This window comes from Amblyomma mixtum, chromosome 4 (genome assembly GCF_055824585.1).
Source record: "Amblyomma mixtum isolate Tamu chromosome 4, ASM5582458v1, whole genome shotgun sequence".
Lineage (NCBI taxonomy): Eukaryota > Metazoa > Arthropoda > Arachnida > Ixodida > Ixodidae > Amblyomma > Amblyomma mixtum.
Window position 1 is genome coordinate 98,674,793 of NC_143015.1, and position 60,948 is coordinate 98,735,740.

At 46.1% G+C, this 60,948-nt stretch overlaps 2 protein-coding genes and 1 long non-coding RNA gene across 9 annotated transcripts; all 3 read right to left on the bottom strand.

Annotated features, from left to right (window-relative positions):
- Window positions 1-3,629: 3,629 nt before the first annotated feature.
- On the bottom strand, window positions 3,630-12,329 carry LOC149347568 (uncharacterized). Of its 4 annotated transcripts, XR_016292538.1 has the most exons (6): window positions 11,831-12,329; window positions 11,360-11,447; window positions 10,469-10,557; window positions 9,767-9,921; window positions 8,058-8,139; window positions 3,630-3,935 (listed from the first exon to the last, which is right to left on the bottom strand). It is a non-coding gene; the product is annotated as an uncharacterized LOC149347568 (long non-coding RNA). The 4 variants fall into 4 exon arrangements; XR_016292535.1 differs by having other exon boundaries at window positions 11,360-12,329; XR_016292536.1 differs by lacking the exon at window positions 9,767-9,921 and having other exon boundaries at window positions 11,360-12,329.
- Window positions 12,330-12,692: 363 nt separating this feature from the next.
- Window positions 12,693-43,978, bottom strand: LOC149347569 (uncharacterized). 4 transcript variants are annotated; one of them, XM_089587196.1, is made up of 8 exons: window positions 43,911-43,978; window positions 42,709-42,829; window positions 41,144-41,188; window positions 31,085-31,139; window positions 29,207-29,311; window positions 27,182-27,407; window positions 21,685-21,823; window positions 13,073-18,527 (listed from the first exon to the last, which is right to left on the bottom strand). In XM_089587196.1, exons 1-6 carry the CDS (start codon window positions 43,960-43,962, stop codon window positions 27,360-27,362), a joined length of 426 nt encoding a protein of 141 aa, XP_089443322.1. In that variant the 5' UTR covers window positions 43,963-43,978; the 3' UTR covers window positions 13,073-18,527; window positions 21,685-21,823; window positions 27,182-27,359. The 4 variants fall into 4 exon arrangements, 3 of the variants coding, with proteins under 3 accessions (XP_089443324.1, XP_089443322.1, XP_089443323.1); XM_089587198.1 differs by lacking the exons at window positions 29,207-29,311; window positions 42,709-42,829; window positions 43,911-43,978 and adding an exon at window positions 12,693-13,063 and having other exon boundaries at window positions 14,574-14,641; window positions 21,685-21,829; window positions 41,144-42,697; XM_089587197.1 differs by lacking the exons at window positions 29,207-29,311; window positions 42,709-42,829; window positions 43,911-43,978 and having other exon boundaries at window positions 13,073-14,641; window positions 21,685-21,829; window positions 41,144-42,697.
- Window positions 43,979-44,215: 237 nt separating this feature from the next.
- Window positions 44,216-59,072, bottom strand: LOC149347570 (uncharacterized). Its single transcript, XM_089541605.1, has 7 exons — window positions 58,961-59,072; window positions 54,224-54,367; window positions 53,140-53,263; window positions 50,468-50,575; window positions 48,697-48,799; window positions 46,909-47,007; window positions 44,216-44,224 (listed from the first exon to the last, which is right to left on the bottom strand). The coding sequence occupies exons 2-7, from the start codon at window positions 54,246-54,248 to the stop codon at window positions 44,216-44,218; spliced, it is 468 nt and encodes a 155-aa protein (XP_089397731.1). The 5' UTR covers window positions 54,249-54,367; window positions 58,961-59,072.
- Between the last annotated feature and the right edge of the window lie 1,876 nt (window positions 59,073-60,948).

Here is a 60,948-nt window from a genome sequence, read left to right on the forward strand (position 1 = left end):
ACCAATACACGCGGCTCACGCAGACGGCTCCTGGGCGCCGCCTGCTAAACCGCTTACACATCCAACACGACTGCACTCCAGAGGAGGTGGAGCGTATCCCAATACTATGGCGCCATATGCTCTGGGTCTCCCCGCTCCCCCGTAACATGGACACCGACATGCATGAAAACAGACGACAAGCGCGGGCTCGGGCTCTTGAGAGACAACACGGCTCCCGACCCGGTGTATATTATGTAGACGTAGCAGGGCCATCGCCCACGGGATTTTACTCGGCCGCTGTCGTTCACCAGGAAATGCACGTTGATGGACTCTCCTTTCGAGCTCCGAATTCAATGCGGGCCGAGGAAGTAGCGATAGCGCTGGCTGCCGCCCACGCCAATTCGAGAATAATCATCACGGACTCCCGAAAAGCATGTGAACATTACTTGGCAGGGGAGATCTCCCCCTTAGCTGCTTGTATTCTACGACGAACTGCCACTGATCCAACACCCAAACGAATTATTTGGGCTCCTGGCCACCAGGGCTTACGAGGTAATGAGGCTGCTGACGCGGCTGCCCGAGCGCTTACTCACCGGGCTCCTCATCCCAGCTCTTCTGGCTCGGAGACTAACCAGCCGCTGCTGCGATTCAGGGAAATATTATTTATAGCGACAACCACCGCCTTTTCCCGGCCCCTGCAAAAGGGCTGAGTAAGACGGAGGAGCGAACTTTAAGGCGCCTGCAGACAGGTACTCTACTCTGTCCTGCAATCTTAAAGCATTACGATCCTAACACGGATGGGCGATGCCCACACTGTGGGGAGACCTGTGATATCTTCCACATGGTGTGGGCATGTACTCAAAATCCCCACCTCCCCCCTTCCCCTACGCCTTCCAGAGAGGCATGGGAGACTGCCCTCCTCAACTGCTCCTCGCTTGAGTCCCAAAGGGCTCTGGTGAAACGGGCGAGAGACGGGGCCTCGTCGTGCGGTGTCCCGGACTAGGGACGCCGACCATGTAGCGGGGCCACTCTGTGGCTCCCAAACTCTTTTTTACAATATAAACGTTTTCACCACCACCTAGAGTACCTTGCGTAGGCGACACGTCACAGTTTAACATGTACCACATTGTCATGAAGGAGGAGGAATAAACTTTATTATGATTTTGTGTCGCCGTTAGCCCACTTTCGCCTCAGGTGGCCTCCATGTAGGGACGACCACGAGGACTCAGTCTGCGATGTTGGCTTGTTTGGTTTATTGGTTTAACGTCCCGTGGCGTTTAATGTCCCGAAGCAACTCAGACTGTGAGGGACGCCGTAGAAGGACTCCGGAAATTTTGACCACCTGGGGTTCTTTAACGTGCACTGACATCGCACAGCACACGGGCCTCTAGAATTTCGCCTTCATCGAAATTCGACCGCCGCAGCCGGGACCCAACCCGCGTCTTTTGGGTCCGCAGCCGAGCGCCGTAACCACTGAGCGATATTGGCTTGTATACTTGTTTGTCTTCACTGCGTACGATCTTTTCCCAGCTATCAGCTGAGGCATATGGCTGGAGCTTTCTAGGGGGTGGATTTCTCTCTCATCTCCAGAGAATATGGTCATCGTCTGCGGTAAGGTTTTTGTCACAGATATGGCAAATAGGATTAACTTCACCTTTTGTAATTAAGGCCTGAGCATGGTTTGCTTTGTTGTCCGATTGAGTCGGTAATGTATAGCCACGCCAGGGAGAGGGAGGGGCGCCCCTAAATCTGTTTTCGTTCATCCCAGAAGTCGGTTTGCCCATCTCGGAGAGGGAGAGTCGCATTCCGCAGTGCGAGGAGGGTTTCCTTCTCTTGCCTGGGTGGCTGCGGTGTCCCTTCCAGGAGTGGTGACGTTATTCACGTGCCGCGCTTCTGTTTCTGACGACGGCGGGGTTTTCGCTAAACAAGCCAAGTAATGCGAGCTGCTCTCGCACTGAAAACAAATGGACAATCTGTAATTGTTCTTGCCCGCAGTGTAGTTTAAGCAACCACTTGGCATTCATCAATGAAGCAGACATATTTTCCGAATGCGTACTTGTATAAATAAGTACCTGCAGCGCCCAGGGGCATTATAGCAGGGTGGACAACAGTAAACATATACCTAAAATGAGCATGTCACAAATATTGAAAATAAACAATAAGGCACATTTCGTCTAAAATAAAACAGTAACGCATCACTGTAATGGCGGTCCGAGAAAAGTTCTGAAAGTGTGGAAAGCTTCTACGAGAGATTGGCCGCCAGGAAAGAGTGAAAATGTTTAACCATTTTACATTGTTCTATGCTCTTGGGAAGCCTATTCCAAAGCGAAGAAGTAAGCGGTAAGTGAAGAAGTAAGCGTATAAGCGGTTTTAGTTCTACCAATTAAATATATTGTCCTATTGGTTTCCGCCTTTTGCTTCCTTCTTATAAGTCGTTAAATTCGTGGTCTCGTTGAGTTTTCTTTTGCCGACGCTCTAAAATTGTTGCAAAACGGCTGTTAAGCATAGCCTGGGGAGAGATGTGACACTGTGATGTGTCCACTTTCTGAATGGCAGGTGCCACCAGCGAACTAGCCTGCGCGCCATTAATCATGTGGCTGAGCTTGAATGGACTCGGGACAATGAAGGATTTATCTGTAGCGCGCGAACTCCCAGCTGAATCGAGATGTAGACAGGTGGGTTCGAAACGTTTTCGTAACAAACACGTACCGCAAATGTGAAATTATTTTTGCTGCGATAGTCACTCGGTAGCTGTGCTGTGAATAAGACATTACCGGTCTGTAAAGTTTCTGTGCCCATCGAATACAATAACATTTTTTTTGTACAGAATTAAGGCTGGGAGATGCCGAATCTTCTTGCACCAATGCTGACCATTCATGGCGTCACAAATCTGCCACCATTGTTTGTGTAGAAGCTCTAGAGTACAGATTTAAATACGCTTCTACAATTGCGTTCATCTCTTTTAAGAGTTATGTTGCGTTTATTCCTTTTTCAGTTGTTTGCAAGCTGAAGGAAGGAAAAACTTTATTTTCGCTAATGCTTATTTCTGCGGTTTGGGGGCATCTTCAGAGACGTCTTGGTTCTGCCCCCAGGAGCCTTCTCTGTCGAAGTCCTCCGCCTCTAACCAGTGGTCGGTTGCCCTCAGTCCAGGGCTCCGCTGGCCACTGCCGCTCGTTGAGCTCGCTGTACCAGACCTCGTTGGTCTTCACAGCAGTCGCTGGACAGCAGAGTCTCCCACTGCTCCGCAATCGGACCACTGGATTAACGCTACTGCGCCTAAAAATTTTTTTATGCACACTCGTATTCTGTAAACTTCTGATCGCGATAGTACATGAAGTTGTGTCCATCATTGAATGTGCACCATGCATTTTTATGTAAATCTTATGAGGGCCCTTTGCTTCAAGCCCTGCGTATGCTGACTGCCCTCCGCTAAGTTTCTTCGAAGCGCCAGCCTAAGAGGGAAGACGAAAGAAGGGGATACAGTTTTCGCTCTCAGTCCAGCAGTCTGCGGAAGGATAGGCTAAAGGGGCCATAAAATGGTTGCTGGACATGTAGCAGTTCCATATTCCAGCAAAAATGAGGATTGTACTGAAAATGTTGCAAGAGTTGTAATTTTTTATTAACCCCCATACATTGTTAATATTCTATTTGTTTGTAGCGCAACTGTTTCTGAATACAAAAGTACTACTCAATGTTGTCTATCACAGCTGGTACATTTTCCTAGCATCATTTTGTCTACTCGCTGACAATCCGTGTCACGCACAGATGATGTCTCTCTCCGTGGTTTGTCTTCAATGCTGATATTCCGTGTTCATACTTCTTAATCCATCTAAGCACGTTGTTCTTGTGCACGGTGTTATCCCCGTAAACATTGAGTAACCCTTCAATGGATGTCGGACAGCCTGCACCCTTCGTAACTCCATGAGGAACCGTTGCTTCTCCTTGAGATCCGTTAGCTGCATGCAACGAAAATGATCTCTTAGTTACCTGCAAAAAATCAATGGTTATTATACAAACAGTTATGCTATCAACATGTAGAAGTTGTACCAACTTTTGCATTTATTTAGGTACAACCATCGTAATACAGCACCTTGCAAGTATGGGTACCCTGTATACGCTGTATAACAAAAAACTGCGACGTTAAGCTTGTGGGCTGACATCAAAGATTCAGTGCGAAGGTTGTGCCGGTGGCCAGTCTGGTCACGAAGTGTGTACCGTTTCTGCTAGCTTACGATGTCCCTGATAAATGATTAGATATACTGCTATTAGCTCGTTCTGATAAAAACTAATAACCGGTTTACACAAAAAGGCGGCGTTTAACACAAGTGTAACGACATGGGGAACAGAACGACCCCATTGGTGTGATGCCAGATCTGTATGAGGCGTGAAAATGTGTGCACTCTATAAACAGGATTTCACAGTGCAGTGAAGTCATGATGGTGCGGTGAACGTCCATAAAAAAAAGACTGTCCGTTCCTTGCAGTTGGAAATTATGGCACGACAGGCAGTGGTTATTTAAGTCTTAACCACTCGTAGCATAAACTACGAAACAAAAGACAAATCATTACCTCCGCATTATGCTAGCAATCGCATTCAAACGCCACTATGAAAGCATTGTTGGCACCGCTAAAATTTATCTTGCCGATTCGCAACAATCAGTATTTGGTTCATTTCGTGCATAGTCAAAATTCTCTGAAAGAACAAATCTAAGGCTTGTGACCAACTTGATGGCCCAAAGACACTGAACAAGTTTACATCCAACTAATGCTTTTTATTTTACTTGCACCATTTCTAAGAATATCAAAAGGTGTGAGCTCACTCAGATTAACGCAAAACATTTGGAACAGAATGTGCCGGCTGCTGTGAACATGCTGACGTCAAACTATGCATTGAAACTCCCTATGGTAATAAGTAAACGGCATGAAAACCGTATAATAAGTTTTCGGTATAAGTGGTTCGGTAGAAAGGTTATAATAACCGGAAAACAACCGTTACTGGCATAACGTAGTGTACATATATTCATGTCAGTGAAGCCTCTTTTGTCTCCAAGGGACTACTTATTGCCAGCAGTTTTCACTGCACTGGAGTAGCGGCCGCCTTCTGGACAGTGCCATTACTTTTGCGTGACACATGACGCTATCATCCCGCACTGGACGGTACACAATTGTCACAGAGTTGCATTGTATAGTCAGGAATCCTATCTGCTCTTTTCCAGCGAGAATTCGGCTGCGAAGACATGTGACTATTGCAGTCCCCTATTTCTGGTTTATGGTTTACAGGGGTGTAACGTCCCAAAGCGACTCAGGCTATGAGGGACGCCATAGTGAAGGGCTCTGGAAATATCGATTACCTGGGGTTCTTTCACGTGCACTGACATCGCACAGTACATGGACCTCTAGAATTCCGCCTCCATAGTCTCCTGCTACCGACATGTTATGCACCACGTGCCGGTGGCAGTAAAGCAAAATAAAATCACAGGTCACATAGCAGATCATAGCACAGTTAGCTGTTCTAATCGGAACAGAGCATGATTTCATAGTGGATGCTCATTGTCATCTTGATGTGCCCAAGGGACAGAAGGAATTACTCAGAATTCGCTCTGAAAGCAAAGGTCATGTGTCCCTCATGTGAAAGAGTTATTGCAAAATGCTCTTCTTGTTCCAGCTTCTACTTCGCTGGAAGTAGTTATGCGGCCTATAGGAGGTACGCAATCAAGCCACAGTGGTCGCCATTTCGGCATAGATGAAACACAGCGAATGGCTACGGTGCATGTCTAATAGGCTTATCTCCGACTCCTCCGGCCTGCATCGCTGAACCAGCGCATTCGACGCCAAAATGGCGCCCGTGACCTTATGTGAATACCTCTTACACGCCGCTCCCAAGCGGTTGCTGTTTGCTGGTTTTAGCTACAGGCACTTGTTTTGCGTTACATCTTAACGTCGCCCTCAGTTTTGGGGTATTGGAAGTGCAATGAGCATACCAACAGACTCTTAAACCAAAGTGCATTAATTCTACATAAAATACACTGGGTGTCTGAGTTTTAGGGATAAGCGAGTAAGATTACTAGAAATATAAAACATTTTCACAGTTTCACTCCCTTTGTCGTAGCATTTACTATTTCTGCATTCCTAAGATTCTATTACATTTTTACCAGTAATTTACATGAGCTAGCTTTTAAGAATGAAGAAATTGGGCAAACTGGACCACTGCGCTGTAATAAAATACCATGATAGGAAGGACATGTCGCCATCTTAAACTCATGACATTACATGACAGTTCCCTCGCGCACATTTAAAAACAATGGGTGCAAGATCTAAAGTGCGGCAGGGAGAGCTTAGAAGATGAGCCGAAGCCAGGGAGACTATTGACAGGCACCACCAGCGAAGGTGCTCGACCCTCTTGGATGCGGCAACGCACGCTCGGCAATTGTCTACGCGCCATGTAGCAGAATGGCTGGGAATTATACAGAAGAGAGCATACTATGCTATATCCAGGAATATTAGCTTCTTAAAAATTTCTGCTTGATAGGTTCCACGTCCCGTCACTCGTGAGCACCAATCTGCTTACTCGATTATTTATCATGAGCGAATATCGGTTCATTTATGTACCATTGGCTAGAGAAAGAGCATCAAGTTTTGTGGGATGGCAAGGATATGTTGCTCACTGAGTGTCATGCGAAAGGTTAAAACATTGCCGGATTTTATTACTGCGAACTTCTGAAGCGTCTAAAATAATGCGAGAAAGGAAACCAGGAACGCTGACCAGGGGAGTCTTGTACCATCAGGACATTGTACCATCAGGACAAGTGCCTGGTAGTTCCAGCTTGTTCCTCACTCGTGTGATCTGCCAGATGTTTCCCCCTCCTAATCTTTTTCCAAACATGAAATATTTCTTGCTGGGCACAGTTTTGCCGCTAAAAATTAGGATAGCAGCTGGAGAGTTTCGGTGAAAAGGTTTTTCAGCACCGCTGTATTTCGGAAAAGCTGGAAGTGGTTTTATTGTCTGGAGACAATAAAACCTTTATCACTACACTTTATTACTTTATCTTTTATCACTACAAAAGGCATTCACTGATTACTTCAGGAAAGTGTCACGCCAGAAATACATGCATCCATGGCATGAGGCCGCTAATGAGTGTTGTACTCATTCGAAACGGACTGCGTCTGCAACATAATCAACAATAAAAATAACCAAGGAGACCCGGTACATTATACACCACAGGGAGGCTAGCTGGAACGAAGCTTAGCAGGAAACGATGCGTGTTCGATATGTTTAGCCTTATACAGCGTTAATACTTCGCTGAGACCAAATAGAATAGTTGTTACATTCACATCAATGCCTGAATATATCTTGTTTCCCTGTCGCACGTTACTGCCCACAAAGAGAGACGGACACTGGAAAGGTGGGCCTTGATGTCTAAAACGTTTCAACAGTACACTGCTTCAACGCAGTCTTCTGCCGCGCTTATTCTTGGAAAGAGAATTTTAGTTGTTGCGACTGTGCGGTTGTGGAGGAAGCACAACGAAGAACGACAAGCTCACTGAAAAGAAATTTAATGTTGAATCCTCTCACTCTAATGTTTTCATGAAAATGTTGCAGTCCAGAAATCATTCGATGGCGACCATCACAGATAACGTGCTCTTTATCACAGACGGTGTCTGCAGGTGCTTGTTTGGATTTCAGGCCTGTGAGTATGTGGCCAGTTTATGTGAAGTTACAAAACATTAACAAAGGTCATAAGCCTTTCGAATCACACATCACTCCTGCGCTTAGCGCGAATACTGGTGAAGTACATGTATTGCATGTGCAGCCAATCATTCTGCTCCAGCAGTTCGCCCTTCAGCTTATGCCCAGGGTGGATAGAGAACAGCAGATCTGAGTTTCCGAATAATAACGGGAAAGCCAGCCTAGAAAAACTTTGATAGCTTGCAGCTCCTTCACACACTGTTTCATTATCACACCTTGTTACAAAGAGAGCGCTACGAGAGCAGAAGGTGCTTCGTGGAGCCACGTGTTCTTCCTTCCATATAAATGGAATCACAACGGAACTGTACCGCGTGAACGGAAGCGGGTCTTACTTGAATATTTGGTGGAACAAGCATGCAGCAAATTCTGGAAGGGGTGACATGTCGGGGTTCATCATGTTCCCACAACGCATCGCTGGAAGTAAAAAAAAGGAAGGAAAACACCATATTTGAGTTGGTTACAAGTGTGCTAAGAGGGAACTCGTGTTGCTGATTTTGCGGAATACAGCATCAGTGCAGGGTCTCAAGTGGCTGGTTTGAAAACAGGTGATATGATTTTTTTGTGGCTTATGGGATTGCTTCTCGCTTCATATTTTGTACACTTTCTCGCCCCTGATATATCTGATGACAGCCTAAATCAATTGTATCAAACTAACCCTTAAAAAACATTACAACCTCACCAGAGTAGTCTTACCCCGAATCTGACTTATTACAAATGGCTGCTGACAGGAGGAGCCAGAGGCTTTGTATCCCATCAAAGCAACTGAAGCCATGCGATGTCTGGATATAGGACAAGCTGACTTGTCGAAAGGGAACAAATGTGTTGCGTTCAGCTCCATAGCATGTAAGCAGCTAAAGCTGTCATACGTCAAGAGGTAAATATGCCTGGCATTAAAGAAGAACATGTTTTAGTTTAAAAAAAAGATGGGCTTCTTTTAGGAATTATGTTTTTTTTTCCGGATCGACAACTTTTTTTTGCGAGAAAAAAGGAGAGGGCCTTCCTAACGAAGGTCTGTTTTTTTTTTGAAAATGGTGCCCCGAATAGGATAACGCAGTTGATCCCTGCGCAAGGAGGAAGACTTAAATCGCATTCGCAACCCATTCAGAAGATTTGAATGATGCCCGAAATAGCTTTGCTTTGAATGTGCCAAGAGCTGCACGTTCAGTGGTGACATCACACTGTTTAACTCATAGATGTAGAGTGCGCGAAGAGCTCTGTGCCAAAATAAGTGCCCACAAAACCCAAGAACTGTGTCTGTTACTGTAATAATGATGTTTTCTTTATGAGCACTCTAAATGCAATGCAGTATATTACAGCAATAAACGCCGTGACAATAGCATTTGTTATCCTTTATTTTTGGTCCTAAGTCAAAACACATCCAATGACTTGCTCAACAGCCCCGGTTTTTGTTTGAGGTTGAAGGTCAAGACTTCTGAAAGAACATGTGCTTTTCAGTCGACGGTTGCGAAGACTAAAAAGCACATACGCCACCAAATGATTAAGAATGACTCCCCAGTTGAAATTATTCAGTGCAATGGAGCGAATGCGTGAGCAGACAGTCGTAATGAACCGATAAACAGTACAAGAATGAAGTTTGCAACGTAGCACATCTTCCCAGGCAGTAATCAAAGCAGCACCAGGTAATCGTCCCAATATTGGAAACATATTGGCGAATACCGGTCTCACAAAGGACCACAGTAAAACCATCCCTTTGCAATATTGGGCCCCTTTCCTGTACTGCGTGGGAGTACCATTTGGTTGGTTGGTAACAACTTTATTCATAGTCCTGCAGAGCTTTCGCCGACGGGGCCTTAGGTCTCCCACGTGGGGACGTCGAGGCGCTGCCTCGCCGTCGCCTCGCGGGCCTGCTGGACGGCCCAGAGTTGGTCCCCGAGGCTGGGGCTGCGCAAGGCAGCGGCCAACCGCGGCGGGAGGGTTCCGGAATTAGCACCGTGAAGGTTTTTGTTGCAGTCCCAGAGCATGTGAGTTAAAGTGGCTACATTGGCGTTGCAGACCTTGCATATATTTGTCGGGTATGTACCGGGGTAAAGCCTGTGGTATAGTTCCGGGTTGGGGTACGTGAGCGTCTGCAGTTGTCTGAGGGTCCCATCACATATTATTTAAGGCAACAGCAGTGAACTCATCCACGAACTTCAGACCAGTGCGCTGAAGGACAGGCTCGTCAAAATAGGCATCCTACCAAAGAAAGAGAAGGTTCTAGGTTATTCTACAGACTAGCGCCTGAAATATCCTTACAGGACGCGAGAAACATTTTTCAGTTGAAGTCCTCAAAAATAAGCCTACAAAAGTTAGGAACAACAGGCGAAACGCTCGGTGCCATTTGCTATTATTTGCAGTGTATTACCTTTTTTGTAAATAATTAATGCTCGTTCTGTTTGCTACGCTGTACAAAAATGTTCTGCATGAAATTCACATCTCCAAGTTTGTTCGCATTTGCCAAGCATCAAAGTGCCCACAGTAACAACATAGTCTCATCGAGCGGCTTAGCCAGTTGGGTAGTTACCATCTCAACTCGACTCGATGTGATGTAGGGCGAGTCCAATGCACTTATATATTTGATTATTTCCAGCTAGTATGTCTTGCATTATGGGCGTTTTGCAATTCGTTAACAGTTCTCTCTTCCTTCACACCAGCAGGCGCTGTTGCATAATTATAAAATGTTTTTACATGTTTTTCTGGGCACTAGCAATCGCCGACTCAATAGAAATAGAAATGAACTCACCCATGAATTTCAGGGCAAGGCGCTGAAATTTCAGGTCCTGTCCAGAAATCTCCCTCTGCCCAGGTACCACACCCAAGGAAATGCCAGTCCTGTAAAAATGGCAAAAAATAGGAGCTGCAACGTAATAAGTCATTGCTACAACTTCCGGTCCTACCATTTCTATGTGTCGTCAGTTGTAGAGGAGTAGGGCGGATGGGTGCTACCAGAACAGCACAAAGTGGAAATACTCTTATCACTCATCTACTTCTCGAGCATACCTCCCCCAATTTTGACACTAGTCTCAGTCGACGTATACTGTTTGGAAAATCACGCTCCATAAGTGGTGCCTCCAAATTCAAAGGCACCCTGGATACATGAAACTACAGTACCATTACTTGACAGCGCACTCACCCTGCAGAAGTTTAACTGTTAATTATTTGTCTCTCTCGGGTATCCCTAATCGGCTCGTTTCGTGCAGGAGAGCAATTCACATGGTTAGCTATGCTTTTTAGTTCGCACCAGAAAATCTGAAAACTTCAATGAGACTGTCAAAACCGGCCGATCCCTAGCAAATTGCACGACTTAACACTGCATTCGAAATTTAGCGTTAAGCAAGGATAGCAGGATAATTACAAAGATTGCAGTTTTTTTATCTCCCGGAAGCATGTTTGAACGCCATTTGCAGTGTTTGCAATCATAAATCGGCAAGGTGGTCAGCGTCTAAACAGGCAACAAGGAATCAATGTCGTTACCTTCTCAGTACAGACGAACCTTAGACGCTTCCCATGTCGAACACAGGGCATGATTTGAAAACTAAAAAAAAAGCATTCGCCGCTTTGTTTTTATATCCTGAAGCAGGCTACTTAGAAAATGGGACCCATAACCCTGTCCCCTTAAGCAGCATTCCCTCACCAGGGTTCCTGTCCAGCAGAGAGTCACAACGGCTGGGAGTTGACACGTCACAATTGCAGAGACTTTGCTGGGAATCTGCTGCAGGCGCCTGGAAGGACAACGCCATCTTTGGTACGAAAGTATGTTCAGAGCTTTAACGAGACGAAGTGGAGCCAATGCGATCGGGTGCTGAGCGACCACCTTGCGGTCATGATGGAAACTAAAGGGGAAAGGTTCCAAGTGCAAAGATACACGACACCACCACAAGAAATATGCACGTCAATGATCATGGACAGATGACGTGTGTTTACCTCTACGTTTTGACAACTGAACTTACGCAGTGCTAAAAACAATAACTTGTGCACACAGCCTTGTTAAAAGGCCTCACGACAACGCTGATCCTATTGGTTCGTCTGAAGTAGGTTCTCTGTACGTTCTACATGCGGGCCATGACATTGGCATCATTCACTTTCATACACTCCGATAACATACCTCAGGAAATGTGACTATGACGAATTCCTCTACGGCGCCAAAGCTGAGGTCTGCATATTTGCAACCGGAAATGCAAAGTCGTCGTTTCGGTACACTGCCACCTGTATGCGAAGTAAAAATTCAGGGGGCGCTTTGTTCTCCTAAAGCGCGGAGAGGCGAAAGCCTTAAGCGAGGTGTTACTGCTAGTATCAATGATGTGTGGTTACGATGTTAGGCTTCGGCTCTGTGTGTGGAACGCAATAGCGTCTTGCAACGCTACCAGGGAGTCCACAGAACGCCATCGCCCGTGGCCATTCGGCTCTACGTCTTGCTTGTCGGTAAATTAGTTTTTTGAGGAAAGGAAGTTTATCTGTCTTGCATATCTCGGTGGACACGTGAACCTCGCCTTAGGGGAAGAGAGGAAGATGGGAGTGAACGAAGACACCCTATTCACTAGTTTGTTCATTCCAAACCATCGTGCTGGCACGGCGGAGTGGTTACCGTGCTCGTCTCGCACTCCGGAGACCTTGTTTCGATTCCCGAACTCAACCAAATTTCTTCTCGGTTTTATTTATTTATTTGGTTTGACTAGAAAGCTTAATCAGGATAATTCGTTAATTAAGCAATGAACTAAACTCAGTCCCACTTAGTTGGAGCACCACTATACGATCCCTTTAATTGGATTCATGGTTCCTAGCCAAAGTACAATTGGCCCCGTTTGAAATTCGAGCACTGTGACGTCACGACCACTTCGACCAATTGAAAAGCGCGACATTTCTGTCGACAACTCCTGCTTACAATGATGAGGTATTAAAGGCTTCCGCCTTAAAACTTTGAAGACCCTTCGCCAGTCTTCATATCTGACATGTGTGGAAGTGACAGATGTACTGCAGTATCACGGGATTGCATTAAAACAGCGACGTGACCCGCAGCTGTAGCGGGTACCAATAAAGCGGCATGGTGCGTAACTGCTCGTCCTGGGAGAATATATTTTTGAGTTGTTTAATCGCGCTTTTGTGCTAAACCTGTGCGCATAGAGCATGCACACGAAGTCGTGCTCTCTCGCCAGTAGGCCGCTTTGATAAAGCGGCCCAGCCACGGGCGCGTAGACGCCTACACTATGATATTCCCTTCCAGTTCATAAAACTGCCTGTCTGAGTGTAAGAAAGCAAAAACGGTTGACTTACTTATGAAGTTGATTCAGGCTCTGGAAGCCCCCGGTATCCAGGTACCACGTCCGAAGGAAGGCCAGCTCTGCGATGACACCAGGAGAAAGTGCTAGAGCGTAAACTGGTGATTACATGCTACTATTGATGATCTCCCAGGTTTAATTAAACGAGCGTTTCAGTCAAAGGCTGCACACATACTCCTGGGGTACCACAGCAGTAGTCACTTTGAGGAGACAGTGTCCGAAATTGCGTGGGCATTATACTTCAGTAGACACAAAGGCGCAAGTCTGCGTGCGCTAAAACTAGGGAACGTAGCACCGAGTTCTGCTTCAAGCTTCTGCTCCGGTTGAAGGCAGCGCTAACCATCAAAGTTTTTTTCAAATCTAAATTATTGCCTAGGTGCCAGGTGACCATAGAATCTTACCGTTACTATGCGATCCTCGTCAAACCATGGCTGTAAGAGCAATTTTCTGTTCAGTATCATTACACGCACTGAACGGACACCCCCTGCTCACAACAGCTAGTTTGGATGGCTGATGAAAAAAATGAATAGCCGGAAGAAATAGCCCGAAAAAAAGAGTGCGCTGAGAGTACAGCCAAGTCAGCGACATTCCCGTCAGAGATTCTTTCCGGGGGAACGCATAATGCCCTTTGTATCATTAAAATATATAGTAATGTTTGTCCTGTACTGCACTTGCTTAACAAAGGGTTGGTCAAAACATATCCGTACCAAAGGCGCTTGGTGACTTCAACTGGCGGCAACTAGGAGCATGCGATATTTTAAAAACTTATATAGTTGAACTTTCCCTCTGCAGTCGATCTTCTTATATAGCTACTGAAGGGTACATGGCTGTAGCCGCGTAATCGAACTAAATAAATAGCCGTTTCTAATAGTGTCTGTTTAGATTCAGACAATATGCGAATCGACAAGCGCCAAACATTTCTGAATAGAAGGTGCCTTAATTAAACTGGCTTAAAATTGGCAGACGATTACGGTAGTCATGCAAAATTTGAGCGCAGCTTTTCAAATGCCACCTGCTACCGGTGGCAGGTACCGTGTTATGCTGGCAGGTACCGTGTTATGCTGCTAGCCACCCATCCACCCCCGATGTCCATTCCTCCACTCTTGCCGTGACAGGTGGCGTTTCGATCTGCTACTGCCTGCTAAGACGCCACGTCACACACCGCAGCACGCCACCTGTGAGGTGGCGTGTTGCAGGGGAAGTGCTTCCGGAATGAGCAATAAAGTTTTCTTCCTTCTGATAATTTTCATCACTTTGGTCTTTTAAGCTAGGTGTACACTGAACGGTGCCGATGTGTTTAAAACGGAGGCTGCGCCCTCTCACTTAGGTGGCGCCTTGGCACGGTCAGTCAGGGTGGCCTACAGGATTGTGCAATTGTGTTACTGAGAATTTTCATGACCACGAAAGAAGTGCCATAGGATATCGCGATACTGCAACTCCTTACTCCTTATTACTACTGGAAATAAACGTGCCGCAGGTAGATAAGAGCAGTCGAGTCACAGAAACTGGAGCCAGACATTCCATTTACTGGGAATAGCCCGAGTAATCTACAACAGATAACAGCATACTCACCAGGTGCCGAAGTGTAGTCTCCTGAGCAGAACCCTGTCCCAGATACCACATCCAAAGAAACGGAACTGCTGCAAAAACCACACCATTGTCAAAACTGCATTGTTATATCCAATATATATCTTAACATTAATTTGGCTTTATTTTATCGGCAGCGCGTTTGCAGTGGTTGCACATTCATAGTTGTGGAACAAAGACAACAGAACTAGGTCTAACTTCCCATGTCGCCTCAGGGTCTCAGCTACCGGCTTTACTGAACGGGAGACGCTGGCGCTTAGAGCGAAGCGACGCATGTGGACGCAGGGATGTGGCAATGCCAGATTGATGCAAGACCTAACGGCCGCCGGCGGATATGCCTCACAGGATGGAACCAGTGATCAACCGCGCGCTTAGGAAGCGATTTCCAGATGTTTAACTGTGATAACCTTTCTGATCAGCAGAACTCACCGGTTCTGGTTGACTCCGAGCTAACAAATTAGGTCTCAACCCTCTGAAATTTGTAAACGCGATGGGAGGCAGTTATGTAGGGTTTCGCGTCGCTATTAAATGTAAAGGCATCACAGCAGAAGAGCCCGGACTGATTTCGACCGCGTGAGGTTCTTTAACTAGGATATAAATATCGTTGTACAACTGTTGGCTCCCGCCAGATTGGTTTGGTTTATGGGAGTTTAACGTCCCAAAGCGACTCAGGCTACGAGGGACGCCGTAGTGAAGGGCTCCGGAAATTTACAGAGGACGCGTTGTTGCTCGGCTGTTGAGCATTCGCGGTACCGACTGCGATGCACATATAAGGCTACAACATGCTGGACTGCGCCGACGTGCTGCACCACCATTCAAATTCTTCGGCAGCGAGTTCTGATCACTTCAGAGAAAGGAAGAACTCTGGGCGGGTCGTTCACAATGAAAAATTTTGTGAAATCTAGCACGCCTCCCCCCAAGCTGGTTAATCAGATAAAAATTATTCCTGACAGGAAGAGGCAATGCATCGTACATAACCCTCTTAAAGGCATTCGTAGTTTCTTGTTTAATTCATAACAAAAGTTACGCTCTAAGCTGACTTTGCCGAAGCAAATTCTTAAAATTGAACAAAAATGCTGAAAATCGACTCTCGGATTGTGATTACACCGAAATCTAGTCGTCACTTCGCATATTTTTCAGCGATGGTTTTATTTTCGATGTCTTAAGAGCGCGCGGCGAGCCCTCCCGGCCGGTGCGAGGTGAAGAGCGTGACGTCATGACACCCTCATCTGGCAGGCAACTGGTCGTGTCACTCGAAGCGCAATGTCGAATTGCAGTTTGGGTAGGCCGAGTGATAAGGCTTCCAACCACCGACGCTGCTGACGCAGAACTGGCAAAACCCGTGAGTAGCGATGACAATCGTTCTCGTGCAGGAACAGTGGGCGCGCGGGTATTATGATGTCTAGTCGCAGCTTCCACAGGCGGCCGCCAGGTGCAACGATAAGACCATAAGTCACGAAAAAAACGAGCCATCCGCCTTTTCTCGCAAAAATACTTGTCTCATTTATCAATTTTAGCAGTCAAGCTCTTGTTTACGTGTAAAAGAGCAGCTCCAAAAGTTTGGTTCAGCATCCCTTTAAGGAAGAGTTTATGCCAGAACATGTTTTTCGCCAGTCTTATTAAATATTACGCCACACACGATTCAGAAAAGAGCAGATCACAGCAACTTGCACTTGGAGGCGCCGATTTGAACAAGGAGGGGACTGGGGAGGGAACCCTCAGTGCGCTGATCACCGTTCACTCGCTAAACATATCGGCTAGCTGACTGTGAAATATCTCCCAACAGTGGGACTGCTTTCAATTCAATTCAATTCAATTCAAGTTTATTTGCATCTATACATGTACAGATGACGGGAGTGCAGACAAAAAGCCAAATGGATTTGGCTTGACGGGGTCTGTACCCCCTACAGAAATGGCACTATGCACAATAAAGAGAACGCAAAGATACAGTAATGGATAAACGAAAAAAAAGCATTAGTGAACATTCTATAACAGAAATACATGCGGGCAAAAAAAATCAATGATAGAATGCTGAAGGGATTTAAATAGCAGAAAGCGTATAGCATAAAATTATACAAATAAAATAGCTTTGAAATTCACGAACATAAATAATAAGTTACTAACAAGCAAAGAAAATTGGTTAGGCATTCATGGTGTCAGTGTATACTACAGCAAAGCAAAGGGGGGACCGTGCTTTTTTTTTAAATTAAATTTATTAATGAAGTCACAATTATGCAATCTCCAGGGAACGGTCTGCTGATTCTAAATATGTCTATTACTTTTATGCTAAACTTGTACAGTCGTGGTGAAAACTTTCAAGGAAAAAGGCCTTTTAGTTCAGCCGCATAATAGTGATTACGGCACGATTGAAGGTCTAAACACATTGAAATACTTGCAGAAGGTTCCTTATTGCAGCAGAAAAGCTTCCTGTTTCACTAGTGTTTTGAATGATCCGCTGCACCGAGCATTCTTGGAACATTCATTTTGCTGCAGCTGAATGCTGCGGCATTAACACTTTTGAAAAAGACTGTACTTGGGTACTGATGGAATATGTTATAAAAGTATGAAAATATTGTGCAGAGAGAATTGAAGAAATTTTACCGGAGAGGATTTCAGCAATTTTGCTGATGGGAACTAGCTGATATGCATTCCACTGGTTGGGCTTGACATCATGGAGTGCAATAAGGGTAAAATTAATGTGTGTATAACAGGAGTTGAATTACGAGGTTTTGAATTCGCCACTTGCAGAAACAGGAAGAAAAGCTGGCACCTCTGTTTCTGGAGTGGCAAGAGAGCAAGTAATAAATGAAATAAAGCCGCAAGAAGTAAAAGTGCTATAAAAATAAACAAGCTAAGGTTTGGCCCATTATAGCAATTATCATGGTCTTAAACCTCACTTAGGCACGCAACATAGATGGTTTGCAGCGCTTAAGCTTCCACGGATAGGAAAATCTGTTGCTTCAGCTGTGCATGGAATAACAGTCGTAAATTCAACAAATGTGGTGACTCTGCACACGACTCTGCATTATTTCGATCTTTCCCGTTGCAGTGGTCAAACGGTTGACGGGCAAAAAGAATTTTGTCAAAGGGCGCTAAATCCATTCAACATCTGTTGCAATGAGAGGCGAACTTAGCGCTCCCTACCTGCTTTACAAGTAACGAAAGCCAGAGCCGAGGACCAAATTGGCGAACAAGCAGGGTAGCGTTAACAGTACTTGCAAGCGAATAGCGGGGCATCAGCTCAGGCCTTAGTGCAATGAATGCAAATGAGAACATTTGTCCAAGATCGAGTTAAAATAACTGAATTGAGTCAGCGCGGAATAGCACAGGGGGATCGCCTACTGAAACATTCCATATGAGCCACTCGTATGAAATCATCAGAATATGAAGCCCATAACACAGGGAAGAACACTGTGCAATGTCAGTGGACGTTTAAGAACCCCAGGTGGTCGAAATTTCCGGAGTCCTTCACTACGGCGTCTCTCATAGCCAGAGTCGCTTTGGGATGTTAAACCCCATAAACCAAACCAAACCATATGAAGATCTATATCTTATCTTTACACAGTCTATAACCATTTCAATAAATTTGTACACGATTTCCTTGCAAGGCGCTTGACCTTATATGGAGTCCGTAAGCTTCCATACGTATTTCTATATAGCCCATAACGACTCCATATGCTCGATACTGACTGCATAAAGTTTCGTATGGAAACGCATAGAATTATGGAAACTTTCAGTAGGTTGAAAGGGTCATGCACTGCTCCGGTCAAATTATTTCTTACCGAGCACAATCTTCTCACCCTATCCCAGTCGACAGCAGAAGGTCTAGCTGTCGGTGGGATTGGAGGCACCCACGTCACGAAGGCGCAACATAGAACACGTAGGAGGCCACATTTCCTCGCCCGACACCGGCCCTTGCCCCGACACTCGCTCGTACAGCTTCAAGAGAGGTGGAGGGATTATGCAATTATTGGAAATGTATTATGCAGGGGAAAGCTGCCGTCTAAGAAGTTTGGTTTGGTTTATGCGGGTTTACGTCCCAAAGCGACTCAGGCTATGGGGACGCCGTAGTGAAGGGCGCCGTCTAAGAAGTGGCAAGATATCACAGCAAGGTTGCAAAAGGGTTGTCAGGAGATGCGGGTCGTTGATAACTATGAGGAAGAGGTGAGGCACAAGTCATGCTGGCACTCAGACGTAATGCGCTAAATTGTAGGTAGTAAGAATGCAATATTTAAATAATCCATAGAGCCATCCTTTAACGATCTATACGCCTAATTCATGACAACCTTACCGACATGTTCTCTACAATCTAAATCGGTTTTCCGATTGCGATCACTGAGTAGGCATAGTAGAGAGTCGGTGTCTGCGACGAAAGTGGCCGACCCATCACCACTTCATAGAAGCCAGAGTGTGTTCCCCGGCTGTCGTATTGAGTGTAAGCAAAAAAAAAAAAAAAGCTGGACTCAGAATTAGCGAACCAGCAAAAGCATTATGCCTGGAGGAATCCATTGATATATTAGCTACAGCCTTGTTACCGAAGTTGTCAGCCGCAGTTTATTTGCACCATTGAGGAATCTCAAATTTAGTTAGTGGGCTGATTTCACTTCTTCAGAAGCTAGCCGCAGGTTTTCCACGTTTCTACAAAAAAAGACCAGTAGCGATTGTCTGCAGAGAAATCGGTGCTTTTCGTTCATATTGAACGTAGTGTATTCTTACCATAGAAAATTATTTTTGGGAACCGTATTTGGCTGAGCCTTTTCGTTCCCCCTCACTGACGAGGACTGACAAGATAACCCCCTCTTGCGCTGTCCTGTGCTCCAACAAGCGTCGCTAATTCTTGGCTCCTTTTCCCTTTTTTGACATGCCACGCCCAGCGTACCCAGCGTTGCCTTGCCGTCACCCGCCGTGTCCGACCATGTCATGACATGCTGTGCTTTGAGCTACTGAGGACAGCCACTAATTTGAGGTCCCAGTGAGTCGTTTGGCTAGCTTCTGCATGACCAACCTCACGGTTTGCACTAGCTTTCGACTGACCGAGTTGACTGCAGGAACCCCATGTTAATTCTCGTAAGCATCGAAATATGTGTGATACAACGTAGGCTAAAGAATACAACAAAATGTACTAGCTGAAAAAAAGGTTATTAGAGTTATAGAATAGCGCAGGTTCATTCATCATCATTGTCATCAGCATATTTATGCCCACTGTGGGGTAAAGGCCTCTTCACTGACGAGGAATGAAGAAATTACTACGTTAGTTTCGCATGGTGTTTCACACGTATTTTGCGCATTCCACTGAGCAAACAAGAATAGGAAAATGAGACGCTTGTTAACGACCTACATATGAACGAAGCGATCAGTCACTGAAAGCGAGGAAAGCATAGGGAAGCTTTTCTAATTTAAATCTGCGGTATTGATCAGTACGAAAAAATTATTGTAACCATAGTGTAATCAGAAGCCCGCGTTTGTCATGGCACAGAAACTTGGTGAAGGCAGAGTAACACAGCAGATGAAACAAGGCAAAAGAATGTGCGCAGAAAGAGGTTGAGAAATACGAGCGAGGGTGATGCGGCAGAAATCCAAGCCAGTTCTGGCAAAGAGCACCTGTATATGTTCTTGCCGGGACGCAGTATACATGATTTGTATAATCTTTTACTAGAATAATTCTGGCTATAACTGCTGAAGATATCGTACATAGAATGGCCTTATTTTGCAGCTCAGCTTTTTTGTGGCATTGAACTTCACGTTTGGTTGATGCTCATGTTCATTTTCATATATATTTGGTACTGAGCTTTGAGATGGATGGATTGACGGCAGATCCTACCATGCTGACTGGATGCTGACGTTTCTGCGTTGGCAACTGCAGCGCCCAAAAACCAGTGACACAGCTAAGGCACAAGGAATTTGGGCTACTTGTATCCATGACAGTGGAAAAGCAACGTCTTTCCCCATTGAACTGCCTCAAATAGGGGTGGCTTAGGCTGAAAAGCGGTTGGTGTTTATCTGGCTCTTGGTAAGCGCTAAGCTGAATTTCCCACCTCTCAGTACTTAAGCATTCTTAAGAGGTCATTCTTTTACAGGCCCTGTTCATGTATGTGTCCATGCCATAACCTTCTATGCGTATTACGCTGCAACGAGTAAACCGCCCAAAGGAGGGCAAAAAAAAAATTATTTGGCGCAATTTAAACCAGCAACACTGCAGTTCTTTGCAGAAAAGTAAGGGTGGCACAAGACAATAGCTTTCACTCATGAAATAATGTACAATGCGTAGTGAGGATGTGCGAGTTTTAGAGACAAGTCGAAGCCCATTAAAGGCTGAACTCGTATATTAAGGCGGATGCCTTTAATGCCCCATCGTTGTAAGCAGGAGTTGTCGACAAAAATGTCACGCTTTTCAATTGGTCGAAATGGTCGTGACATCACAGTGCGCGAATTTCAAACGGGGCCAATTGTTCTTTGGTTAGTAACCATGCAGCCAATGAAAGGGATGGTATGGTGATACTACGAGTAAGTGGGACTGAGTTTAGTTAATTGCTTAATTAACCAATTACCCTAATTAACCATTCTAGTCAGACCAGATAGATTAATAAAACCAAGAAGGAAACTGGTCGAGTTGGGGAATCGAACCAGGGTCTCCGGAGTGCGTGACGAGCATACTAAACACTCTGCCATGCCAGCTCGATGGTTTGGAATGAACAAAGGCTCATCTAGTGAACACAGTGTCTTCGTTTACTACCATCCTCCTCCCTTCTCTTACAGCAAGGTTCAGGTGTCCACCGACCGAGATACATTTCCTTTCCTCAAAAACCAATTTACCGACCAGCAAGACGCAGAGGATTGGGTGGTGGCGCTCTTTGGACTCCCTGGCAGCGTTGCAAAACGCTGCCGCGTTCCACTGTTAGAGACGAAGCTTAACATCTTAAGAACACATCAGTGACACAAGCAGCAACACCGTACTTAAGGCTTTTGCCTCACTGTACTTAAGGTCAACAAAGTGCCCCCTGAAATTTTTTAGAATACAGACTGTCGAATGAATTGCATTACAGCAATACGAGCGGGCCAGCCATTGCCACAAGAGTCAAGTATCAATCGTGCTCACCTCGTACAGCTCTCTTCGTCCCCGTCCCGTTGGTAAGGGCGAAGGAGATAAGGCCGGAGGACCCTCTCGCACCCACGTGACGAAGGCACTCCAGACAGCGCAGTCTGCCGCGTCTTGCTATACATCGGCCCCGCTGGCTCTGTTGCTTGAGGAAGAAGGGACAAAAGTTCAAGCTGGTTCGCTATACGACTTGCGCTATGGCGACATTCACTGAACATCACTTGCGAACGCCTACGTAGACAAGCATCGTCCGTGACACACATTTTCACAAATTTTCTGAGAACGGACCCGGAGGCCCGCAAATACTGACAACTAATGGCGTTGAGATTTTCGCGTTGCGAGAGGAAAAAAAAAGACGGATCCTCGTAGCAACAACATAATGAGTACATACCTTTTATTGCGAAAGCAATACTGCGCTCACTAACGGCCTTTCGCGTAGCGGCGGCCAGTAGGCACGTTGGGCTTTAAAATGACCTCTGACGTAGTAACCGTTGCGGTGGATGCCCGAACCGCACCGTGCATAAGGGAGGCAATGGGAGTCAAAGTAGAAAGAGGAACAGGAGCCGTAATGAAGAAAATGAAAATTCTATTTGAGGAAATTAAGGAAATTACGCGTAACAGACACCCTAACAGACACCTCTCTCTGGCATCTCTCGGTGGACACCCGTCATCCGTTTGCAGAGGAAGGCAGGAAGTGGGAGTGAAAGAAGAAACACAAACAGGGCCCTCAGTGAAGAAAATGAATTGCGCGGAGAAGAGGCCACAGTTGGCACGATTCCAGCGCAAAGACGGACACCGCGAGCATGAACGGACGCCGTGAGCATGGACGGACGCCGCGAGCATGGACGGACGTCGCGGGCATGAACGGGCGCCGCGAGCACGGACGGACACCGTGAGCATGGACGGACACCGTGAGCACGGACTGACACCGTGAGCACGGACGGACGCCATGAGCAGGGACGGACACCGCGAGCATGGACGGACACCGCGAGCATGGACGGACACCGCGAGCATGGACGGACACCGCGAGCATGGACGGACACCGCGAGCACGGACGGACACCGCGAGCACGGACGGACACCGCGAGCACGCACGGACACCGCGAGCACGGACGGACACCGCGAGCACGGACGGACACCGCGAGCACGGACGGACACCGCGAGCACGGACGGACACCGTGAGCATGGATGGACACCGTGAGCACGGACGGACGTCGCGAGCACGGACGGACGTCGCGAGCACGGACGGACGCCGTGAGCATGGACGGACACCGTGAGCATGGACGGACACCGTGAGCATGGACGGACACCGTGAGCATGGACGGACACCGTGAGCATGGACGGACACCGTGAGCATGTACGGACACCGTGAGCATGTACGGACACCGTGAGCATGGACGGACACCGTGAGCATGGACGGACACCGTGAGCATGAACGGGCGCCGCGAGCACGGACGGACACCGTGAGCACGGACGGACACCGTGTGCATGGACGGACGCCGTGAGTACGGACGGACGCCGTGAGTACGGACGGACGCCGTGAGTACGGACGGATACCGTGAGCATGGACGGACACCGTGAGCATGGACGGACACCGTGAGCATGGACGGACACCGTGAGCATGGACGGACACCGTGAGCATGGACGGACACCGTGAGCATGGACGGACGCCGTGAGCATGGACGGACACCGTGAGCATGGACGGACACCGTGAGCACGGACGGACGCCGTGAGCACGGACGGACACCGCGAGCATGAGCCATTAAAGACTTTCGCCTTAAAATGAATTAGAGGAAAGGAAATTACGTGCAGGCGCTAGTAATGTTATAGAGAGAGAGAGAGAGAAACAACTTTATTGCCATAGATTGGCGGGATTTAGGGCAGGTGGGCTTGGTGTGGCCCCCAGGTGGGGGCGACTTCCTGGGCCCACGAAATGAGTGCCAGTTGGATGCTCTTGTCTGGCCTTCTGAGGAGTTGGTTCCATCCGTCTTCGGAGGGAACTGGCAGTAAGGTTCGAGGGGGCGGATTTCCCGCGCAACCCCAGAGGATGTGAGCCTGGGTGGCGATTTCTCCCTGGTAACAATTTTTTCAGACGGGGTCGTATTCCCCGTCTGTGATGAGTGAAAGTCTAGAATGACTAAGGATGGAGTGTGTCTGCAACCTGCGGAGCAAGGTGGCTTGCGCTCGATTCAAGTCGGGGTGTGGAGGCGGGAACTGGCGTCTCATCTCTCTGTAGAGGTTGGTAATTTCGGCAAAGGTCTGGGGAGCCTCGGCAAGAGCGTCTGGGTCCGTGGGGCCGGCCGCCCGGTTGGTTAGTCCTCGGGCTAGTCGGTCGACCCCTTCGTTTCCAGAGTTTCCCGCGTGGGCGGGTACCCAGACCAGATTGATCTTATGGTCGGGAGTGCAGCCGCAAAGGATGCGTGCAGCGGGGTGGCAGATAAAACCTGCCGAGTAATTTTGTATCGCTCTTTTGGAGTCGCTGAGGACTGTGCGCGTACGTGGGTCAGCGATGGCCAGCGCGATGGCGGTTTCTTCTGCCGCTGTCGGAGAGTGAGCTACTACTGTGGCGGCGGTGACGATAGTAGATTGTGGCGTGGTTGCACAAGCCACGTATGTGTTTGCACTTTGCCGTGCAGCATCTACGTATATTGCGTGTTCGTCGGCAAGGTATGTGGCGTCTAGTGCTTGGGCTTTCAGCTGACGGCGCGTATCATGGCGGCCAGGTAGCATGTTTTTGGGCATTGGTTTTATAACTAGGCGGCTATAGACCCCTATCGGAATGGGCGTCGTGGGGTGGACGTCGCCTATGGGGTTGATGTTGAGACGGTCAAGTATGAGCCGCCCGTGTTTAGTGCGTGAGAGGCGGTGAATTTGGGCGGTCTTGTGTGCCTCTATGAGTTCTGTGAGCGTGTTGTAGATGCCGAGTTGGAGGAGGTGCTGTGTGCTGGCGTACTGAGGTAGCCCCAGTGCCGCTTTGTACGCTGAACTTATAATGCTGTTCACAGCTTCCTCGTCCTTCCGGCGGAGGTGATAGTAGGGGTAGGAGTAGACTATCCTGCTAATGAGGAAAGCTGGCCGCCGCGGTGGCTCAGTGGCTATGGTGCTCGGCTGCTGTCCCAAAAGACGCGGGTTCGATCCCGGCCGCGGCGGCTGGAATTTCTTTGGAGGAGCAATTCTAGAGGCCCGTGTACTGTGCGATGTCAGTGCACGTTAAAGAACCCCAGGTGGTCGAAATTTCCGGAGCCCTTCACTACGGCGTCTCTCATAGCCTCAGTCGCTTTGGGACGTTAAACCCCATAAACCAAACCAAACCAGTAATGTTATAGCGTGACGTCATACCAGGAGCGAGATAGGGGCTACCAACTCGGCTAGTCGAGTAACGGCTGCCGCTTGCCACGGTGCGCCGCGCTCCTTCTGCTAGAGGCGCTAGTGACGGTATGGCGTGACGTCATACCAGGAGCGAGAGACGGGCTACAAATTTTTTCTGTTAACACTTAAGTTAACAATGCACAGTTTAAGAAATGAATCATTTTTTTTTCGTGGCATAGTGCTCGAGTAAGATATAGTATAATATGGTTTGGGAAAATACGATAGGAGATGTTATTGGTACGCTGTAAGTATGATGGTTCAGTGTGCCCACACGGCCCTTGTGCCATGAGGAACATCACAGTTCAAGACTCAGGATTAATGCTTGAGCACTTGGAGTTCATTAAACTCATGACATCACCAAGCACACGGGCAGTTTTGTATTATACCCCGATTGTATGTTTATTGTTGTCTAGTTTCATTAATCATGGCATTATGTGGCTCACATCCTGACCTCCCTCATTCTTGGTGTATGCGACCCTCATCCGCCTACTGTATTTGAACGCGGGCTGTAAAGGAAACTGTTTGTGTGTCGACAGGCACGCCGTCTTGCCTGGGTGCAAGTATAAGATACGAACGAGGGGCTACGACTCCGGTTCGTCAGAGTTAGGAAAATGCTTGTACCTACGAGGAACAAGGGCTTTTGTCACAAGCTTGGAGTCGAAACTGCACAGATAATTCGCTTCAAGAAATTGGTTGAGGAGTTCTGCGATATGTAGTCGCGTCGCAAGATTGGTCAGTGAATGACAGCCCAAAATGGTCGCTGGCGACTTGCTGAGGGCGCCTCTTATATGATGAATCAGCTCTATTGTGTCGCGTGACCTCCGCGACTCGCCACTGTGAACGTGCCTTAACAGCAGCCTACCTATCTAGTTTAGGTGTAAGCGACCAAAAGTGAGCGTCCGACCGCAGAGCGGAGGGGATGAGGTACTGCTACAAAGGAAGCGCAGGCACCTGCAAAACCAAAGCAATATTTGGCAGTTACATCCTACGACACCGCTTATATATTCAATCCTGGCCATCGACCGGCCTTGGGTCCCTGCCACAGGCAATGGCTTTACGACTGCAATGTGCAGACTACAGTGACAGCAAGACTACTGCCGTCCATGTTGGAGAAAATGTTTGCGTTTGGGACTGATACCACGAATGCTGGATTCAGAGAGCTTCCACTTGAGTCGACGATCTACCTGGACACCTATTGATGAACTGCATCTTCAAGCCTGTACCGATGTTTCATTTGTAAGTGGAAAACTAAACACCTGCACCTCAATAGATTGCAAATGCGCTCTCTGAAGTATACCGCGAACTGGCTAAAAACTTGCATCCTATAAAAATTTAGGACCCTTGTCTCCTACTCCTACTGCTAATTCTTTTGGGGGAGCTGGCATATTTCTATATTATAATGCTTTGGGCGAAAACACACACCACTGTTGATTGTGTTCCTGTTTCAGCTTTCTCTCTTGTTACAAGATCAAGAGAAAACTGGGAATTCTATCGTCAGCTAAGTGACAAGTTTTCCCGAGTTTTCCCATTTATTCTTCAGCAGAAAATTGCGTGAATAAGTGGTTTTTGTGGGAAATTTCGCTCAATCAAAATAAATACACAGCTACACATTTTGATCAACCGAAACACATTTCAGGCATGTTATGTCAGCTGATCTCAGGGCATCCGGTTTGTGATGACATTGTCTGCTACACAGCCTTCTTCTCTTGAGGATCCACGTTTTCTACACGTAGAGGATTAGGCCACAAGAGCGAGGAAAACAAATATATTTATTACTTTAACCTCAGTGAAAATGTCTTGTGCATAAATATCTACACATGCATTAGCGTCAGAAGAATCCTGAGGGGCGAGTTGGTGCATGATGAAATGACGGCAGCGCAACAAGGACACTAACAAGAAAGAGGTGGTAGTGTCTCTTTCTTGTTAGTCTCCTTGTTGCGCCAACGTTCATTTCATCATGCATTAGCGTGCTTGCTAAAACTTTCAGCCAGGTTCTGTTTCTCCCACCGCAATGATCGGCTTGTGGGAGTAACACATTTTCTCGCACAGAAGAGCGATAACGTCATTCTAAATTACAAAGGCAAGCTTGTACTCTATGCGCTACTGTATCTCAGGAACCACATACTCACCTCCGGCCGTTTTCTTCGGCGTTGAGCGGGCTGCCTGACAGGTACGACCGGACATGTTCTCCGTTCTGGGACCGATGGAGCAACGCTACATCGTGCAATGGTCGCTCGCTGATGGAATGTCTCCGAGCTAAATGTCGCAGACGCGTGACCCAATGGCAGAGCGAGTCACCACGTCCCACTACTGGCTGTTTCCATGACAACGAAGTGGCGGCAGCTTGCTCCTGGCCTGTAAGGGAGCAGCAATTCAGGGAGCGCGTACGGCTGCATGTCTGTTGTTTTATGGTTTTATAGAGCATAACGTCCCAAAGCGACTAAGACAGTGAGGAACGCCGTAGTGGAGCACTGACATTGCGCAGTACACAAACCTCTAGCCATTCGCCTTCAACGAAATGCGACCGTTGGGACCGGGATAGAATCCACGGTTCTCGGTACAGCAGCCGAGCATCATATATACTGAGCTATCAAGACCGCTTAGGCTGCACGTTTTTTCTGCGTAGACCATTAGACAAGAAAAAAAAAAGGGGTTCCGGAAATTCCGACCATCTGGGGTTCTTTAACTTGCACTGACATCGCACAGTACACGGGCCTCCAGAATTTAGCCTCCATCGAAATTCGGCCACCGATGGACACGGAATTCTAGAGGCCGATGTACTGTGTGATATCTGCGCACGTTAAAACCCAGGTGGTCCAAATTTCTGGAGCTGTTCACTACGGCGTCCCTCATAGTGTTAAAGGCCCGGTTACAAATAAAATTCGGCGTCAGCGTTGTCAGCGAAAAACCATCGTCAAGGTTCTGGCATGTTACCACACAGCAATCTGGGAGGTAGGTGGGACACCTAGGTCACATGACCATGCGGCGTCATCACAGCCTGGCCACCTGATTGTGAGCAAGCTACCCACCATTACAGCTGGCACACTTTATGATTGGTGACTCAGGAACGGCAACCTGGAAGCGTTTGCCATCGCCACGCAAGGCGCATCGCTTAACCGCTGCACCACTGCGCCGGGAGCGGTATGAGGACTCCCAGGGATCTATGAATGTGAATTAGATAATGACCTTCTGCATGTTTTGGAATTAACCCATTACGCTATTGCGTCATACCTTTACGGCGGAGCTTAAGTGTCTCCTCCAGCTGTGTCAGCAGTATGCTGCATCAGAAAGCAGCCATGACCCGCGACCTCTTTCCGATATCCATTAGACTACAAGTTTACCACGCACTCTTCCGTTCGCACCTTAACTATTGCACACTAATATGGGGAGCGACTACAAAAAAAAAAGTGGGTTCACTTCTGCGTGTAGAAAAAAAGCCATGCGTTGCATAAATAATGTGCCATATTTACATCCTTCAGCCGTGCTATTTCGTCAGCATCATGTCATTAATATTTAGTCTCTCTATACTTACCGCCTCCTCTACCACTTTTATTTTGCTAACGAAATGTATAAAGAATTCCTTCTCTCACTCTCAGGTACAACGTTGCGCTGTAATATTTCGAAAACACGTGCCCCTGAAAAATGGTTCATTCCACACCACCGAACTAATTACCTTCTCCAGTCATTAAGCTATACAGTGCCAGTGTTACTAAATCACATCAGTCCTCGAATAACGCGTAAAATTTTGCGTTCAAATGTTTCTGGAATGACGTGTGTTTGCTGTTTCTGGCGTAAAATGGTAACGTTTCAATAAAAACATACACATGGTAATTTAACCTCTCATATGGGCAATTATCGCTTTTTTGCAGTTTTATGTGCATGTTAACCCTGGCTTTTGTATAACATCTCAATATCTTTTTTGATTCAGTTACTTCACCTCTTATTTTTGTAAATCTGTGATAAAATTTGACCGTGATAAAATGTAATAGCAATTGATATCTTGTATATAACTTTTTTTGTACTGCTGTCACTGCTGCCTGCCGCCGGCTTCCAGGCCTCGTCAAGCTGTTACGACAGCTTTTTGCCTGGGAGACCGTCCACATTGTAAAAATGTTGAAAATAAAGGTGAATTGAATTGAATTGAACCTGCTCACCAGCAAACTGTAGCCCGCCGTTGTAAATATCGATAGCAGCCACCAGTCGACTCGCCCCCCTCCACACTTACTCCTCTCCAACTCCAGTAACTTTCGAAGAACAACCTGTGCAAATATGAATCTTACGTGAGCTCGGGAAGAGCCACCTGGGTTTCACAACCTCCGCCGGTGGCTGTGTTTGAAACAGGCGCCTGCCAGTGCAGTGGCGCATCGCTTACCCGCTGTACCGCAGCACCTGCAGTGATCGGAGTGCTCACCGCGATCTAACAGTGTAACACAATTTGCGTAGTTGCGTAGTTAGAACTGCAGTAGAATAAGAATATGAATAGACTGGAGTTTTAAAGACACTGTACAAATAATTGGAATAAAATCACATCTGGAATTGATTTGTGAGCGAAAGGATGATGCTGTCGAGTTTACGCCTTGTCACTCAGCTGATCACTCCTAATTTTTTCATCGAAGCTGTCCGTTCTGAGCTGCAGTTTGCCAGTGAGCTATGGTCAGTCATATGGCTGCAGGAACAGCTTCATTGCACTATGAATGCACACCGCTACGGGTCGCCAGGGGGCAGGCTTGAGTACGTTATGCCCTGATGGAGCTAGCAATACTATTGAATGAACATGCTTTTTGTGATCAGCACAGCCAGATGTAAGATGACTGGTTTAGAAGGTCTGGTGGTCAATCATTCGTGTAGACATCATTACGCTGTATGAAATGTGGCAGAAACCATGCGTGCATCTGGTATCGATGAGCCAGGAGCTGCCCTGTTGCCCATGGTGTGTATCGCACTTGACCTCCGTCTCTCAATTTAAGTTGTATTTTCGTCCCATCTATAATGTAGCCACGCCAGTCAATGCGCCGTTTATGGTACTGAGAATGGCTTCTCGGTGGGGGGCACCATTTTTTCCTCAAGGATTGCAAAGAGCTGCGGTTGGACAGAAGGCTTGAAACACGAATACTAAGTTTTGCTTTTGTATTGGATGATGGTGAGGACAAGACCACCGCGGCTTTTTGGAGTAATTCTGTGGCGATGGAAATATTTAGCCTGCAAAACAAATTGACCTATAGCTGTCACAGTAGAAGGGGAAACAGGACAGTCGGGTTCCTCAGATCTAGCGGCTGTTTTGAGAAGATTAATGGGGCATATTAACGTTTTTTTATACATGATTGCGTTGAATGCACCAATATGATTCCTAGATCACAGAATAACTGACTACACGACTACACCATCTCCTCACCGCGGGCCTTAAAACTGTAGTGTGTGCATGCAAATTTTTTAGCCTGAAAACGGAGAGGGGCTAACACGTTTCGAGCTAATTTATTGCAGACCCTCTCTTTGTGCTGTAAAAAATAGTGAATACGCAGTATCTATGGTGCGTACATTAACAACTATACACAATGGCGGTCAAGCCACTTTGAACAGCGCCCCCATGCTAAGAGCCATATTGCACACACTTGGCGAGGTGAAGTTCTGTATGACACAACTTCGCACCTGTATGACTAAAGAGGAAGCTTCACATCACACTGTGGTTGTTGGACAGGCAGTGAAAGTGGACACAAAAAGGGGGGGGGGGAATGGTTACGCGATGGTTTTGGTCTGAGTTCATATGGTTAATTGGTGGGTATAATAAATGGTGCTATTCCTCGCAGGTTCTACATTTCTTCCTTTCTGCTGTGTAGCTGCCGTGGAGAAAGAAAAAGGGGTATGTTACGCATTTCCAGAAGCCACCTAAGTCCAGACACACACACAACAGGGGCGTACTTGCAATGGCAGGACGGAAGGAGCGGGGCTTTCCCGCCTTTGTCGTTTCTCCATGGTATGGAGACAGAGCTCCCAGTCACTAGCTCGCACTACCGGTTAGTGGCAAAAACAATTACCGTTGGTAGCGCTGTTGAAAACTTGTGTGCTGTTGGTGGGGCGTCGCTTCTGGAGCTGAAATTAAATAAAAGAAAGAATTCAGTTCGCTGGTTATGAGATGATTGGCCCTCTGCGTCTCCCTAACATTGAACACTTTAAATGCACTGTCAGGGAAGGAAATGGTGCGAAAAAGAGGCAAGAATTTTCATCTAAGACAGAGTGGTAACCGTTGTACGAGGAATTTTTCTGCTCCTAACTGTGGAAAATTTTCCCGGGACGACATATCTTGTTGGCCGCCTTAACTATTTTAACGACTGCTCTCATATCCTCCTAAGATTTTGTTTCATGTCAACTGTGAAAGCAGGCAGAAAAGTAGCAGGGGAAAATGGGATCACAGCCAATAAATGTATATGTGAGGGAACCATGAAGTGGTTCGGCAACAAGTCTATGCCATGTTGAACGCGGCAGAAGGTGAAGCTGTACTCGCTCATTTTTCACTACGCATTGATGATGGTTCACGATTTCGTAACTTCAAATATAGCCCAAGCGTGCGAAATATTTCAGTTTTCTAACCCATGTTTACAAAATATAATGCAGCTTTTCTACTTTACCGGGAGCCCGAGCTAACTTTAGCCGTGGGTTTAAAATATACCGAGGCAGAATATGTAAACATAACTTATGGAGTCCACAAGTTGATCCTGAAGCCTACCGAATGACCATCCGCCTCGCAATTGGGAGATGCCGAGTTCGACCCGCACTGCCCTCTGGTATACACGGGTTTCCTAAAGGGTACAAGCTTTCCGCCGGCCTGGTGCTGGGCGCTCCAGCGCCTCAGCGTAGTCTTCAGTTCGGAAAATCGCAGTGGTTGGATTGGCGCAAAAAAACACCAGTCGTTGCATCTTGAATGATATTCGCCGCATTATCGGATCTAGTATTAACATACAGCTGCTTTTGTCATGTACCCTTTTAGTTGGAAGAGCGTAGCATTCGGAACTCGTCGGTTTCATCGAGAAATGAAGTTACCCGTGTAACTGCCCGTGTAACCCGTGTAACCCGTGTAATCTGCTCATGGAAAGCACGATGACATTATTTGTTTATTAAGTCAGTTTTCTTTTAAATTCAGCATAATCATGATGACTTAAACCTGGTACTATGAAGCCTGCGATATGCTTCATCTTGATGGGTATAATAATTTTTTCATGAATCGTGAAATTCGACGTGGTGGTGGTGTTGCGATTTATGTACAGTTGTGTACAAAGTGCGAACTTCTTCCGGAATTTTGCAAGGTTACGAATGAATATGAGTTTCTCACTGTAAAAAATAACTTGGAAATTATAACTGTTATTTATCGTCCACCTGAAGGAAACTTGGTACCGTTTTTTGAATTTTTTGATCGGCTCCTGGAGTATGTTCGATGCAATAACTTTCAGTTAACTTGTGGAGGAGACCTCAATATAAATACTTTGCTTAATACTCCAAATATTGTTAGTTTACAACTCGTATTCATTCTCTGGGTTTCATAAGCGTGATTAATACACCAACCCGTGTCACTCTATCCACTTCATCTGGACTGGATTTGTTCGTTGTCAACTCTGAAACCTCGATTCACAGTGCTGGCACAGTAACATCTGACATCAGTGATCATTGCCCAATTTTTATCTTTTGTGACCCTGTAATGAAAGTGAAAAGTACCTCTGAGGAGATGACTGTCCAGCATATGACTGATGATTCCCTGAGGGCGTTTCAGCATGACATTAGCCAACAAAACTGGTCCTCGGTGTATTGAAAAGCGAATGCCAGTGAGGCGTATTTAAGTATTCTTGAAATTATTTCTCAAATCTATTCCAAGCACTTCGCAATAAAAACCTTTAAGGTATCAAAAAAGATAATAAACCTTGGGTGACCCATAATCATTTAAAAGCTATAAAGCAGAAAAATGCTCTTTTTCATACATTTCTGAAAATGCGAAGTCCTGAGGCGTTAAAAAAATTCAAAACTGCCAGAAATAAATTAAATGCTGAACTCCGACGAGCAAAGGTTGCTTACTATGAAAAACTTTTTGTAAACATCTATAGACACCAACCAGCTGCAGCGTGGAAAGTAATAAATAGTGCACTAGGAAGGTATAAAAAAGATGCACTCCCTGATCAAATGATTTATAGAAACCACCCAGTTACCGGTCGTGCTCTTGCCGACTTTTTCAATAAACATTTCATCGGATCTTCTGCACACGCTAGCAGTTACATAACTAGCGAAGATATAGGACACTCACGGGCTGAAAGTATATTTCTTCAGCCAACAGATCAGGCAGAAGTGTACAGAACGTTTATGTCCCTGAACAATAGTAAAGCGCTTGATGCTGATAATATCCAAATTAAACCCTTTAAGTATATTTTAGAGTACATAACTGCTCCACTTACATATATTTTCAACCTATCATTGAATCGGGAGAATTTCCCGCTGCAATGAAGAATTCTGAGTGTCAGTTATATATAAAGGAGGCGATAAAAACTTACCAAAAAATTACCGTCCAATATCAATAATACCTACGTTTGCTAAAGGTTTCGAAAGGATATTGCACTATCATTTTAACCGATTCTTTGAGAAGAATCATCTCATTTCTGATGCACAATTCGGCTGCAGAAAAGGACGTTCAACTGAGCTAGCTTTATTGGGGTTAAAGGAACACGTGCTGCATAATATACAAATGAAACTAATAACCCTTGGCCTCTTCATAGACTTTAGTAAGGCTTTTGATTCCCTTGATCATAGTATCCTAACTCATAAGCTCTCAGTCTATGGGATTCGTGGCAACCCTTTATCTTTAATAAAATCTTACTTAACTGACAGGCAACAGTGTGTATGCATTCGAAACCACCAATCATCTCTACTACCTATAATCAGAGGCGTACCTCAGGGAAGTGTACTAGGCCCTCTGCTATTTAATGTCTACATAAACAGTATTGTGAACATTGACCAAGGTTTAAAATTCATTATTTACGCTGATGACTGCACGATTTTGTTCTCTGGTCCTGATGTGAATGAACTAGTCATGAAGTGGAATCAACTTCTTAATCGGCTTCATGAATGGTCTGATATTCATCTACTAAAAATTAATCCTGCAAAAACAAAAGTTGTTATTTTGTGCAAGAAACAAAAATTTTCGTCTAGAAAAAAAGATCACTTTTGGTGGTGAAGAAATTGAAATTGTTCACGAACACACCATACTAGGTGTAACTTTTTCTTCACATCTTACATGGGATTCGCATGTTGAGAAGATAATAAAAAACCTCTCGTTGGTAACAGGTGCAATTGCTCGTTGCCGCGCGTTCCTTCCTGGCAGCATAAAGCTACAAATATATAATGCATTATTTGTCTCGCAAATAAGCTATTGCTCATTAGTCTGGTTGACAACAACTAAGGCCAACCTAGAAAAAAATTACCTTCTGCAAAAGAAAGCTATACATCACATTGCCAATCTTGATTACCTAAGCCACACACGGCAAGCTTTTGAAACATTCAGTGTGTTAAAAATTCAAAGTATGTATGAATTCCGAATATTGCTTTCATTTCATCTGTCGTCATCCTTTAGGTCTATGATAGAAGGCACTGCGCTATTGAAACAGAACGATCACACAGTTAATACTCTCAACACAGACACTTGGTTTGTTCCCCATTTTCGCACTGACTATAAGTTCCAAGCTTTAAGGCACAATCTTCCAGTAATTTTAAATAGATATAGAGACATAAATAACCCTACTAAGGAAGCATTGCGTGAATTATTTCTTCAAAAATAATTCCTGACGTATAATTCGCGCCCAAGTACAGCTGCTCCCTTGTATCTTATGCAAAGATGTTTTCTGTATTTCCATGTTGTAATTTATTGATGATTTTGTGCTTTCTGGATGTCCTGTTTTGTGAAAACTGTAACCTGACTATGTGTTCGTTTTTATTTTTTTTGGTGTGTATGTCAATGTTCTCAACAATGTCTGTTCCTATGCCTTGTAACGGCTGCTGGGCCTCGTCAAGCTGTATACCTACAGCTTTTAGTCCAGGCAGCCGCCAGAATTTTCTGGAAAATAAATGAAATTGAAATTGAAATTGAAAAGGCGGTGCGATGGACTGTGTACGGCGAGATCAGGCGCATAGGACTGCACAAATCTGAACAGTTCGCATCTGTAGCAAACTGTGTTTAATGACCTCTGTGTTGAATCCCGGCTTGTAATACCACACGGCAGCGTTTGAGGCAAAGCAGAGTGAATTAAGCAAGCTATATGACTCCAGGTCCAAAACGCCCAATGATTCCTTTTAAGACCATTCAATAAGCTCAAGCTATAGAGGCAACGCTATGTCTATACATCCTTAGGCACCCACCTACAACCATGCTTCTATGTCACCTCTCCACACCTTGATGTCTTTCCTCTGTACTAGTTTAAAGCCATGTTTGAGTGGGAGCTTTACTTTCGGTATATGCTTTGGTGAGCTCGTAACGCACAAACGCCAGCTATTTCGTTATCGGCTATGCCCACAAGGCTCGGTGCCCAGCTTAATTTTATGACTTGTCCATACGTTTCGGCTGTCACCAATGATTATGTTACCTATGGCCTCATTTATAGCACTACTGAAGAACCAGGTGGTGAGAACTACCTAGCAAAAATCGAATGGCATTAAAATAGACTCATGACTCTATGTCTCCACAAACATCTATTATATTTTTCCACAGGTCATGTTACTATCCCCTCTGTCTCTTCTTTAAAACAATTAGGTGACCACATTTTCAGCGATTTCCTAGCGTATGCTCATTCTCCTGTAAATTAAGTAAACAAACACTATATGTAGTCCTTTTGAGGCCGAAACTTGAGTACACTTGCGTGATCAGTCACCTGCATCATCCTATTCGAATCACTGGTCGCCGCGGTGGCTCAGTGGTTACGACGCTTGGCTGCTGGCCCTAAAGACTCGGGTTGGATCTCGGCCGTGGTGGTTGAATTTCGATGGAGGCAGATTCTAATAATCTCAATAATTCCAATAATCAAATGACTACAATCAAATCGATTCAAAACCATGCTGCCAGATTAAAATTTTGTATAGATAAAGCCGGTCTCGGCAGGCTAGAATTGGGCCGTAAAATATCTAGACCCCGCCTATTAAATGTTTCTTACCATCTCTTACGTCATCCTTCACTCCAGTTAATTTTACTTCGAAAACTGACATTACACAACTGTTCTGTTAAACTCTGTGCAGCCTGCCCCTAATGCAAAAGTCCCGCACCCCTGTGTGTGAGTTACTACAAATAAATTAAGAAAATAAATTAATACGGCACCCTGAGACGCACCTAAGGTTTGGAGCCATTCAGATCCAATAACCTCTGAGATCACATCTGAGATTGGCCTTCAGATCCTATCACCTGCTGAGTATCCATTTCCAGGGGATAGTGAATGGCGATTTCCAAAGAACACACCAGCAGCAAACCTTTCAACGACAAAGGGGCAATTGGCCAATGCGTACACAACAGTTTTGGACAAAATAATTTTTGGGCGGGAATCAATTTATGAACGCAATTTTTCATATAATGTAAGATTTCACAATAACAATATATCTGTGCGGATCACCCAACAGCAGTCTATTAACATTTATTAAGGTTATTAAAGTCTATTAACGCTAATTATATTGAAGTTTTTGCTATCATAAAAAGCGTACCCTATTTGGGTTTCTACAGCAGCCTTAACTGTTCGATGCCATCGAAGAACATACTTAAAAAGACATTGTTACATATCGGATGACTGGACCATTTGCCTACAATACTGCCATGACAGTACCTTACAATTTTCTAATATTCAGCCTCCGCGGCGGCGTAGTGGTTATGGTGCTCGACTGCGGACCCGAAAGACATGGGTTCGATCCCGGCCGCGGCGGTCGAGTTTCGGTAGAGACAAATTTCTAGAGGCCCGTGTACTGTGCGATGTTATTGGACGTTAAAGAACCCCAGGTGGTCCAAATTTCCGGAGCCCTTCACTACGGCGTCCCTCATAGCCTGAGTTGCTTTGGGACGTTAAACCCCCCAAAACCATTCAATAGTGAAAATCTTTGTCCAAGAATGCTGGACATGTTTACATGTTCAGGGCAAGGGGATGCTTCGGGCAAAAACTAGTTCTGTCAAGGTAACGAAAAGGGACCCCCTACAATTCTCCGCTCTGTGTTTCTTGCTTAAGTGCATTCGGAGCCTTCGAGCATCAGCACCCGCTTACGCAGTGGCTTCGGCAAAGCAATCCGGATGCCCACCCAGCCTAGCGCGTTGCTGATATCGAGAGAGCGTTAAGAATTTTCGTGTCGGTTTGATGATGCAGAGGTGATGACATCGTCGGTTTTGTAAAGTCGCTAACCCAGAATAGAGGGACTACCTGTGATCCCTGCAGTAAATTCCCGAGCAGCTTACTCTCGCACACGAAACAACCTTCAGTTAAATTTTTTCGACTTGGTGCTAGGAAAAACTTTCACTCCTCAGTGAACCTCACAAACTAACAATGAATACAACACAGATAGGCTTATGAGTCACATGAGTACAGTGGGAGCGGATGGGCACCATGATGGATGCGAACGTTAAGGCTAATTTTCAATGTCTTGCACTCGGCGTGAGTATAGACAGCGTGATGAAACGCTAAACCGTGTACTTAGAACATCTTAGGTGCAACAGGTGGTACTGTGCATAGTTTAATTTATGGTAAAGGCGGAAGCTGCATATCTGCTGGGGCAGTGTTATGTATTCATCTACACATCTGCTGGCAATTGGTCACTTCCCTAAAGTGGAATGACATCACCTATTTGCTAAGCTCCTGAAAAAGCAGCAAACTCAAACCAGAACATCAGAGTTATCTGTTGAATTCCATGGTTGCCACCAAACACTCAGCTGCGTAGCACCGCATCAAGAGAAACGGAATCCCAGACGAGTTCCTATGTTATGCTGCTAGCTGTCGTAGACCTTCAAAACTTCAAATTGTTCCAGCACCCTCTCAAGACTGGACTGAAATATCAGCCACCTGTTGTTTACATGTCGAAGAAAGACATGTTTTGATATGCTATGGTCCTTCTGCTGGTCAACAAGTATTGCTGATCGAATAGCATGCTTGAAATAGTAATATATGGCTATTACTAGAAGCTCAACGGATATATCACTGGTAATAATGGATACACAAACCAGTATAGGCACCCGTATACCGTTTTTTATCTTTCTCTAGATTTGATTATTGTCTTCAGGCTCTGGACGACGTAGCACACGAGTTCTCGCCTCTCAGGGACAGACAATACAGTCGCTCAGGAGAACAGAATGAAGTTGTCCCAACAATTAAGGACAAAAAGCACATGGTATCTGAACAAACAGAGCAGAGCTAGCCTAGCTAAAAAACCTCACAAGCTCGCTTATTATGACTTTGTGAAAAGAGCGAAAGAAAGTCGGGGTTCCGATTGCAGTACGAATCAGAAACACACCACAGCTGCATTTATAGATGTCTGTGTGGACTGGAACGCCTTCTTTTATGTGGGTTTCGTTTTGTATGTCCGCGTCTTTAAGGGCCGCTTTCAAATAAAAAGCTTTTAGTATGCTGCGCACGCCCGCTCTTCTGTCACAATGCCTACCCAGATAAAAAGAGAACGAAAGTGGTTGTTCACTTGCACACGCAAATGCAAGGGATTCTTCGCAAGATTCTAGTCCCTGCCGGGGCCGAATATGACTGGGCAAGAACAAGTCAGCGCAGCAGCCTAGCAAAAGTCACCACAGTGTTCCTGTCGGGTATTTCGTTACCCGTGAATCGCTGGCAGGATTTATTTCTAAAAATAAAACCGCACGAAAGAAACGGAGCTCGCAAGTGGTGCGGACTCCTAGGAAGGGGGTGGCCGGCTACTTTTGGCTATGGAGACGTTGAATGCCTGGCGCTAAGCTTGTGAAGGCTCTAACAGCCGTATATATCATCCCACCCATTGCGTAGTGGTGGCGACTGTTGGAATAATGTGTTTATGGTGCCGTTTTTGCCGCGAGGAGAAGAACTTTTCTCTAATTTTGTAGCGTTACGCTCCTTGAGGACCATGCAATGGAAATCTCCACAGCGGTTCTAAGGATAATGAGCCTCGGCTGGTGGAACGTAAACACCTATTTATCCAGAATATGCTATATAGACTAACAACCAGTTTCCTGAATTATTTCGGGCTACGCCCCGACGTCTGTAGCCCTAAGCTTGCAGTTACACGAACTGCCGTACGGATACCGTCCCCAGGGTATCTATGCCGTTGGCGGGATTTTCCGCCGTGAGAATAATTTCCCCACGAACCACTACCTGTCACATTTAACAGGTGCTATCGTGGTCATCGAAGTTTTACTAGGCTTATTGAGGTTTAACATCCCAAAGCAACTTAGGCTATGGGGACGCCGTAGTGAAGGGTTCCGGAAATTTTGACCACCTGGGGTTCTTTAACGTGCACTGACATGGCACAGTACACGGGCCTCTAGAATTTCGCCTCCATCGAAATTCGGCCGCCGCGGCCGGGATCGAACCCCCGTCTTTCGGGTCAGCAGCCGAGCGCCGTAACCACTGAGCCACCGCGGCGGGGCAGGTCATCGAAGTGAACATGACACTAAGTACTCATGCGCTAAGTACTCAGCCCTGCTCGCAATTACGCCCAACTCTCCTTGCTGAAGAAGGCCGCGTCATCCTATTTTATGCGATGCTGCGGCACACAGTCCACAAGAGGCGCATATACTTTCTTTCCGACAGCGTCAAGACTAAGCATTGTTGCCTCTATAAAAGTACCCAAGGACCCTCGTTATAACAGCTCTCGTTTCATAGGCCGCGTTCCTGTAACGATCCTCGTAAGCCTGTAGGGAGGTCCCGCATCCAAAGCGCTGACAGTTTTCCTGGGGTTACGAAGAGGACCACTGGACACTGGAGAGGAAGGAAAAATACCAACAGCTGCACTAAACCAGTTCATTAGTTATCCCTACCAACAGCTGCACTAAACCAGTTCATTAGTTATGGAAACAGTTGAAGATACCCGTGACGTTTTAAGTTACCTACTGCTCGACGACCGTAATAAGCTCATGCTATTCCTCAAGACAGCTATCGTCCTGCATATCTCAAGAAGTGGACCAGGTCCGATTCTCCACAACCCGATATTCCCAAGCAAAATACCCAACCGCTACCCTCACCTTCATCGTGCACTTCACATGAGAGTTAGGCTATGTCCGGTGACTATTAAGGAGCGAGAAAGGACTCAAGCACTATCTGAAACCTTTTAACCTCCTACGACCTTCCCCAGACTGCACACCGGCGAAACTTGTCTTAGGACTGGTCTCTTTCATTTAGGTTCGCAACAAACCTGAAATTGACCTCTACGACAAAATATGATCTGATGTGGTCCACATAAAGCTGGCGGAAAAACGGCGAAATTGAAATAGAAGCCACTTAAGCTTCCTTTCACAAAAGCTTACCCTCTATGCTAGCATTCGAGAGCTCGCTGGGACGTCTCAGCGAATGAACGACTTTCCAAGAGGGATGAACGCGTGATTGGACGGACGTATGAATGCACGCAGCATAGATGCACGCACGTACGCACACATCTAGATTTTGTTTTTGTACCGGGCAATAAATCATCCCGCGTGTTATCAGCGATGTAAGTTTGGTAACGCCTGCACCTCGTCCATATTTCGCCTTTTTGGAGCACTTGAACGTAAACTCCCTTTTATTTATTTATTTCAAGTTACCCTCTTGGACGAGAGGGCATTACAGAGGGAGAGAAGGGGCAGAAAGTTGATATATAACTCAATTTTGAGACCAGTGCTAGCGCGCGCTGCTCTGCTCAGTGCAGAGCAGTCTTGATATTGGTCGTTTTTAGAGCGACGTTAGGAAATTATGATACCCAGTCGCCACGCCAGCCAGATGACTCCTCGTTGGTCTTTCCAAACAGCCATTTATGGCGGGGCCTTCAAAGTTAACACGATCATGCACTTCCCAATTTTATTTGTTTGGAACACTCGCGGTTAACTGTCTGACCAAGGGCGTTCCGGCATCGGCGGGGCCCGCTGAACTCACCTGCGGCCGGCCGTATCTCTGCGGGGGTCTCGACGCCGCCTGCAGCTGCGTGGAGTTTCCCAAAAATGCAAACAGAGACAAAAATACGCAAGTTCAAAAATAGAAAAATTGACAACATATAAATTATCATGCCAAACAAGAAGTAACAATGCAGTAGCTACACAAGCCAAGAATGTAGAAAAACAGAAGGGTTTGCTTGAGCCCGGGGAAAAGAACAACGCGCCCATCATCAACTTCATGTTACAAAAAAAATCGAGCTCACAGATTGTGGAATCTTCACTGGCAGTGCCTCCGGAAACATGACGATACGGGGAAGATGAGGTAGGATCCCACGTATGTACATTGCTGCTCTAGCTAAAATCGGGTAAACTGGAAATATTTCGCTTGCGGTATACCTAGTCGACATGATGAGAGAAAATCGTTGCTTTGAAGAGACCATGAGAACAGGTCTCGAACGAGCCCCCTTGACAGCGACGGCTGCGATTCCCCAATTACACACTCTTAATAAAGCTAAGTGTTTCCCAGACGACTTCTCACCTCACTGCGGTTTAACAAAATTTTGACCAGAGGATAGTTAGAGAGAGAGTGACGAATAAACTAGAACATTTATTAAGGCGGAAACCTTTATTTAATTCCTCATCGTTGGAATCAGGAGTTGTCGACAGAATTGTCACGCTTTTCTAATGGTCGTGATGTCACAGAGCGCGAATTTCAAACGGGGCCAATCGTACTTTGGCTAGTAACCATGCAACCAATTAAAGGGATGGTATAGTGATGCTCCAAGTAAGGGGGACTGAGTTTAAATAACTAGTTAATCAACCAATTAGCCTAGTTAATCTTTCTAGTGAGACGAGGCAAATAAATAAAACTGAGTAGCAAATTTGCCGAGTTGGGGAATCGAACCAGGATCTCCGGAGTGTGAGACGAGCACGCTAACCACTCCGCCATCACAGCTCGATGGTTTGGAATGAACAAAGGCGCATCTAGTGAGCACAGTGTGTTCGTTCACTCCCATCTTCCTCCATTTCCTTACGGCGAGGTTCAGGTGTCCACCGAGATATGCGAGAGAGAGATACATTACCTTTGCTCAAAAAAAATTACCAACGAGCAAGGCGTAGAGTCGAACCGGCGATGGCGTTCTGTGGACTCTGGCAGCTTTGCAAGACTCTGTTGCGTTGCACTTTTAGAGGCGAAGCATAACATCTTAATCACGCATCAGTGACACAAGCAGCAACACCGCGCTTAAGGCTTCCGCCTCACCGCACTTTAGGTCAACCAAGTGCCCCTCTGAATTTTGTATTGTATTGTATTGGGTTTTATGGCTCATAAACAGCTCGGAACGTCATGCACCAAACACATGGTATAATTTCTTTCAAATACTGGGTGTCCTCGGTGACAGTCCTTGTCCGGACAAGTGGAGCTGAAGAAATCAGATAAAGACCTTTTCAGGCCTGAGAAAACATTCGGTGATGGTTCAAAGACTAGAGCGGCATACAGGACCCCAGCGTGCAAAAACGTGCTTCGGGTGTCTTCACAGGAGCCCCTCTACAACGCCATCAGCTTACCGTCTCGCTTTCCAGGTCCCTCGTCTGCTCTCGTAGGGATGCTCGTGAGGACTGGTCGCGGTTCTTCGACTGGAAGCCATGAGCATTCGCCCAGGGCTGCTTATTCGTGCAAATACAGAGCCTGCATCAGAAACAGCCCTGCTGTTTGTAAGACTGTTTGTAAGCCTCTAATCTGCCCACCTTTTTCTCTACCATAGCCTCATCAAAAATGTCTGAGTTCTAGTTGAAAGCAAGAGGCATGTGTACAACCTGTTTAAGGAGGATCCGCCCCCCCCCTCCACCCCTCCCCCCCCCCCACACCCTCCTCCACCTTCACTGCGCTCGAGATAATCTGTCGAGTAAATAGCGGGCATCAAATGAACGTACAGACTCATACCGCTATCCTTTAAAGACTGTTGCCTGTCAAAGACACCACTGTTATTCCCAAGATAGCAGTAGAATTACTAGGCTTTCGGAAATCCTAAACAGTTTTTTAACAATGTTTTAGGCAAAGGTCTTAGTCAATGCATTTCATGTGCTGCAAAGGTGAATTCACTGATGGAAGAGCGACTGGGTGCGAAACGGTGACTGCTAGACGACAGGCAGGAACAAGCAATTCATTGAGGGAACTGGCAAGAAGAACTTGATTATAGGCCGACAGGTAGAAACAAGGAACCGACATTATTTCTGTCTTGCAATACTGCACTACCCTGAAACAGTTAAGACTAGGGCAGAGCTTTCAAGGCTGCTCTTTCTCGTGCCTTGGCGACAAAATCTTTTAGAATGTATGCGCTCAGCTCACAGTGTGTGCCTTCCATCCTTTCTGTCTGTTACCGCCAATGTCTGGTTGCTTTTAAATTTTTTTGGGAAGTTGCAGAGAATTTTCGTTATTAGTAGGTAGACATCTCGATTGCACTTTTCCTGCTTAAATAAAGATTTGCATTGACCGCATAGACGTTCGAGCCGGTGTGTTGTCCTGGCAGCACTACTAGTGTTTTCAAGTCGGCGAAATGCTTCCAAATTTTAACAAATCTGCCAATGTAGAGAAATCATGCATAATATTACAGATTTAACAGACTTCCTCGATCAATTGCTCAGCTGGGTACCTCAGGTGAACATATTGTGCGCACACAAAAACAGCCAGGTCATGGACATTCTACTAGACATTCGCTTCGCTGGGATAAGCTGCAGAAATCTACACGAGGATATAGCCGCATACTCACCCATGAAGTTAAGGCCTCGGCGCACTGCGAACTGCCCTCTTCCTTTGTACATGTTCAAAGAAGCGCCGTTCCTGCAAAAGAGTCATATTTTTATGTTGCATCAAAGCATAGCGCTGCTATATTCAACGACACTAATATGGCTTTCCTTATTAATAACACCGAATGCTATTCGTGCTTTTGTATTCTTACAAAGGTGCAAGAAGACAACACGAGTTTAAACCAGCAGGTGCGCAAGCAATGGTAGGCGTGTACCAAACAGCACGAGGTCTTCATGACTTGCTATCTAAAGAATCAAGAATACATCCTCAGGGAACCTGCAGGAGCAAACTTCACCACGTGATCCCAGGCGGCACATTAGAAGGAGCACCTAATCTTGGGCCTACATGTCTGTACGACACCAGTGCGTTTACCGAGAACTACGTACCCAAGAACTCTATAGCTCTAAAAATTACACACTAGAATGAGGACGTGGGCAACCTGGCGCGGTTTAATAATTTAATTTTCCCTCAATTTTCAGCTGTCACGATCAGTTCGACTAGCCTGTACGGAAAACGACATGCATTGCGATGCAGCTTTTACACAAGGCTGTTTTCTCGACACCATGGAAGGCAGATGTGTTTTGCGGTCTGTCACTATTGCTCTTGTTTTAAAAGGCCGTGAAACTTCCGGAGCTGCCGAAATACATCTTTGTTTCAGCCCTGACCATGGCTATTCTTCCGTAGGAGGACTTTCTCCGTAAATTACTTACGTGGCACATTGGTGCTGATGGTATCGCATGCAATAAAGTAAAGCATGAATAGCTTCATATTTAACTTTAGCATTATAGCACAGCTATGAATTTAGATACAAAACACTGTCTTAGTGGTTGTCTAATACGACAACGATGGATCCTAGGGAAAAGCTAAGTGCTCTTCTCTGGTGGAACATTTCCTCACCGGTGACAGCGCTCTCTACCCGCCCCCAGTGTCACTGTTATGTGAAGGCGGGTCTGGCTGTCGGCGACCTCCTTTGCACCCACGTCATGAATGCGCTTCAGAGTATATGCGCTGCCGCGGTTCTTCATCAAGACTCGTTCTCGCCTTGCAGGTGGTTCTTTCGGCTTCACTGCTGTAAAATTAAACATAGAACTTTATGGACAGAAAAGGGTCAGCAAGATATTGCAGTAAACAAGCAAGGGATAGAACTTATCGCAGCATCTCCATGGCCAACACATGCTCAGCCTTCCAACATACGATCCAGGTTGGGCTCCTTAGCGTTGTAACGTAGTTACAAATTATGGCACGTACAAGTTCTACATTTTATGGTTGAAACAACAGAGGAGAACACAACACAAAGTCTGAGTAAACTGCACTCCGTCTCGTTATATCATTGCACTCACGTTGCTCTGTTTCTAAAGGTAGAAGTTTATTAAAAAGTTGAGAGTATCCTGGCCTTTCGGGGTAGTGGTAGGAGGCTCAGTCTATTCTATTCACCATGAAGGTGAGTAGCTATAGGGGTTGGAGACAATTATTAAGTATAATGCTGCTGCGATCTTGTCACCAATTCAAGAAACAACTTTCCACGTGCTCACGGCCATAATATCTCACACGAAAAATCCAGCTCAAGAGGCGGCTCTGCTCTGATCCGTCAAATTACAAGTGACCAAATACCAATTCTTCCAAACAGACCGTCCCTCCAACGAATTACTCCCTTTTTTGTGATCCACGATATGATGCTGCGACGCTATGGACAAGCTTTCAAATCTTCTAGATGGCTTTTGCTAGCAGTCACTCAAGGCATTTAGTGGGCGGTTACTGTGAGAAAGGTGGTCGACGGACTATCCTTAGGTTTATGGTTTACAGGGGTTTAACGTCCCAAAGCGACTCAGGCTATGAGGAACACCGCAGTGAAGGGCTTCAGAAACTTTGACCAATTGGGGTGATTTAATGTGCACTGATATCACCCAGTATACGGGCCTCTAGAAACGGACTGTCCCTAGACATGCACGGAATCGGCAAGAGAATGCATCCAGAATTCATTTGGTTGGTCCCAGAGAATTGCGCTGAAGCAAAACGACGCACCCAGTAGTGATCTTTGCATGTATGAGAGGCACAGCAAGGCTACGAGCCACACCGGAGTGGTCTAAGTGAAGAAGCCCAAATAGGCCTGTTTTTATGTACATGCATTAAACAACGATATCAAAATTATCTAGAGCCGTGGCTCATAGTCGCTAATTGGTGCGTGTACTAGATAAGAACTAGTTTCACTGTAGGGCAGACTGGAATGGGATATCAGAAAGCCTAAAAATTGACATCGTTTGGTTTTTGGTTTATGGAGCTTTAATGTACCAAAGCGACTCAGCCTGTGACGGACGCCGTACTGAAATTGTCCGGAAATTTCGAAAATTTGGGGTTATTTAATTAACACTCACATCGCACAGTACACGGGCCTCTAGCATTTCTCGTCCATCGAAATGCGACCACCGCAGCCAGAATTGAACCAGCTTGTAAGAGTTTGCCAAAAGAAAAGAAGAGGTAATAAAAGTGCATAGTTAAGAAATTTACTATTGAATATTACTTAATCAGCTGTCTTAGCAGTATTCTCATTCACTACAGCGCTGACAACGCTACGGCGAAAAAAAAGCTCTTACACACTGTATATGCTTCACACATAAGAGCAACTCGGACTGCGAGGCAAGAAGTTCGTAGTTATGGAGCCGGAGGTTTCACATGGAGGCCTGTTTGTGATGATGCATTACAAGGTCCCTGGAAGAAAACTGACTTTGATTCTGTGTAGTTTTATAGCTAATTGGGGATTAAGACCGCACCGTAAACTCGGCCAAAGGCAAGGTAAGATTAGTTCCTGAGCCCCAATACATTCCGGATAACACTGAGTTGTCCAAAATCACTCACTTGTCGTCTCCAGCGAAAAAACAAATTGGCTGACAGTTCAGCATTGCTGAGCACGAAATATTACACGAAAGCGCTGCATTTTGCAGGTGAACACCCCCGCCACGTACCTGAAAGCGCGATTGAGGTGTCCACCGACCCAGGCCACCAGTTGTGCACCTGGCTTTATGCCATACGCGATGCAGGTGTTCCACTCGACATCGGCCAGACTGCACAAAGAGAATCTTATTTGAGCCTCCATCACTGCACTGCAAGGAAGTTGCAGGTAATAACACAAACGTTGCAGCAGCGTACGGGCCAGTTTCAAGCCAGTTACAAGTCGAGTCAACTCAGGCTGTTAAGTTCTTAATACATTATGTAAGGACTGGGAAAGGATGCAGTTTTTGCAATACCTTTTTAATTCCTGCTGCATTAAATGGTCTGGTTTCAAACAGTCAATAAAAAACATTTTTATCAATGATGGGAACTACTTGCATTAGTTAGTAACATGGATTGAGCACCCAGTGTTGAGAATGGGCAATGTACAAGAGTTAAACAACAGATCAGAAAGGTAGACGAGGGGTGAAGTAATGAAAGGTGGCGGCACTAGTAATACATTTGCTAGCGGTAGGCCGCTGCAGAGGAACAAAACAATAAGTTGGACTAAGATGCAGAGCCGTAGAGAGGAGATTCGTCTATAATTGGAGATTTCTGGCGGTTAGCGAAGTACCCCGTGTAGGGCCTCTAATTGCACACTGCTCCCGATGACCACACAGAATGTGGGGTGTTCGGATTCGCGGCTAACTCTGAGGGCAAGATAGCGCACTGGGGGTGGGAGGAGGGTTTGGTGTCACCTCCCGCCGTGGGCCTCGAATCCGATTGGCGTTCATTGTCTTGTAAGGACATTGTATTGAGTGCCAGAAATCAAGGATACCATGAGTCGGTGTTCCAAAAAACTCGCCTAATTCCCTGCCCGTATTCCGAACCTTCAAAGTGCAGAGCAGGTGCAGGCCAACAAACAATCGACCCCTCAGGCGAGAGCACTGCGGGTGAGGACAAAGTCGAGATTACCTGCCAAAAAGATCATCGATCCTCAATTGCAGCATGACGGTTGAGAGCCACGAACAATGTATTGAGGAGCAGCTGCCTTGAAGACCGTGCCTTATACGACAACGAAGGCTTGAGTGCAAGTATTTCCTTAAAAGTTAACCACATCTGCGATCATTTTCCTTTATCCTGTTCGCAATCCAGCGGTTCATTAAGCAGTCTTGCAAAGACGTTCAAAACATCAGAGGCCTTTGACTTGTTTGCGGTGTGTTCCTTAGCTATAATGATTTCTTTTTGAGTGTGTAAATGCAGCCTTTAAACAAGCGCCAATCCTGCAGTTACCGCAGAATAATATTATCCTCGAGTATGGAAAGCTCTCCGTGACAAATATATAGAATTTATCTATGTACGGTGAGGAAATGGAGCATAAATACCTCTGCACATGCTTTAGGGCTCTTCGTTTGCAAAGCACAAGTGCTTGCTGTTACGTACACAGATGTCAATGATTATGGGGTGTTCCACAGCAGTTGAAATAGTTGGAAACATTGAAGAAAAGAAAGTTTGTGTAAACTGATAAAGCTTGTCTGGCGTGCACTGGAGCAATGCCTTTAACTAAAGCTTTCAACACATCACGAACGTCACCCTTCCACGGAGGATACATTCGCCATTCCAGAGGTGATTGTCGGCGGGTCAGTGTCGGTGAACCAGCAGTTACATGTCAAGCAACACGTTTTTTTTTTTCCGACTGTGTCCTGTTGATCTGATCGGTAGGGTAGAGGAAATGACTGCCTACTGCAGATTATACGGCTGAAATATGTAGAGGTGTGATGGCAAATACTTTTTCTACAAAATACACGTTACCGGGAGCTCACCTTTTGAAAAGTTATCGTGAACGATATGGCAGCAAGGTAAGTCTGGTCCTGGCACTTCCTGCAAGTCGTTGCATCTGGTTGCCGCGGAGTCGGAATCCGTCTCCTGCACAGTTGTGCGATAAAAGCAAATTTTTTCTTCAGAGAGAGAAAGGCTCAAAGGTAGTCGCCAAACACCGTTGAAAAGAATCACGGTTGAGAAAGGTAGGACAGTTTATGGGGTTTAGCATCCCAAAGTGAATCAGGCTATGTGGGACACCGTAGTGAAGGGCTCAAAGGTAAGAAGAGGGCGCACTCAGGCAACCATGATAGAGACGAAGAGGGGGCAGGGCGAGAGTGTTGTTTATGATACAAGGCGGAAAGCTGAATGCCAGCCGTAATCATATGCACAGAAACCAGGGTTTGGGGTAGTGAAAGGCTTAGAAAGGTGACGGTGTGAACAGATTATAGGCGCATATATATAACAAAGCATTAGGAACGGCTAGAACACTGCCACTGAATGTAGACGATGAGGAGTGTGGAAAATGCAGGAATGCCCGTACTCTCGTGAGGGTGGTCCAAATTTTAATGCGCGTTTAACATCCCAAGGCGACTCAGGCTATAAAGGACGCCGTAGTGAAGGGCTCCAGAAATTTCGACGCACACCAACAATGTTCTCATGCCTAAAAAGGCCAAGGAATAGGAAGAACCCATTTCTTTTCGCGCAAATATAACGCATACTTTGCTAATATATTCCACTTTTCAATGTGTAAGCAGATCGTAAAATTTCCCTTCACACAAATTTGAATTGATGATGATTCGAGGTTTTAATGGCGCAAGACACTGTGAAGTCGGTTTAAGACTAGTCAAGTGTGTAGAATCCGGTTCCATGACACGTAATATAAGAATAAATGTATGGGGCGTTGTCAGAATTGACACAACCCGGAGTTCCTTAGTGTGCACTGACATGGCATAGTACACGGGCCTCAAGAATGTCGCCTCGACTGAGATGTGACCGATACGGCCGGGATCGAATTCACGTTTTTAGGGTCAAGAACCGAGCACCATAACCTATGAGCCAGAGTGGCTTGAGTTTTCAAAGGTTTTGTGGAATAGAAAGCCTACAAAATGTAACCAACAAACTGTGTTCTGAAGATTCTGCCAACTATCGCTTGTGGCTGTACCAAACTCTCTTGTACATGTTACAAAGGAAAGTAACCAATTACAATTGCTTCATCAGATATGTAACTGACATCAGTGATCAATTACTGTCTATGAAAAGTAACTGAAGAATTACAGAGAAGCGATCGGTTGCTATTACGTTACATCTTTTGTTAGCAAAAAAAAAATGTCCGTGCATGAGTACATTCCAGAACATACGTTGATTGCAATCCTTGCTATTTGTATATTCTAGTATATATTCTAGTATATATTGTGTATATTTTAGTCTAAGATGAAGATCTTTTTATGCTGACTGGTTGACACCGCGCCATTTTTTTGGGGGGTTGGGGGGGGGGGGGGGAGAGGAGGGAGGTTATTTCGAGCAGTACGTTTTTTGACATGGTATGGAGTGTTATGTTGGGTGCTCCAAAGGAGCTCGTATGGCATAATGGACAAAGCAGTGGAGGCCTCCAGTCTATTGCTTACTAACATTACATTAGCGCACATGGGATGTCCCATTTTGTCTCAGTTGAAATTACACATTCTTGGTAATTTTATGCTCGAGAAGTATCCAACGTTTTCACCTGTGCAGTACTACAAGGTTGGCCCCAACCGCTCAACAGCAATTACTCACAGGACAATGGTACTGGAGCCTGAGCTGTCAGGAACTGGTCGTGGCGTCGACTCCAGAGACACGCAGCGAGTACTCCGGGTCGAATTCTCGTTTCCACCTCTGGCACGGCTGCGAATGGAGAATCATTTTTGAGCACAGTACACTGCAATGTCAGAAAAACTAGGTTTCAAGAATCAGCCCGAATTAATTATTGTCTGCGCAATACCAGAGAAATTATCCGTCACCGCAGAATGTCACAAAAATGAAATAAAACAAATTGTGCCGCTCAACGTCCCGAAATAAGATATGGACGACGAGGGACGACTCTGTTGTATGCCACGAATTCAGATCACCTGGTGTCTCTTAGTGGGGTCCTTCAGCGTTCGCTTACGTGAAACAGCAAACGGCCGCCGTATCCAGGACTCGAGGCAGCGACGTATTGGGATCAGGAGTAGAACGCCAAGGCTACAGAGTCTCCGCGGCGGATACGTGTGTTCGCTACCCTACAAATTGGATTGACTGTCTTGGAGGTATGGCTCTGGTAATTGTTTTAAAAGTTTTTCTAAGTGATGGAGTGTTACTGTCTGGTGTGGCTGAAGATGTACGGAACATAATGTAATTGTTTCAAAATGTACAATAGTGCCTGCTTGAAATGTAGTCTGAAGTCTGACTTCACGAGTGGCCACACTACTTTGGGCGACTATGGCTGTAACTTCAGAGAGCCTATTTGCTTGCTCTCGGTCGTGCCGAAAGACTAAAATATTTTTGTTTTGATCCTATGCTTGTCTCCTGGAGACGCGAAAACAACTGGGGAATATAAAGCCAGAATAGCCTTTACGTCACTGGAGTTTTACGCGAAAACAACTGGGGAATATAAAGCCAGAATATCCTTTACGTCACTGTAGTTTTTTAACCTGTCTACAATTACAGTGTATTAGGAATGCCACATCTGATGCATTTCGGGGATGTATTTAAAAGCCTATGGCCTCGGTTTTGTGGAGGCCTGTTACTGGCATTTTTTCTCCCTTTCTTTGCTCAAGGGAGTTGCGCCACCGCTTCTGCGAAGCCGAGCTACTAGGCACATCCACCGCCTCGGAGGAGGCGCTGGATTTTCGCGGGGAACCCGCGTGGGTACGAAGTTGTGGCTCCTCCCGATTGGGAAAAGCTGTGCGGCGTGCCGGCTCAGACGTGAGCGAGCCTTTCTTTTGAGATGGCAGGGCAGCCTTGGCTACGGTAGTCAGAGATGTGGATGGCTCGGCCTGGGCAGTTGCCTGAATTGCCTGAATGAAATTTCAGATTCGCGAGTAGGCTGCGTGCGTACCTTTGCAGTGTGCACATTTTGTTACAGTTGCTTGCAGCTGTCTGTCATGCTTGGTTTGGGCATATTTGGAACAGGTCTCCTTGCCTCTGGTCTCCTTGCATGTATGGATTAAGGGTTCCTGTAGGGTATATGCTTGGGCTTGTTGGTTCATATTTGAAAGGTAAAAACGTGGTGCAAAGAAACACGGACACAGAAAGACAGACTGTCTAACTTCCAACACTGGTTTATTTTGGAAAGGCAAGGTGGTTTTTATATCGACATCAAGACTAACACACCGTCACACCATGCGCTAGCAAAGCGTATCAGCCAGATATGCGAGCTCTTTTGCCACCAAAGAAACAGAGGGTGTACTAACACAATCATCTTTCAAAAGTGATATCCATTCCGCTTTTATGATTTCTCCTGTCAACCGGTTAATGTGCACTTTTAAAACAATGCATTGTTCAAGAAGCGGTATGGAATGACACTCACGGCAGTCGGCTGACAACCCTTTTCCACGCATATCATCTACATCACGCCCATGCTCTCGAAGCCTATCATTCAGGCATCTGCCGGTTTGCCCTACACACTGCTTACCACAGGAGAGATGAATCTGATAAATGACATTTCCAATACAATTAACAAACTTTTTCCTGTGTTCTTTCGTACAACCAACACCCTTTTTAGATTTTTTGAAATGTTTCGTACACAGATGTCTTTACTTCTTAGGCGCCCAAAAAACCACTCTGGCTCCCGAACGTTGCGCTATTTTTTTACATTATGAGAAAGCTTATGAAAATAAGGAATGACGGCAACTTTTCTTTTCTTACTCATGGCTTCTTGGTTATCCTGGCCTTTTTTATTGCACACTTTCTTTAAAACACCTTCCGCCACAGACACTACGACATGGGAAGGGACATGGGAAGGACATGGGTAAGGGTTCGTATTCTGTCACTTGTGCTTCACCCCGATAGACACAAGAACGTTTCGGAGCTCCACACCTGGTAAAGAGATGGGGAGTCCGTCGGCCGGGGCTTGACTATGTCCCTAACCGCCACCGCTCATGGTTTCTTCCCTTCACCTTATGAGCTATCGCCATGGTGCATATTACAGCTTCCGTATGGGGCTAATGGTCCGTGGTGGCCCAAGCACGATCACCTTCAAAATCAATGTGCCCTGGCGGGAGACGACCTATTTCCCTCTCCTAAACCCCTTATTCCTAATGAATGTTTTTAACTACAAAGTCGAGATTGTCGTTCGTGCCCAACGCTGCGTACAATTAAATTGCTTGCACATGCGACCCAGCCAGAGTTTTCTGTTTTATAAAACATTCTGGATCATCAAAGTAGAAAGAACACAACTAGAACTAACTTTATTGCCAAAGATTTCTTACCCCGACGTAGTGTAGCGAAGGCAGCAATGAGGCTCGGATTCGAGTCCACACGCGATGCAGATGTTCCACACGACTCGGTCGGGTGCGCTGACGGCACCAGGACTGGGTGCTGTCACCTCCGACACTGCGTACAATGGACCCAGAGCCAGTGTCTTTCATGGCACAGAAGGTGGAACAGAAGGAATTTCATGAAATTTCGGATTTAGTAGGGAACAAGTGTTGACTGTTTGTTGAACGCAAATGCATGTCTGCTTACACTAAAGAAATAACTACGTTAATGATTTTGGTTTCAGAGGAATTTAACCACCCAAAGAGACTCCGGCTGCGAGGGTCGCTGTAGTGAAGGGCTCCGAAAATTTTCAGCACCTGGGTTTGTCTAGTGTGCGCTGACATCGCACAGTACACGGGCCTCTAGAATTTCGGTGGAGGCGAAATTCTCCGCAGCCGTGATCTAGCCAGTCTCTTTCGAGTAAGTAGCCGAGCGCCATAACCACTCATCTACTGCGGTGGCTAACTACGTTTATAAATGAACAAATCTGCGTGCATCATGTGACGCCTGCGAAACTATAGTTCGGCCGTAAATGCTTTAAATATTAACAGTAAATATTGTCACGTTGTAGTGACGGCAGTCCAGCGGTCAGGAAGACACCAGAAAGGCTTGCAAACGAATATTTGGGCTGACTTGCGCCCGCAAAAGAACTGAATCACTGGGTGGCGGCGTAAGCAACAAGCGTGCTCGTCAATCATCGAACTACGAATGTCCGCCGCTCGAGGCATCGCTCAATTTAAATCCGGCAAGGAAACTTCCAGATAACAGGACAAGATCATCTAAAGTAATCTGGAAAAATCTAGATGCAGCCTTTCATGGCTGCGATCAATCGAGATTAGTGTGGTCGCTTCTCGCGTCACGAACAAAAGTGATAACAACCCTTTCCTGCAGCCTTGAGCGTGAACGAACAAACACTAGAATGATACGTGGCAATATGTAAAAGGCAGGTCCTATCGAAGCCCCAGCGTCTTCGAAGCGTAGTTCACAGTTAGCTACACACTGCACACAGCTACACACAGTTGAAACTTCCCTCACCCGAGATAGTTCCCTCCCGCCTCATCACCCAATGAGGAGGCGGGTCTGGCTGTCGGCGAAGCGACTTGCACCCACTTGACGAAGGCACTTCAGGTTAGTCGGCCGACTGCAGTCCTTTGTCCGACACCAGCAGTGGCTTTGCCCCTGGTTAAGAGAAAGAAGGTATCTGTGAAAACAACCACTAATTTTAGAAAATGAAGAAAAATGACAAGATATCGCAGTAAAGTGCCAGGGATTGAACCGCAAGAAGCCAAACTGCCCTTCACCGCCTTACTAATAACCATCGACAGCATGTGCTGTTTCATGAAAACACGATACTGATTCTCTTTCCCGTGTGGCATTGGTGACTGATTAGTGCACAGTAGATAAGTTGCTGAATGTTCCATGTAGACCAGCATCAATAGGTATACCAGCACCGATATGATCCCTAGGTCAAAAAATAATTGACTACTCTGCTTCACCGCGGGCTTTCAAAGCAGTAGTGTGTGCATGCGAATTTTTTAGTCAGAAAACGAAGGAAGACTAACGCATTGCGTGCTTATTTATCGCAGACCCTCTCTCTGTGCAGTCAAGAATGGGGAATACGCAGCATCTCTGGAGCGTACATTAACAGCTATACATTATGGCGATCACGCCACTAGTAACAACTCCCCCGTGCTGGTAGGCGTTGCACGAATTTGGCGTGGCTAAGTTGAGTATGCGACAACTTCGCAGCTGTGTGATTAAAGAGAAAACTTCACATCACACTATGGTTGTTGAACAGGCAGTGAAGGTGGACAGAGAAAGTGTGTGTATGGGGGGGGGGGGGGGGGGGGGGCATGGTTACACCACTTTTTCATTCCAGAGCTCATATGGTACTCAGTGGGTCTGATAGGAAGAGGAGCAGGAGGAAAGTTTTGTCATCAGAAAAAGAAGGCAGGGGTTAGGGATAAGGTTTATAGAGCGCATGGGCCCTCTCGACAGAGCTAAATGGCTTGAAGTCCAAGCTTCATTGCTACCTCCAGGGCCCAACCCACTACCTGGAATTGTACCTCCGGGTTCGAATAGGATTTGACTGAGCTTTGATTGAGAATGATTGCAGAGAGTGCAGCGAAAAATGTATTCCGCAGGATACAACAGGGACTAGATATAATATTTTCTAATATACCCGTTTGAAGTTGTCACTCCTGGCAACTTGCTCTGCTTTGGAGAGGGATTTGTGCGGGGGTGGGTATTCGAGTCGATCGTTTTGAAAGTCGAGGGTGATTTCATGGTAGGTTTCCAGGCACTCCCTCCTGAACTAAGGGCACTGGTCGCTCTGTGCCCGGTTGACGAATCCTCGAGCACATTGATGAGCTTTCGAGGTATATGCAAGCACTAGTATGAGCTGGAACCATTCCGCGGATAATTTGGCTCTTGCCAAGATGGAGCGAGCTGGGGCATGAAGCCTTCTCTTAGCGAAGTTCCTGACTGATTGCTTCGAACCACTGAGGATATATCCAGCCTCGGTGCCGGCTATGGCGGGCGTCATGGCCATCTCCTCAGCTTCTGTCGAAAGTTTGGTGTTGAGGGAGATGGCCGTGGGTTGTCCGTGGTTGTCTACGACCGCAAGTGCGAATGCTTCCCTGTCGGGGAATTTTGCAGCATCCACGTGTACCGTTTACGACTAGGGGGATATGTGTTTATGCAATGCCTTGGCCTTAGTGATACACTGGGTGCATTTTTTGGGATGAAGAGGAATGAACATACGTTTGAAAATTTCATTAGAGAGCGAAAGTTCGGTGGTAGAAGGGGTGGTGTACCCGGTATAAATTTCCCAAGGATAGCCCTTCCTGGGGTCATATAGGAGAGGTGTTCGTAGTGAGCTGCAAGATGCGCCTCAGCCAGTTCATCGACCCTGTTATGTGCCCCCGATAAATGTCGTAGGTTCTACATTCCCCCTCTTTCGGCTGTGTAGCTGCCACCGAGAAAGGAAAAGGGGTATGTCAGGTCAGTCCAGGTACACTCAGCGGCGGCCAGCAACAACGCCGTACTTGCAATAGCGGGGTGGAAGTAGCGGACTTTCGCGCCTTTTTCATTTCTCCATGGGGTGAAGGTAGAGCTCCCAATCACTAGCTTACACCAACGGTTAGTGGCGAAAACAGTTAACGTGGGCAGTGCCGATGAAAACTTGTGTGCTGTTGGTGGTGCGCCGCTTCGGGAGCTGAAATTAAATAGAAGGAAGAATTGAGTTCACTGGTTATGAAGAGATTAGCACCGTATCTGTCTCGCCAGATCTGAACACTTTAAATGTGCAATAATGGAAGGCAGGAAATTGCATTTAAGGCAGCGAAAAAGGAGTAACCGGTAACCACTGTACGAGGAATTTTTATACTCCTGTAGCAAGACTATGAAAAATTTCCTCGAGACAACATATATTGTAGGCCGCCTTAACTACTTTAACGGCTCTCTCATATCCTCCATACATTTTGTTTCATGTCAACTGTGAAAGCAGGTAGAAAAGCCGCAGGCAAAACGTGATCACAGCCAATAAATGTATATGTGAGGAGCGAACCACGAAGTGATTCGCGAGCAAGTCTATGCTATGTAGAACTCGCCAGATGTTGAGCAAGTAGAACTTTTGGATAATGTTTTTCACTACGCATTGATGACACTTCACGGTTTCGTAACTTCAAATACAGCCGAAGTGCGCAAAATATTTCAGTTCTCGAATCCATGTTTACTCAGTATAATGCAGCTTTTTTTACTTTACCGGGATCCCGAGCTAAATTAAGCCTTGGGTTTAAAATATACCGGGGCACACTATGTGAACGTAACTTAAGGCATCCACATGTTGATCCACAAGCGCACCGAAAGACCATCCGCCTCGCTTCTGGGAAATGCTGGGTTCGATCTGCAGTGCCACCGGGTATAAACGGGTTTCCTAAAGGGTACAAGCTTTCCACAGGCCTGGTATTGGGTTTTACAACACTTCATTATAGTCTTCAGTTGGGAAAATCGCTGTGCTATGTGAGAATCGCTGCAAAAAACACGACTCGCGGCATCTCGAATGAAATTCGCCACGTTACCGAATCTGGTACTAGTATACAACCGCTTGTGTCATGTACCCTTGCAGCGGTATTGGAAGAGCAGAGCGTTCGGAACTTGCCGGTTTCACCGAGCAGGGAAGTTTCCTATGTCAGAGAGGCAATATCGTTTACTGTGTACGGCGAGATCAGAAGCGTTGCACTGAGCACATATGAGCTGTTCTCATCCGTAGCAAATTGAGTTTAACGATCTCTATGTTGAATCCCCGCATGTAATACCGCACGGCCGCTGTTGAGGCAAAGCAAACTGAATTCAGGAAGCCATGTGGCTCCAGGTCCAAAACACTGATAGGTTTCCGCGAAGACCATTCATAAGGCTGTATAGGTGATGCTATGTCTATACCTTCTTAGGCACAGACCTTCAACCGTGCTTCTATGTCACCTTTCTGCATGCCTTAATGTCTTTCCTCCCACCGCGTTTGCTTTTTATAAAGTCCAAGCTTACGAGCGCATGACAGCAGCATTCAGAAGTATGATGGTCTGTGAGCGCGTCAGAATGCGGCATGTGTGTCACGTTCGCTGCTGAAGGTTGTGGGATAGAATACACTCTGCCCTAAGCTGTTGCTCAGAAACGTTGAATGCCACAAACCGCTGCCTTCAGGTGACACAAACATGTCCATTTGTTTCAAGGGGCACAGCAAAGAAGTTAGGAATACGAACAAACAATACGATTTATTTCATGGGTGCACGGAGATAATTCTAGCAAGTGGTTGAGTGGAATATAATTGAACATGTTTTATATGCTTCCACCTGCATCGAGTGACGTCGAGGTGCACTTGCCCCAGTTATTGTGATGTCACCGAACTTAGTGGTTCTTCACAGAAATAACGCGCTTGGCAGTCAAAAAATTATTCAGCGTATTACGAGTGCTCCCAGGTTCGTAGTGCCTGTACCTCGTGCATATTTTCGCTTTTTAAAGCACTCCAATGCAAACCCCCTTTCACAGGAGGTTAGACATAGTCTAACTCTGTTTGGAGACAATTTACTAGCGCGCGCATAGCAGTGTTGATATTCATCGTCTTAAGTGCGAAAAGCTGGTGAATCATAACCCAGTGTTCACACTCTCCAGGTGATTCTCCGGGAATATTTCCATTCAGCCATTAACGGTTGGGCCTATTTCAAAGTGAAAAGTGGACTTTCCAATCATAAGGGTGGACAATGCATCTGTGAACAGCGAGTGTTATGAAGCAAATCAAGCATACAGAGCATGGAAACATCACTGACAGCGCCTCAGGAAACATTCCGGGTAGAAAAAACCAAGAAAAGTGTACTTGAAAGGCGGGACGATGACGCAGGATCTGAAATAAGTACATCGCACCTCTGGCTAAAATCGGACAATTTAGGAATATCTCGCTTGCGGTAGTTACCCGATATGACAGAATAGAAAATCTGAAGGGGTCTAGAATGAACCCACTTGACAGCGACGGCTGTAATTCCTCTATTACTAAGCCTTTTTGCAAACTTTTGAAGCTACGTGCTCCCTAGATAGTCCGCATCTCACTGCAGCTTAACACATTTTCGACCAGAGGAAAGTTGGAGACTTGGGATAGAGGATAGACGAGAACATTGGGTGATGTCTCAAAGACAAGAGGGGCATACGGCCCTTCAGCGTGCAAAAACGTGTTTCGGGTGTCCTCCTCACAGCAGCCACTCGGCAACGACGTCAGCTTACCGTCTGACTCTCCAAGTCCCTCGTATGCACGCTCAGTGCTGTAGGGCCGCTCGTAGGAAGAGGACTGGTCCGAGCTCTTCTTAGGCAGCCGTGTGCCATCACCCAGGGCTGCTTATTCGCGCAAATACAGAGCCTGCACGGGAAACACGCCGTGCATTAGGGAAGACTGTAAACCACTAATCTCCCAACCCTCTCTCTAACATAACCTCGTGAAAAGTGTATAAGGACTGTCGTTTAAAGCAAGAGGCATGTGTACATCCAGTTTTGAGCATCCATCCCTCCACATCCTCTTCCCAATTCAGTGAGTTCAGAAAACAGAAGTCCTGAGATAAGTTTTCGAGTAAGCAGCCCATTTCAAACAACCGTATCGACTCCGAACGCTCTCCTCTGAAGACTGTTGCCCGAACATAAAGATGAATTCACTGATGGAAGAGAGACCAGGTCTGAAACGGTGACTAGCATGCTGAACGTCAGACAGGAACACGTAATTCATTGTGGGTACCGGCAAGAACTTGCGTATTGGATTACAGGTAGAAACAAGAGAGGGACACTATGTCTTGGAATCCTGCGCTATCCTGCAAGAATTAAGACTAGGACAGAGGTTCCAAGGGTGTTCTTTCTCTTGCCTCGGCGATGAAATCTCCCCAAATACGTGTATATGCGCGCAGCTCACCGTATGCGACTTCCACCTTTTCCCTCTGTCACCGCCGTTGTTAGGTTACTTTTGGTAAAGATGGTGCACAGGTATCCCCGAAGGTGAGACTATGGCCCCAATAGCGCGAACTTGCTCATTCTTCGGAAGTATGAGCAAAAAATAAAATGCGAACAAGAGAACTGAGGAAAAGTGAACAAGAGTACTGAACAAGTGCACTGAACAAGAGCACTGAACAAGAACACTGAACAAGAGAACTAAACAAGAGCATTGAACAAGAGAACTAAACAAGAGCATTGAACAAGAGAACTGAACAAGAGCATTGAACAAGAGAACTGAACAAGAGCATTGAACAAAAGAACTGAACTAGAATGCTGAACAAGAGAACTGAACAAAGAGCACTACAGAGGACATGCCCTGGCCGGCATGTCGCTTTTATACCCTCGGCCACCCCCGAATGTATAAAAGCGAACCCGGAGGTCAGAAGAAGAGACACGCAGCGTTCGGCCTCCCCGTCGTTTGAGCAAGGTCATTATGCTGTCGACCCTAGTGCGGTATCTTACTGCCATGTAAGTAGTGTACCTAAAGCCCCTTCGTGGTTTGTCCTGCCGTCGTTTTTCTTTGCCTGGCCTTCACCAGCCGAAGACGCCTCAGTCACAACAGTAGCTGCGATCGGTTGGGTGCCCCAATCCTAACAGTGGTGCCAGCGTTCCGGCAAGCAACACTTGCGCCAAGATGCACAAGCACGTCGGCATTGATGCAAGAATGCAGCCTTGAAGGCTAATTAGATGTTTTTTGCTGTTCAAGGCACGTATCTACCGGAAATAATCCTTACGAGCCAGGTCACCTGTCTTAGTTACGGTCCTAACCTAATCGGCACGGAGACAGTACGCACCTATTGGTCTACAAACAATAGGAGTCAGAATGGCTGACAAAGAAATTGAAGATGAAAAACGGGGCTGTGCTGACATAAGAGCTTTTTTAATTATATGTTTCTGTTCCTTTCATTATATGGTGTCGCGGTTGGCAGCTTCGCGCCATTGCCCGCTTCGACATGTGCTAATCCCTGATTATGATAATGCTTGAGCTCACGTCATCATCACACGCCCAACTGCGTCCACTGCAGGAGAAAAGCCTCTCTCATATCCATCCAGTTAATCCTGCCCTTTGCCAGCTGGAGCCAGCCGGTCCCCGCTACCCGCTAACTTCTCAATCTCATCCACCAGCCAGACTCTCTGGCTGTGTTCCGTACTTTGCAAAACGAAACAAATTAAAGGAAAATCAAATTATTCGCAGAGGCATAAGGTGATTTCGGCCCTCGTCTAGTGATGCAAAA

Bases quoted from the DNA above. Each gene is read 5' to 3' on its own strand.
- LOC149347570 (XM_089541605.1), bottom strand. From the start codon at position 54,248: ATGAGGCGGGAGGGAACTATCTCGG. The intron at 53,264-54,223 runs GTGAGGGAAGTT...CATTGTACGCAG, and splicing joins GCGGGAGGGAACTATCTCGG to TGTCGGAGGTGACAGCACCC. The intron at 48,800-50,467 runs GTGAGTAATTGC...ACAACTGTGCAG, and splicing joins GGCTCCAGTACCATTGTCCT to GAGACGGATTCCGACTCCGC.
- LOC149347569 (XM_089587196.1), bottom strand. From the start codon at position 43,962: ATGTACAAAGGAAGAGGGCAGTTCGCAGTGCGCCGAGGCCTTAACTTC. The intron at 29,312-31,084 runs GTAATTGTTTTT...ATATTTGCACAG, and splicing joins TTTCAACAGCGCTACCAACG to GTTGTTCTTCGAAAGTTACT. The intron at 27,408-29,206 runs GTGAGCAGGTTC...GCTCCCTTACAG, and splicing joins CGGCGGGCTACAGTTTGCTG to GCCAGGAGCAAGCTGCCGCC.